At 38.2% G+C, this 71,998-nt stretch overlaps 1 protein-coding gene and 2 non-coding genes across 3 annotated transcripts; 1 reads left to right on the forward strand and 2 right to left on the reverse strand.

Annotated features, from left to right (window-relative positions):
• Positions 1-11,691: 11,691 nt before the first annotated feature.
• Positions 11,692-11,798, reverse strand: LOC133286736 (small nucleolar RNA R71). Its single transcript, XR_009748166.1, has one exon. It is a non-coding gene; the product is annotated as a small nucleolar RNA R71 (small nucleolar RNA).
• A 38,335-nt stretch (positions 11,799-50,133) lies between these two features.
• On the reverse strand, positions 50,134-52,233 carry LOC133286654 (uncharacterized; the record flags this gene model as incomplete). The annotated part of the gene is made up of 3 exons (XM_061484098.1): positions 50,134-50,829; positions 51,127-51,892; positions 51,980-52,233. Coding segments are annotated over 3 exons (1,716 nt in total), but the record flags the coding sequence as incomplete, so codon positions are not given.
• Positions 52,234-54,845: 2,612 nt separating this feature from the next.
• On the forward strand, positions 54,846-54,952 carry LOC133286742 (small nucleolar RNA R71). Its single transcript, XR_009748167.1, has one exon. It is a non-coding gene; the product is annotated as a small nucleolar RNA R71 (small nucleolar RNA).
• Positions 54,953-71,998: the final 17,046 nt, after the last annotated feature.

A 71,998-nucleotide genomic window follows, 5' to 3' on the forward strand; every position in this document is an offset into this window, starting at 1 on the left:
TTTTCTTTTTTCTTTTCTTGAAAATGCAGTATGTTTCTTTTTTTTTCTTGAAAATAGAAGATTGAGGGTGTGGCTTGTCAACAGTTGCTTGTCAATACCATATAAAATATATGTTTCTTTCTTTCTTTTTCTTTATTATTCTGGCAATATTGAGGGTGTGGCTTTTCCATTATGTTCTTGCTTTTCTTTTCTTTTGATTTCGTTTCTTTTTTTTTCTTGATAACTGTGGATGTTCGATTGTATGCTTTTGTTTCTGTCTGCCCAGACATCATATTACTGGACTATTAACTGGTTTTTTTGTTTTTTAATTTTGTAAATTTGATTTTGTCTAGTTGAGTTTGTTAATTTTTTCAGTTGGTGTTTTATTTAACAAAACTAACATTGGATATATTTAGATATGTGGGTTTTCTATTTTATTTATTTTTTAAATATCTATGGTTTCGATTGGAATGATAACATGTTGGTTTTTCATCATGTTGAAGATGATGAAAAAGCTGAGAAGATGGAAGAGGATGAAGCTGAGATGATGGAAGAAGATGAGGATGAATATGGGAGATGGGATGCAAGTAGATGAGGATGAAGATGGAAGATGGAAGAGGATGAAGATGAGGATGAAGCTGAGATGATGGAAGAAGATGAGGATGAATATGGGAGATGGGATGCAATGGGAGATGATGACCCAACCAGCCTGTATTGTTTGGCAACACTCCTACAAAGGTGTCAATACCTAGGTATGGTACTTCTGCCCTTTCTTTTCTTTTCTTTTCTTTTCTTTTTTTCTTGAAAATTTTTGATTATATGCTGATATTTCTTGCTTGAAAAGATTGAGTATGTGGGTTTCTTGCTGATATTCGACTGTGTTCTTTCCTTTCCTTTTTTTTTCTTGAAAATAGAGATTGAGGGTGTGGCTTGTCTTTAGTCAATACCATATGAAATATATGTTTCTTTCTTTCTTTTTCTTTATTATTCTGGCAATATTGAGGGTGTGGTTTTCCATTATGTTCTTGCTTTTCTTTTCTTTTGATTTCGTTTCTTTTTTTTCTTGATAACTGTGGATGTTCGATTTTATGCTTTTGTTTCTGTCTGCCCAGACATCATATTCTTGCTGATATTTCTTGCTGATATTCGACTGTGTTCTTTTTTCTTTTCTTTTTTCTTTTCTTGAAAATACAGTATGTTTCTTTTTTTTTCTTGAAAATAGAAGATTGAGGGTGTGGCTTGTCAACAGTTGCTTGTCAATACCATACGAAATATATATGTTTCTTTCTTTCTTTTTCTTTATTATTCTGGCAATATTGAGGGTGTGGCTTTTCCATTATGTTCTTGCTTTTCTTTTCTTTTGATTTCGTTTCTTTTTTTTTCTTGATAACTGTGGATGTTCAATTGTATGCTTTTGTTTCTGTCTGCCCAGACATCATATTACTGGACTATTAACTGGTTTTTTTGTTTTTTAATTTTGTAAATTTGATTTTGTCTAGTTGAGTTTGTAAATTTTTTCAGTTGGTGTTTTATTTAACAAAACTAACATTGGATATATTTAGATATGTGGGTTTTCTATTTTATTTATTTTTTAAATATCTATGGTTTCGATTGGAATGATAACATGTTGGTTTTTCATCATGTTGAAGATGATGAAAAAGCTGAGAAGATGGAAGAGGATGAAGATGAGGATGAAGCTGAGATGATGGAAGAAGATGAGGATGAATATGGGAGATGGGATGCAATGGGAGATGAGATGCAAGTAGAAGAGGATGAAGCTGAGAAGAGGGAAGAGGATGAAGATGAGGATGAAGCTGGGATGATGGAAGAAGATGAGGATGAATATGGGAGATGAGATGTAATGGGAGATGGGATGCAAGTAGAAGAGGATGAAGATGAGGATGAAGCTGAGAAGATGGAAGAGGATGAAGCTGAGATGATGGAAGAAGATGAGGATGAACATGGGAGATGGGATGCAATGGGAGATGGGATGTAAGTAGATGAGGATGAAGATGAGAAGTTGGAAGAGGATGAAGATGAGGATGAAGCTGAGATGATGGAAGAAGATGAGGATGAATATGGGAGATGGGATGCAAGTAGATGAGGATGAAGATGAGAAGATGGATGAGGATGAAGATGAGGATGAAGCTGAGATGATGGAAGAAGATAAGGATGAATATGGGAGATGGGATGCAATGGGAGATTGGATGCAAGTAGATGAGGATGAAGATGAGAAGATGGAAGAGGATGAAGATGAGGATGAAGCTGAGATGATGGAAGAAGATGAGGATGAATATGGGAGATGGGATGCAATGGGAGATGATGACCCAACCAGCCTGTATTGTTTGGCAACACTCCTACAAAGGTGTCATTACCTAGGTATGGTACTTCTGCCCTTTCTTTTCATTTCTTTTCTTTTCTTTTTTTCTTGAAAATGTTTGATTATATGCTGATATTTCTTGCTTGAAAAGATTGAGTATGTGGGTTTCTTGCTGATATTCGACTGTGTTCTTTCCTTTCCTTTTTTTTTCTTGAAAATAGAGATTGAGGGTGTGGCTTGTCTTTTGTCAATACCATATGAAATATATGTTTCTTTCTTTCTTTTTCTTTATTATTCTGGCAATATTGAGGGTGTGGCTTTTCCATTATGTTCTTGCTTTTCTTTTCTTTCGATTTCGTTTCTTTTTTTTCTTGATAATACAGTGGATGTTCGATTGTGTGCTTTTGTTTCTGTCTGCCCAGACATCTTATTACTGGACTATTAACTGGTTTTTTTTTTTTTTTATTTTGTCTAGTTGAGTTTGTTAGTTTTTTCAGTTGGTGTTTTATTTAACAAAACTAACATTGGATATATTTAGATATGTGGGTTTTCCATTTTATTTATTTTTTAAATATTAATGGTTCTTTCTTTCTTTCTTTCGTTTTTTTTTTCGCAATATTCAGATGTTGGTTTCGATTGGAATGATAACATGTTGGTTTTTCATCATGTTGAAGATGATGAAAAAGCTGAAAAGATGGAAGATGATGAGGATTAAGCTGAGGAGATGGAAGAAGATGACGATGATGAAAAAGCTGAGAAGATGAAAGAAGATGAGGATGAAAATGAGGATGAAGCTGAAAAGATGGAAGAAGATGAAGATGAGGATGAAGCTGAGAAGATGGAAGAAGATGAGGATAAAGATGATGAAAAAGCTGAGAAGATGGAAGAAGATGAGGATGAAGTTCATGTACAACTTGAGAAAGGACTTAACCAAGAGGACCGATCAACCCAGAAGCAGTCTCGGGTTGTTTGGACTGAAGAGCTACATCGGTCGGTGTTTTGTGGCCGCTGTTAATGACTTGGGTGTTGACAGTAAGTTATTCACTCTTTCTCTACAATGCAAAGTAGTTGTTATCTTAATTGTTATTAATTGCTACAATTGGTCAATCAATTGATGTTTCTGCTTTATTTTAGCAATACTTTTATTATATTTTTGTGTAGAAATAGCAATCAAATCCTAATAATATTACAATGTGAAAACTAGTTCCATCACCTCTCTTTGCAAACTTTATTTCCACAAGTGTCTTCACATCCACTGCCCAGAATCCAACCATAATTCTTCGAACATCTGTCTCAGCCCCACTTGGATATATAATTTCTGTCATAATATTGGAATCTGCACCAAAATAAAAAATGGCTTCTCCGTTGTTAATACCAGTGTGCATTTCCAAATAACAAACAAATCCACTGCCCATGTATTCCTCTATTTCAGTAATCCTTTCCTTGGAGTAAGCTAATATTCTTATTTGGCATCTCTCGAAAATTGAACAAATCAAAATTCAAATTTTCCTTAATTCGATCATGATTAATTTGGTCTAATGAGAGCTGGAAGCTGCCCAATTGCTCCCAACTGTGTCTTCCATTCGCTGCCAAAAATGGAACAATGATGCCTTTTTCCATTCCTGTGAAAACTCTGGGTTTTTTTTTTGTATTGCAAAAGTATATGTTTGCTGTATTTTTCCAATTGCTGTATTTTTTTGTTCAATATTATTTTGAATGCTTTCTCAAATACTCTTCCTAATCTGTAGTGCACTGGAGTAGATGTCATGGCATTATTGTTAATGAAGTCTGACACATTTGTATGTTCTTTTGATTGCAGAGGTTGTACCTAGAAAAATTCTTCAATTGATGAAGGCTGAGAAGCATCTTACTAGGGCGCATGTGGCCAGCCATCTGTAGGTATTTTTTTCTTTTCCTTTCTGCTTTAATTTCATAAAACCATAGTTTTCCATTTATAGAACTTTATTTGTTTTTTTAATTGCTACAGAAATAAAGACTTCGACTGAAAAGAATCAGGTCTAAGGCAACCCAGCAAGTCAGTCCTTTTAAATATCCTCTTCATCTGGTGAGATGATTAGTCCTAGGCAAACAAGTAATATTGTGCCATTTCAGGGGTTGGCTGACCAAAGCCAGGATGGCAGTTATGCTTCACATCTTACCAATTTAGGCTCAATAGGCTCAATCTTAAATGAAGACTTGGACTTGGACTTTGATTCTGACTTTGATCTTTATGATCCTACACAAATGATTGACTCGGATTATTACACAAATGATTGACTCCGATTATTTGTTGTCTATGTAGTTGATAACACCAATTATTTGTTGTCTACATAGTTGTAAATGGGATTCAAATTTAATTCTTTGGCTTCCCAGATTTGTTCTCTACTGAGATTGACCTCCATTCATTTGTATTTTCTTTGAGTTTGTATAACCAACAAGTCACGTAACCATGCATTCTTTCTATTTTTATAATTTTATTTTCACTAATGTTCTTGTTTGGTTAATAATTAGTCTGATCAACATCGACATTTTTTGTGAATGATTGAACAAGATTATTTGTAAAGACTGATGAGTCTAATGTGGATGGAAAATTTAGCTTTCTAAAATTTCTGTGAATGATACCGAAGTGTCAATTACTAGTATAAATGTCCATAGATTATTCAATATGTTAATGTTTTTGAGTTATATAAGAGGAGTAGATAACTCTTTGGATCATACAGCCTCAAATTATGATTGAGCAGGGTTACATAAAAGGGACAAGAGTAAAGGGGGTAAAATTGTTCTATTTACATGTTTCAGCAAGTGCTTACAGTGGTACTTACATGTAATTGACCTATGAAGGAGCATCAACATGAATCAAACACACGACGATTTAGTAAAAATTATCAACAAGAGTTGTTATATTTTTTGAAAAGGAGTAACTATTCTACCTAATTGATAAAAACATATATGACGTAAGAAGATGACAAATATATATGATACATGGACATGTATAGAGATGACACTAGTCCACTACCATATTCTGAAACAGAAATGTCTTAATATATATATATATATATATATATATATATATATATATATATATATATATATGAAAGGTGGAGAAAATTCTAGATATTTGTGCTCGCTTATAGATCTAGATTACTGAATAACTGTTGTTTTAAATCCATGATCTGTTTGGTGGAAAGAGAGAAAATATATTTATTTTATCATAAGCATTTCTTCAAAATTATAAGGTTGTCTATTTATTTTTTTAGTCCTCTTTTTTAAAATTTAAAGGGAAAATATTTAGTTACAAAAAAAAGGGAAAATATTTTTTATTTTAAAGGACATGATTTTATATTATTCTAAATAAAATTATATCGTTTTAATATATATTTAATGATTTTTAATATTTTCTTTCCTCTGTATAATTAGAAGCAGAGAGACCTAAAATAAAAGTCATCTAATTTAAACTGACAATTAATTGTTTACAAAAAAAAATGACAATTAATTTTTCCAATTTAAAATGTGTAAATTTTATAAAAGGGTATGAGACACCATGTAGGTGTGCATTTAAAACTCAGCAATACTTGTATTTTAGGAAAAAAAGGAAAAGAAGAAAGTTCACTTCAATTATGCATGTGTACGAGGTTAGCTGTGTATACTATGTAGGCTATTTGACCATTTTTGGGCTTTATCATGTGTATTTTCAGAGATGATCTTCAAGGTAAAGTGGTTGAGATTGAAAGTGTAAATTATCTCGAATCCAGTACTTGATTCTTGAAAGGTAAAAATGATTGAAATTATTAGGTGTGGTGGGACTTATGTTATCCGCTAGGGGTGATAATAAGGCCAAGGGCCTATCAGGGACCTTAGGCCCGGCCCGTTTCGGCTCGGCTCGTCTTTTTTTATTATTAAGCCCAGACTTTTACTCATGCAAAAGTGATGAACCCTTAGTTCATCATGGTTTTTAGCAGGAATTAGGATCAAATTGTGTGATTAAATGATGAAAAACAAGGTTAATGTCCTAAGATGTCCTCAATTACAAGTTCAAGAGCTTTATTGGAAATTTGTATGATTCTTGTAGGAAAAGCAAGCTTGAAAGACAACTGGAGAAGGAAGAAGATTCTGGAGCTCAAGAGGAGAAAAATTGCCTAAGTGTTGAGCGCTAAAACGTCCACACTGAGCGTTTTAGCGCCCTGTTACAGGAAGAGGCCAAAACTTGCTGGTGTTGAGCGCTAAAACGTCCACACTGAGCGTTTTAGCGCCCTGTTACAGGAAGAGGCCAAAACTTGCTGGTGATGAGCGCTAAAACGTCCACACAGAGCGTTTTAGCGCGCTGCTATACTAAGAAGATGGAAAATTGATGGTCTTGGGCGCTAAAACGGCCTGCAATATGCGTTTTAGCGCCCTAAAGTGGAAAAAAGATTCTGGTCTTCACCGCTAAAACGTCCAGATCAAACGTTTTAGTGGTGGAGTCAGTTAAAGTTAGTTGAGCATTCACCAAGTTTGGACGCTAAAACGGTCATTCCTTAACGTTTTAGCGTTGAAATCAGTTAAAAGCAGTTGAGCATACGTAAAGCATGGACGCTAAAACGGCAACTTATGGATGTTTTAGCGCCCACATCAGTTTTCTGTTTTTAATTGTAACACTATATAAGGCAAAGCCTTGACACTTAGAGGAAAATCCTGGGGGGATCTGAACTCTCTCTCTCTCTCTTAAACTTAGTCTGACTTCTCTCTAAATTCTTTTAGTTTTTGTATTAGGATTTCCTTGTAATAGTTTGGAGATTGAAGACTTTCAACATGGAAATGAAGTTTGTTTCTTCTTCTCTTATTTATTCCTTAGTCATGTCTGAGTAGAGTCTTTGTAGTCTGAATGCAATGGAACTCCATGATAATATTATGTTGATTTGATTAATATGATGAAGTATTTTTCATGTGCTGATTTGAGATTTTCTGAGTTAATTATTTCTATCAATGAAGTAGTATAGAACAGGGATGTTTATATGACTTCTGTATTTGATAATCTCAACATCAGAATTCTAGTACTCAAGGGATTGATGCTAGAGTTCTGATGTAATCTTAAAACCTTAGTATTTCATACATGTATTAAGAAAGAAATCACCAAGGGATTGGGGTTTCTGATTAATGTTTCTATCAGGGTAGTAAAGGATTACATCTTGATGATAAGTAAAAGGTTGATTAACATCACATGGAAAGGAATTCATCATATGATCAATTTTTATATGGGTTATCATGGAGGAAAGTTGTTTTCTGATTACTTGTTGTTTTTATTAATTCCTAATCCATATTTACTTGTGTCAATTTACTCAAAATCAATTTTCTGGTGACAAATTATTCATGATTTTTACAAACTCTTATTTGATTCAAATTAGTTTTCTATGGTATGTTGGTGTTTGAACACAATTCCTCGTGGGAACGATCTTTACTCATCATTTTATTACTTGTACGACTAGTGCACTTGCTAAACGTCCAACAAGTTTTTGGCGCCGTTGCCGGGGAGCAATGGACGGTGAACACTGACTTCCGAATGAGACATTTGCGCAGGCGTCTCCGGTTTATGCAGTCCAGCCAGCACTCATTTCAGACATATATGGTGACGATGTTGAAATCTATATGTGAGGCTCAGGGCTCAGATGTTATTGATTACCAGCCTGCTGTATACCCTCATTCTGATGAGGAGGAAGCCTTTGAGGCAATGGCCCGGACTCACTATGCTGATCATGTGGATGGAGCTGCGCCTACTGATGGTGCTACATCTTCTCATGCTGCACCCACTCCAGAGAGACAGCCTGGTGTTGATGCTACTGCCACAGAGACCACTGCTGCTGCTGCTGCTGATACTGGTGCTATGGATGAGGACAGGGGTGTTGATCCTGAATACAACCCCTTGCCTACTGCTGATCCAGGCTCATATTTGGTGTTTAGTGATGATGAAGAGTCTACTGATTAGACTTCTCATTTTGTTTTTATACATTTTCTGTTTTATGGTTTTATTTTGGATATTTTTAGTTGATTGTGGTATTATTTTCATTTTGTATAATTGTTAGTACATTGAGATTCTCTGTTTGAATGATGCACTTGTAAAATAGTACTGATGCTATTTGTTGATATGTGTATGTGTTTCAGAATTTGTCAACTGCTTTTTAGATTTAAATTAGTTGCTGGGGACAGCAACGTTTAAATCTGGGAATGGGGTGTGAATGAATGACATGATTATGGTGGAATCACACAGTTGATGATGACACACAGTTGATGAGCCACAAACAGGGAAACATCTCAATCCTTTCTTTTAAAATTCTTGTGAATATAGTTTTAGGTAGTTTAGGAAGTGTTTTATATGTACAGAGGTTGGATTTAGAGTTGAGATGATGTGAATTTTATGAGGATAGGATGATCAAAGTTTTACATGATGGATTAAACATTTTTTGATGCAATTTGAAATCCCTGCATATGTGCTAAATGATATGTTTGCATGACTCATGTTATGTGAGGAGTAGAGAGATCAGGTTGATGTATATAGAGGAATTCAAGCATGCACTCTGAACTGTGAGACATTGAGCCTATACAGAAAATTTTTTGTTCAGAGAGCACTTCACTGTATGAGTAACTCTAGAACTTGCCCTGTTTCTAACTTGAAATAGTTCATGGTTTGTAAAGTAGAGCTTATTGAGGCATTTTTCTTTTGAACCAAATTTTCTTATGGCATGGAAGCCTTAAGCCAAAGTTTTTGTGATAAAACTAAGAGCCCTGCACTTATTTCAGATCCTAAATTTTCAGATTATGTGTTCAGATAAGGGGTAAGGAGGAAGGCTCTGTAGGAAAGGTGTTTCTGCAATGAACAAAAATATTAAGTGTTAAGTGTTGGAAATTTGGAGAAAAAGAAGAATGCAATAAAAAAAAGGGAAATGAGGAAGTAAAGAGACAAAGTGCTTGGTTTGGAAAAGGAAAAGAAAAAGGAAATGAGGAAAAAGGGAAATCAAAACAACACAAAGTGTTAAAGGTTGTAGAAAAGGTGGTGAAAAGAGCAAATGAAAAGGAAGAAGAGAATGAGAAAGATTAAGGAGTACATAGATAAATTCAATAGTGATCCTCCTCTTATATGAATCTGATCCATTTATCTAACCTTCTGCAACATCAAATCCTACCTTTAGCCAACTACATGCCAAGCCATTTTTCCTTCTTCTATACAGAATCCTATTCTTAGTCAAGTCATACCACCAAAGCCTCTTTTGTTCTGCTTATGAATCACTGTAACTATGGAAAGTGAGAAGATGGGCAAGCTTATAGTAGTTTGAGTGCAGTGGAGATTGAGTGATGAGTACACCCTTAGACACTAGAGTGCAAGAGAGTTTATTCTCACAATTTTTGAGAAGTTCCAAGTGAGGGGGTGTTTTGTGTTGAAGGTCTCTGCATTTCATCTTACTGATCTGTTGAAAGTCATTGTAATGAGGTTAAGCAAGTTATAGTAAAAGATAGATTGCTGGGTTGTTAGATTGTATCTTGGAAAGTTGATCTGTCATATTTCAATCCAACCTCATAAATTTCATGTGTAAAGAATCTCAAGTCTTTCTCTGTCTTTAAAGTTATTGCTGAGGACAGCAATATTCAAATCTGGGAATTGTGATGAACCCTTAGTTCATCATGGTTTTTAGCAGGAATTAGGATCAAATTGTGTGATTAAATGATGAAAAACAAGGTTAATGTCCTAAGATGTCCTCAATTACAAGTTCAAGAGCTTTATTGGAAATTTGTATGATTAGTGTTGAAATCAGTTAAAAGCAGTTGAGCATACGTAAAGCATGGACGCCAAAACGGCCACTTATGGACGTTTTAGCGCCCACATCAGTTTTCTGTTTTTAATTGTAACACTATATAAGGAAAAGCCTTGACACTTAGAGAAAAATCTTGGGGGATCTGAACTCTCTCTCTCTCTTAAACTTAGTCTGACTTCTCTCTAAATTCTCTTAGTTTTTGTATTAGGATTTCCTTGTAATAGTTTGGAGATTGAAGACTTTCAACATGGAAATGAAGTTTGTTTCTTCTTCTCTTATTTATTCCTTAGTCATGTCTGAGTAGAGTCTTTGTAGTCTGAATGCAATGGAACTCCATGATAATATTATGTTGATTTGATTAATATGATGAAGTATTTTTCATGTGCTGATTTGAGATTTTCTGAGTTAATTATTTCTATCAAAGAAGTAGTATAGAACAGGGATGTTTATATGACTTCTGTATTTGATAATCTCAACATCAGAATTCTAGTACTCAAGGGATTGATGCTAGAGTTCTGATGTAATCTTAAAACCTTAGTATTTCATGCATGTATTAAGAAAGAAATCACCAAGGGATTGGGGTTTCTGATTAATGTTTCTATCAGGGTAGTAAGGGATTACATCTTGATGATAAGTAAAAGGTTGATTAACATCACATGGAAAGGAATTCATCATATGATCAATTTTTATATGGGTTATCATGGAGGAAAGTTGTTTTCTGACTACTTGTTGTTTTTATTAATTCCTAATCCATATTTACTTTGTGTCAATTTACTCAAAATCAATTTTCTGGTGACAAATTATTCATGATTTTTACAAACTCTTATTTGATTCAAATTAGTTTTCTATGGTATATTGGTGTTTGAACACAATTCCTCGTGGGAACGATCTTTACTCATCATTTTATTACTTGTACGACTAGTGCACTTGCTAAACGTCCAACAAGTTTTTGGCGCCGTTGCCGGGGAATTTGTTTTTCAACACTAACTGATACTATAGAATTCTGAGATTGAATCCTTTTATTTTCAGTATTTTAGTTTATGTTAAATTTCTGGTCAATTTTGATTCTGGTACATGCGAGGTACATTTGATCCAAATTTGTTGTTGTATGATCCAGAATTAGAAAGGACATTGAGGAAGCACAAAAGGGCAGCCAGGCAAAGGAGACAGTTGCAAGAAATTGGTGAATCAAGTACGGTTAATCAGGAAGATATAATGGCAGAGAATCACAGACCACCACCACCACAGAGGACACTGGGAGAGTACATGACTCCTGCAGTGGTTCCTCCAATTGGGAGTGTTGTGCGCCCAACAGTGGAGCCCAACAACTTTGAATTGAAGCCTGCTTTGATACATTTGGTGCAGAAGGATCAGTTTGCTGGAACCAGTGCGGAGGACCCTTACTTGCACATAGAGAACTTCCTATTGTTGAGTGATACTGTGAAGATAAATGGTGTCACAAGAGATGCAATTCTGTTGAGACTATTCACTCATTCACTGACGGATGATGCAAGGAGATGGCTGCAATCATTGCCACAAGGAAGTATAACAACTTGGGATGATTTGCAAACCAAGTTCTTGCAAAGGTTTTTCTCAGCATCCAAGAGGGCCAAGTTGAAGGATGAAATTACAAGCTTTAAGCAGAAAGAGTCAGAATCTATTTATGAGGCTTGGGAGAGATTCAAGACTTTGTTGAGGAAATGTCCACAGCATGGAATTGAGGCATGGCAACAAGCAGCAATCTTCCTGCAAGGAATGACCACTAACACTAGAACCTTGGTGCATGCCACTGCTGGTGGATCATTGACTACCAAGACCCCTCAAGAAGCCTTGGATATCTTTGAGTCATTAGCATCTCAAGAATTTGATAATGCTCCAGTGGCTGACAGAAGGACAGGAATTATCAGGTTGGATGGGTATGATGCTTTGTTGGCAAGGAATGATCAACTGATGCAGACACAGAGACAACAGCAGCAACAATTAGATACCCTTATTAAGCAACTCTCTTCACAAAAGGTAGCTTCTGTGGAAACAAAGAGTGTATGTGCTATCTGTGGTAAGGGCCATGTGACAGAGGAGTGTGATTATGGGGGATCATCAGAACAAGCAGAGGTGAATGGAGTGTGGTATGATCAGAATAATCAAAGGAACTACAACAATCAGGGAAAGAATGTTTATATGCCACCATGGAAAAACAAGAATCAACACCCAGGATTCAGCTATAGTTCCAACCACCAATTGAATCCACCATTACATCCTCCACCACCACATATGAAGGAGCAGTCAAGTGATCCTGCTGCATGGGAGAAAGCGTTTGCTCAGTTATCTAAGACAACTCAGGATTATATTCAGGGTTCTACTTCATTCAGGGAAGAGACAACTGCATTCATGCAGGAGACCAGAACTTCTTTCAGAAATCAGGAAGCATCAATCAGAAATTTGGAGACCCAGATTGGTCAATTATCAAGACAGATATCAGAGAGACCACAAGGGAAATTTCCAAGTGATACACTGGTGAATCCTAAGGAGCACTGTAAAGCAATTATGACAAGAAGTGGGTTGGTACTTCAACCAGGGAAAAAGAAGGTGGAAAATAAAAAGAATGAAGAAGAGGTTGTGGTTGAAGATGTAGTCTCTGATGATGAAGGAGAGAAAATGAGAAATGAGAAAAGTGAGAAGGAAGTAGTTGTTAGAGATGTTATAGTTGGAGTTGACAAAGAAGAGGAAGGGAAGGACAATAAGAATGAAGGAGAGGTAGAAGTTGGTAAAAATGCTTCCCCACAAAAGATGATGAAGTGGGAAAAGAAGAAGATGGCTGACAAGAAAGAACAGCCAGTTAGTTTATCTCCCTATGCTAAAGTTCCCTACCCTCAGAGGTTGAAGAAAGAGATTCAGAAGCAGCACTATGCAAGATTTCTGGATATCTTCAAAAATTTACAAATTAACATACCATTTTCTGAAGCACTGGAAAATATGCCTCACTATGCAAAATTCATGAAGGATCTTCTTACTAAGAAGAGGAAATTAACTGATGGTGAGACAGTGGCCCTAACAGCAGAGTGTAGTGCCCTAATCCAGAAGAAGCTTCCAACAAAAATGAAAGATCCAGGAAGCTTCAGTATCTCTATTGCTATAGGAGATGTGGAGGTGGGAAAGGCATTGTGTGATTTGGGAGCCAGTATAAACTTGATGCCGTTGACAGTATGTAGAGCTTTGGGAATTAACACTTTAAAGGAGACCAATCTTATTCTGCATCTTGCAGATAGATCTATCAAGAGGCCTGAAGGTGTGGTTGAAGATGTCTTGGTCAAGGTAGACAAGTTTATTTTTCCAGTGGATTTTGTGATTCTTGACATGGAGGAAGAGGATACAGAAAGTCCTTTATTGTTAGGAAGACCCTTTTTAGCAACTGCAAGATCTTTGATAGATGTTGAACAAGGAAAGTTGTTGCTAAGGGTGGATGAGGAAACAGTCACAATTGATGTATTTGAAACCATCAAGCATCCTGTTGATGTGGAGGATTGTTTTAGATTGGATGTGATACAGGAGGTTGTGGAAGAAGTGAATAAAAAAGAAGAATTCCCAGTTGAGGAACAAAGATCAGAAGAAGAGATAGGTACAGAGGATTACCAAGAAGAGCCAGAAGTGGAAGAGCTTGAGAAGAAGATTGATGACATTCCAAAAGGAGCACCTAAGGTAGAACTTAAGGAATTACCTTCACATTTGAAGTATGTGTTCCTTGGGGATGATCAAACATATCCAGCAATCATTAATGCAATGTTGTCTGATGAGGAAGAAGGGAAGTTGATTAAGGTACTCAAGAAGAATAAAATGGCTATTGGATGGCAGTTTTCAGATCTCAAGGGTATTAATCCTTCCTTTTGCACCCACAAAATATTGATGGAAGAAGAGGTCAAACCAGTAAGGCAACCACAGAGGAGACTCAACCCCACTATGAAGGAAGTAGTGAGGAAGGAGGTGGTGAAGTTGCTTGATGCTGGGATGATTTACCCAATTTCAGACAGTGCTTGGGTGAGTCCTGTGCAGACCGTGCCCAAGAAAGGGGGGATGACTGTGGTGAAAAATGAGAACAATGAGTTGATTCCCACAAGGACAATCACTGGCTGGAGAATGTGCATTGATTACCGGAGGCTGAATAAGGCAACCAGGAAGGATCATTTTCCACTTCCTTTCTTGGATCAGATGCTAGAGAGGTTGGCAGGACATGCTTTCTATTGCTTCTTGGACGGTTATTCAGGGTACAATCAGATAGCTGTGGCACCAGAGGATCAGGAGAAGACTGCTTTTACATGTCCATATGGAATATTCGCATACCGGAGGATGCCTTTCGGTTTATGCAATGCTCCTGCCACATTTCAAAGGTGCATGCTTTCCATTTTTTCTGATATGATAGAAGAATGCATTGAAATTTTTATGGATGATTTTTCTGTATTTGGTTCTGATTTTGATGTATGTCTAGGGAATTTAGATTCTGTTTTGAAAAGATGTCAAGACTGTAATTTGGTTTTGAACTGGGAGAAGTGCCACTTTATGGTGACAGAAGGTATAGTTCTTGGACACAAGGTGTCTAGGAATGGAATTGAGGTGGACAGGGCAAAAATTTCTGTGATAGAGAAACTTCCTCCACCTGTAAATGTTAAGGGTGTGAGGAGTTTTCTTGGTCATGCAGGATTTTATAGGCGGTTCATAAAAGATTTTTCAAAAATTGCTAAGCCCTTATGCAAGTTATTAGTTAAGGATCAAGAATTTCTGTTTGATGATGAATGTTTGCATGCATTTCATGTTTTAAAAGAAAAGTTGACCACTGCACCTATCATGATGGCACCTGATTTTTCATTACCATTTGAATTAATGTGTGATGCCAGTGACTATGCCGTAGGAGTGGTATTGGGCCAAAGAGTGAATAAATTGTTGCATGTCATTTACTATGCCAGTAAGATCTTAAATGATGCACAAAAGAATTATGCTACTACAGAAAAAGAATTACTGGCTATTGTGTATGCATTTGACAAATTCAGGCCATATCTGTTAGGATCAAAAGTTATTGTTTACACTGACCATGCAGCTTTAAAGTATTTGTTGAGCAAGCAGGATGCTAAACCCAGATTGCTCCGCTGGTTGTTACTGTTGCAAGAGTTTGAGGTAGAAATCAAGGACAAAAAGGGAGTTGAAAATTTGGTGGCTGATCACTTATCCAGGATTACAGAAAAAGAGCTTCAAGAAGGGCCGGAAGTAGTGATCAGAGAAGAGTTTCCTGATGAACATGTTTTGGCAATATGTGCTGTAACAGAGATGGTTGGGGATAAAGTCTTATCTATCAGTACACCACCATGGTTTGCTGATTTTGCCAACAATAAAGCTGCTGGATTGATGCCTAAGGATTTAACATGGCAACAGAGGAAGAAATTTCTGCATGATGTTAAGAGGTATATTTGGGATGAGCCATATCTTTTCTATAGATGTTCAGATAGTGTGATCCGACGGTGTATTCCAGAGGAAGAACAGAAGGATGTGTTGTGGCATTGTCATGGTTCTGCATATGGTGGACATTTTGCAGGTGAGAGAACTGCAGCAAAAGTTTTGATGAGTGGCTTCTACTGGCCCACTTTGTACAAGGATGCAAAGAAGTTTGTGGAGGCATGTGACAACTGTCAGAGAACTGGGAATATTTCTAGGCGACATGAAATGCCGTTGAACAATATCCAGGAAGTGGAGATCTTTGATGTTTGGGGTATGGATTTTATGGGACCTTTCCCTTCTTCCTACTCTAACAAGTATATATTGGTGGCAGTTGATTATGTTTCCAAATGGGTTGAGGCTATAGCTACACCAACCAATGATTCCAGGGTGGTGATTGCTTTTCTGAGAAAGAATATATTTTCAAGATTTGGAGTCCCTAGAGCTATCATTAGTGATGGGGGCACTCATTTTGATAATAGGATGGTGGAGTATGCCTTGGCTAAGTATGGAGTGAGGCACAAAATAAGCACTCCATATCACCCACAGACTTGTGGTCAGGTTGAGATTTCCAACAGGGAATTGAAGAGAATATTGGAGAAGACTGTTGGGAATGCTAGGACCCAGTGGTCCAAGAAACTTGATGACACCTTATGGGCATACAGGACCGCTTTCAAAACTCCTATTGGGATGTCTCCATTTCAGTTGCTGTTTGGAAAAGCATGCCATTTGCCAGTTGGATTGGAGCACAAGGCTTTGTGGGCTGTGAGATATCTGAATTTTGATTCCAAAGCAGCGGGACAGAAAAGATTATTACAACTGGATGAATTGGATGAGTTTCGTTTGTCTGCTTATGAAAGTGCCAGTTTGTATAAGGAAAAGACAAAGCTATGGCATGATAGGAAGATCACACCTAGAGACTTCAAGGTGGGGGATCAAGTACTTCTGTTCAATTCCAGGTTGAAGCTGTTCCCAGGGAAGTTAAAGTCTAGATGGTCTGGACCGTTTGTGGTAAAGGATATGAAACCATATGGGGCTGTAGAAATCAGTTCTTTGGATTCGGACAGAAGTTTTACAGTCAATGGTCAACGATTGAAGTTATATGTTGGAAGTGCTGTGGATAGGCAACTACTGACAGTTGCTCTATTAGAGGTAAAATAGATCATAACCGTCAGGCTCGTGACGTTAAACAAGCGCTGAGTGGGAGGCAACCCACTGTACTAGGTATGTAATTCCATGTTCATACCATATCCATAAGAGGAAGAAGAAAAGGGGAATTTTTTTTTGAAAAATCAAAGAGAAATTTTTTGCTATGTGCTGGGCGCTAAAACGTCAACCATGACCGTTTTAGCGTCCCCAGAGTTCCATCATTATGAAACTCTCTGGTTGTGCGCGCTAAGACGTTCATTATGAGCGTTTTAGCGTTCACTGACAACACCAATCCATGCACTCTGGCCAACAGCGCTAAAACGCTAAGTCTGACCGTTTTAGCGCTGTGCTGCACAAAGTGTGTATTTTTCTCTGGACAAGGACGCTAAAACGCATTCTTATACTTTGCCTCTGTTTTCCACAACGCAATCCTTATCTCACATTTGTATCATCCATCTTCGTAGTTTCTTCCACATCTTCTCATCAACATCAAGGTATGTAACTCATCTCAATTCCCTCCATCACTTATCATATCTGAAGCATGCAATTATTGGGCATTTTCTAGGGCATTCACATGTTGATTGCCTGTATCATTCGTAGGATTGCATGTTGATTTAGTTTTATTGGTATTATTCTCCTGAACTTTTGCTTTTGACTGGTATTTTGGGAATGAGACAACAAATCCAGTGAGTGTTGGATACAAAATTGAGGGTCTACATTATGGCATTGTGGGGTTGTAATTCATACATGTTTTGATCAAAATTCCCCACTACAAGAGTTCTAAATCTGGAATTGTGGAATTGGATTCATGATATGTAATTGTTTGACATTTGGACTGATTTTCTCTTGTTGTGTAGGCACAATGTCTTCTCCTTCTCAACCAGCTCCTGCTACAAAAGGGAAAAAGAGATTTAAGAAGCGAGCACGAGTGAATCAAGGAGGAGATACTGAAGCTGAGTTTACCCCACAGTTTGATGCTCACTTTTGGAAAAGTGAGGAACATGAGAAAAGGTATACTGACAAGACTTCCAAGAGGCCATTTGTTAGAGAAAGAAAATTTGTTCTAGAACAGGATGAATATCCCCAGTTTCAGTCTCAGCTGAAGACCAGGGATTGGGCAACTTTTGGAAGAATACTGGGTGATAGCAGTCCTAACATAGCAAGGGAATTCTTTGCTAATGCATTTAATGGAGATCAAGGAGGCCAGAGGACTTCACTAGCTGGGTGAGGGGAAAGAAAGTGAAGTATGATGCTCACACTATCCAAAAGCTGCTGAAGATAAGGTTCTGTGACTATATCCACAATGCCAGTTGTGAGTTCAGGAGAAACTGGCAGAATATTGAAATTCCACCAAGGAGGAGTGACCCAAACTTTGACACCTGGACCAAGATGGGGGCAGCTGAGCCTATTTTGCAGACTATAGCCAAACCTGGTGAAACTTGGGAGTTAACCAAGGATAAGGTTGCTCCTAAGTTGATTTGGTTGAGGCATTTAAATGGTGAGGCTAGAGTCTGGTTTCACTTTGTAATCTCAAATGTCATGCCCTCTTCCAACCAGGCAGAGGTTATCCTGAAGAGAGCTGTCCTGATTCACACTATCATGACAAGGGCGAAGGTGGAACTTCCTATTCTCCTTCAGGACAGCATTTATGATATGGCTCACTCTGACAGTGACTCTGCTGCTTTGGGTCACTGTTCCTTGATTCAGTTGCTTTGTCAGAAAGCTGGTGTAGATGTTACTGATAATGGGGCACCAACTAAATTGCACCCTACAATTGATGCCGCCATGATTACAAAGCAATTGAAGATAGGAGGAGGGGAGGTCACAGGATTGACTCCTGGTAGGAAATCTACAACTCAGAGTGATGATGAATTCGAAGAGAGGCTAAGGACAGGGGAGCAATGGACGGTGAACACTGACTTCCGAATGAGACATTTGCGCAGGCGTCTCCGGTTTATGCAGTCCAGCCAGCACTCATTTCAGACATATATGGTGACGATGTTGAAATCTATATGTGAGGCTCAGGGCTTAGATGTTATTGATTATCAGCCTGCTGTATACCCTCATTCTGATGAGGAGGAAGCCTTTGAGGCAATGGCCCGGACTCACTATGCTGATCATGTGGATGGAGCTGCGCCTACTGATGGTGCTACATCTTCTCATGCTGCACCCACTCCAGAGAGACAGCCTGGTGTTGATGCTACTACCACAGAGACCACTGCTGCTGCTGCTGCTGATACTGGTGCTATGGATGAGGACAGGGGTGTTGATCCTGAGTACAACCCCTTGCCTACTGCTGATCCAGGCTCATATTTGGTGTTTAGTGATGATGAAGAGTCTACTGATTAGACTTCTCATTTTGTTTTTATACATTTTCTGTTTTATGGTTTTATTTTGGATATTTTTAGTTGATTGTGGTATTATTTTCATTTTGTATATTTGTTAGTACATTGAGATTCTCTGTTTGAATGATGCACTTTTAAATAGTACTGATGCTATTTGTTGATATGTGAATGTGTTTCAGAATTTGTCAACTGCTTTTTAGATTTAAATTAGTTGCTGGGGACAGCAACGTTTAAATCTGGGAATGGGGTGTGAATGAATGACATGATTATGGTGGAATCACACAGTTGATGATGACACACAGTTGATGAGCCACAAACAGGGAAACATCTCAATCCTTTCTTTTAAAATTCTTGTGAATATAGTTTTAGGTAGTTTAGGAAGTGTTTTATATGTACAAAGGTTGGATTTAGAGTTGAGATGATGTGAATTTTATGAGGATAGGATGATCAAAGTTTTACATGATGGATTAAACATTTTTTGATGCAATTTGAAATCCCTGCATATGTGCTAAATGATATGTTTGCATGACTCATGTTATGTGAGGAGTAGAGAGATCAGGTTGATGTATATAGAGGAATTCAAGCATGCACTCTGAACTGTGAGACATTGAGCCTATACAGAAAATTTTTTGTTCAGAGAGCACTTCACTGTATGAGTAACTCTAGAACTTGCCCTGTTTCTAACTTGAAATAGTTCATGGTTTGTAAAGTAGAGCTCATTGAGGCATTTTTCTTTTGAACCAAATTTTCTTATTGCATGGAAGCCTTAAGCCAGAATTTTTGTGATAAAACTAAGAGCCCTGCACTTATTCCAGATCCTAAATTTTCAGATTATGTGTTCAGATAAGGGGTAAGGAGGAAGGCTCTGTAGGAAAGGTGTTTCTGCAATGAACAAAAATATTAAGTGTTAAGTGTTGGAAATTTGGAGAAAAAGAAGAATGCAATAAAAAAAAAGGGAAATGAGGAAGTAAAGGCACAAAGTGCTTGGTTTGGAAAAGGAAAAGAAAAAGGAAATGAGGAAAAAGGGAAATCAAAACAACACAAAGTGTTGAAAGTTGGAAGAAAAGGAGGAAGGAAGTTCAAGAAAAAGAAAAGTTGTAGAAAAGGTGGTGAAAAGAGCAAATGAAAAGGAAGAAGAGAATGAGAAGGATTAAGGAGTACATAGATAAATTCAATAGTGATCCTCCTCTTATCTGAATCTGATCCATTTATCTAACCTTCTGCAACATCAAATCCTACCTTTAGCCAACTACATGCCAAGCCATTTTTCCTTCTTCTATACAGAATCCTATTCTTAGTCAAGTCATACCACCAAAGCCTCTTTTGTTCTGCTTATGAATCACTGTAACTATGGAAAGTGAGAAGATGGGCAAGCTTATAGTAGTTTGAGTGCAGTGGAGATTGAGTGATGAGTACACCCTTAGACACTAGAGTGCAAGAGAGTTTATTCTCACAATTTTTGAGAAGTTCCAAGTGAGGGGGTGTTTTGTGTTGAAGGTCTCTGCATTTCATCTTACTGATCTGTTGAAAGTCATTGTAATGAGGTTAAGCAAGTCATAGTAAAAGATAGATTGCTGGGTTGTTAGATTGTATCTTGGAAAGTTGATCTGTCATATTTCAATCCAACCTCATAAATTTCATGTGTAAAGAATCTCAAGTCTTTCTCTGTCTTTAAAGTTATTGCTGAGGACAGCAATATTCAAATCTGGGAATTGTGATGAACCCTTAGTTCATCATGGTTTTTAGCAGGAATTAGGATCAAATTGTGTGATTAAATGATGAAAAACAAGGTTAATGTCCTAAGATGTCCTCAATTACAAGTTCAAGAGCTTTATTGGAAATTTGTATGATTCTTGTAGGAAAAGCAAGCTTGAAAGACAACTGGAGAAGGAAGAAGATTCTGGAGCTCAAGAGGAGAAAAATTGCCTAAGTGTTGAGCGCTAAAACGTCCACACTGAGCGTTTTAGCGCCCTGTTACAGGAAGAGGCCAAAACTTGCTGGTGTTGAGCGCTAAAACGTCCACACTGAGCGTTTTAGCGCCCTGTTACAGAAAGAGGCCAAAACTTGCTGGTGATGAGCGCTAAAACGTCCACACAGAGCGTTTTAGCGCGCTGCTACACTAAGAAGATGGAAAATTGCTGGTCTTGGGCGCTAAAACGGCCTGCAATATGCGTTTTAGCGCCCTAAAGTGGAAAAAGATTCTGGTCTTCACCGCTAAAACGTCCAAATCAAACGTTTTAGCGTTGGAGTCAGTTAAAGTTAGTTGAGCATTCACCAAGTTTGGACGCTAAAACGGTCATTCCTTAACGTTTTAGCGTTGAAATCAGTTAAAAGCAGTTGAGCATACGTAAAGCATGGACGCTAAAACGGCCACTTATGGACGTTTTAGCGCCCACATCAGTTTTCTGTTTTTAATTGTAACACTATATAAGGCAAAGCCTTGACACTTAGAGGAAAATCTTGGGGGATCTGAACTCTCTCTCTCTCTCTTAAACTTAGTCTGACTTCTCTCTAAATTCTCTTAGTTTTTGTATTAGGATTTCCTTGTAATAGTTTGGAGATTGAAGACTTTCAACATGGAAATGAAGTTTGTTTCTTCTTCTCTTATTTATTCCTTAGTCATGTCTGAGTAGAGTCTTTGTAGTCTGAATGCAATGGAACTCCATGATAATATTATGTTGATTTGATTAATATGATGAAGTATTTTTCATGTGCTGATTTGAGATTTTGATGATAAGTAAAAGGTTGATTAACATCACATGGAAAGGAATTCATCATATGATCAATTTTTATATGGGTTATCATGGAGGAAAGTTGTTTTCTGACTACTTGTTATTTTTATTAATTCCTAATCCATATTTACTTGTGTCAATTTACTCAAAACCAATTTTCTGGTGACAAATTATTCATGATTTTTACAAACTCTTATTTGATTCAAATTAGTTTCCTATGGTATATTGGTGTTTGAACACAATTCCTCGTGGGAACGATCTTTACTCATCATTTTATTACTTGTACGACTAGTGCACTTGCTAAACGTCCAACAGTTATTCTACTTTTAGAATTTACCTTAGTGGGATTAAGAATGCGACTATTTATTTTAACCCCCGTCTGAGACCGCAAGATTAATTTAAATAATGGATTGATCTTTATCAATGGTATCTCATACCCTTTCTTAACATTAGGTTGACAACTCCTTGTCACTTAGTGGTGCATCTCATGCAACCAACCTAGCACTATTGCCCTAAGCACATAAGCCCGGCTGGGCCTGCAGCTTATGTCTCAGTTAAGCACTAACCAGCACCCCAAGTGTCTTACACTTCTAATACTACTCTTACTCAACGAAACAGTGGGTCCCAACTGGGTTGTAGAGCACCACTATTTAGAGGAGGTTTGAGTAATATTGGTGGTGGGAGGTAATCATGCGCTTAATAATTTTATTCCTTTTAAGGGTTCATTTTATTAAGGGTTTATTAAGTCTCATCAAACGCATTAATATATTATCATGCTAGTCGTAACCTATGCCATACATCTAACGGTCTAAACTAGTCGCAATTGGACTTGCATAATAATCATACAAACGTGATTTAGTCCAACTCATGCATACTAGACGTCATATGTCATAAAGCATACATATCGCGATACTCTATCTCATGCATACTAGTCGTATAATAACATACATGCAAATAAAACAGTTTTATTTTGAGATAGTCATGGTGCTCGCTCTTTTGTCCATCTTGCTTTTCAAGCCTCGGCTTCTTGTCGTCTATACGCCACTAGCCTAATTTCTCTAATTACAATTAAAGAAACTCCAAAACATCTTGGAGGGACAAAATTTAAAATACAAAATTTAAATTACAAAATTTGAAATTCAAATTACATCTCTTTTGAAAGAGCCCAAAATTACACATTAATTTAAATTTGAAATTTCAAATTCCGGGCACCATGACCATCCCCTTCCTCTTTTGCACCTGAAATGTTAGACAACTCACAAGTACAAAATATTATCTCATAATATATATTTTTCACGTATGTCTTGATATTTAACAATTAATTATCAAAACATATTTAAAATTTAAAACTTTTCTTAATTTTTCAATTGGCCGAATTATATAACAATTAATATAATTCTAATTTTGTTGACTCTTTCTCAAAGAACACAAAATTAAATCATGCATATAGCCATCAACACTTAATGGCCGAACCATATACTCATGTATATGAGATTAATATTCGAAAATTTTTATTTCATGCTAATGAAACAATTCATGGAGAAAAAATAAGAAAACAATCAAGGTGTTCAAAACACCTTTCATGGTCGAACTCCACCCTTCAAAAAGGTGCTTCCTTTTAAAACTTTTATAAAGAAAAAGACAACCATGAATATGAATGGATGCATGAACATGGCATTCGAAATAACATGTTCATAAAAACGAAAACTTTAACCGTTTAAAGTATTGTAAATTAGAATCTATTCATAAAAAATTGAATCTTTAACCTTTAAAGAGATTTTAACCGTGAAAAATATGATCACAAACAAGGTACCATCACCCGTCGATGGTAAAGCAACCGGGCTCTGATACCACTTGAAAGTTCGAAATGGCCTTGAAGGCCGATACATGCAAGAGGGAAAAACAAAATTTTTCTTTGTGGAATATACATGCACATCAAGATCATGCTTTAGGAAAGCATGATGTTACCTTGTTCGTGAAATCAGCAGATGATCAAGGCCGGTCTGAAGGGTTCAGACCCTTTAACGTTGATCCACACCACCCACTCGTCTAGGTGCAAGAACTCCTTCTTGTGAAGCCACCGGATGATCACCACAAAGAGGCTTGCTAGGCGCTCTATGTGTGAAGATGGAGGCTAGGTGAAAGTGTTTGAAAAAGTGAAGCTCTCAATGTGAAAGCTTCACAAGTGGCGCAGGAGAGAGGAGAGAATAGGCTAGGTTTTCAGAAAAAACCTTGGAGGAACAACTGATCACATAGGAGCATAAGAGGAGAGTATTTAAAATAAAATACCAATCAGATTTTTCTCCTAAAAATCTGATCATTAGGCGCCAGATTGGAGAGAGAGAAGTGGAGCTGTTTTATTTCAAAAATTGTTAACAGTCTCCTAGAATATTCTCTTGAGAATTGGTTCAAAACCTATTCAAAATTCTGATCAGAAATCTTCATAAGATCAGCTATATAGTGCGCCCCATATAGCCCAAAAAGGTGACCAGATACATCTGAGTAGTTGCATTCAAATTTGAATCAATTCACTCAGATTTTCTCCCAACTGACTGAATCTTCTGGAGCTGATTTTGATGAGCAAATCTTGCTCACCAACAACCCAAATCAGCGCCATATATGGCCTTGGATCTTGTCCAAGAGATTCTCCCATGATACTAGTGATTTGTTCCAACAAGATCTCATCTTATCCTTTTGTTATGAAACAATCTTTCATAGGCAATTCAAATTCAAATTCAAATATTTGAATTCAAACATTCAAATATTCAAATTCAAATGTTCAAACATTCAAATTCAAAATTCAAAATTTCAAATTTCAAAATTCAAATTTCAAAATTCAAATTCAAAATCCAAATTTCAAATTCCAAATTTCAAAATTCGAATTTCGAAATTCAAATTCAAAATTCAAAATTTCAAAATTCAAATTTCGAATTCCCAAATTCAAAATTTAAATGTTTGATAATTAATTTAACTAATTAAATTAATTAGTAATGTCTTGGACTATCCAAGCCCATTACAATGAACCATGCGCCCTCCACCCCTTTAGGTGGAGTTCCAAACAACTTCTTGGGCTAATAACTATTATTAGGCCCAATACCTTTAATGCTAGAGCATCTAGACAATTAGGTGTTTGTGTGTGACTCATTAGGTCCAACTTAGCCACTGACATAAATGGGCTTGGGCCCAATAAGCCCACAACCCATCTAATGACAACACAGAGCACTAGCAATGCTTTGTTGCCCCAGAACTAGTTAGATTAATGATTTGATCATCCTATGAAACATATTTGGTTGCCGTATATATTTCCTTTCGTCTCAGTTACCTTCCCATAAAACCTAGGGTAAGGAAGCGTATCAACCCCTGCGATTTAGGGTAAGCTTTATTTGAAATAGGGAATCTTCAATTTACAGACTCTAAAGGCAGATCATCTCATGATCTCTTTTACTATGCATAGATTCCCGAGTCCCTGTAAATGTCATCCCGATTTCTCCGGTTTACTGATAACCTAATCTCTCACAGAGATTTGACGAATTCCTTCAGCTTATCACCCTAGCCCTGTGTTCTTTCAGGACAAGCCCAACAGTATACCTATGAGTCTCCATGTTTCAGGCAGACGAGGTGCACAATCAAAGCATGCCTTCTAGAACACAGTCTAGGTAATAACTTCTGGTCTTAGGAAAGACATACCCAAATATAAAGAGACTACTCTAATGATACTCTCTGTGAGAGTTCCTCATAGAGTCTCTTTGTGGGTCCGTTCAGTGCGAGCTATACCCTTATAGGTCCACCCACGACTTTAGCTAAGACATCTCCATATCTGTAGCACATGAGGTCTATACCTTGTATCCATATACAAATAGATAAGTCGTGCTAGTCTTACCCGAGATTACTGACCCCATTCTCAGTATCTCTAGACTAGGAACATAAAATTAGGAATAACATCCGGTATTCTTGAATCCTCATGATTGTGATCTCATCACAGATACTCAAGAGATACCTATTTTATTCCACGGGGTTTATCAAGTTATTCATAATATATTAATATTAATATCGAGACATAATTATGAAACAAGATAAAGAGTGCTTTTATTTATTTGCGACAATATTAAAAAGGTCTACATCTCTGTCCTTATTTAATCATAAGATTGTCTCTAGGACACCCAAATACTAACAACCATCCACATGCCCAAGCACCACATCTTCTAGTTCTTCTCTTGTAAAATACAAGAGTGGGGGTTTCAGCTTTCTGAAGTCTACTTTAAAATTAGGCCGATCTCTGACTGAGCATACTTCTTTTAAGTATTTCCTTTTGGCACTTACTATATATCCACACCTCCCAATGCACCACTGATAACATTATATTCAAACTCTGGTTCTGCAAACTCATCATTGTTGTAGTTTATCTTTTTTCTTTTGTTCTCTTCTCTGGGTGTCTTTTCTTCTTTGGGCTTCTTCTCTTTCGCGGGGTTCCAGTCATGATTCTTTCTTTTTCTATTGTTCTTCCATGCTTGTGTTCTAATTAGGAATTGGTATAATTTCCCATCCCTAATATATTTTTCAATCGCAACCCTTAAGTCCCAGTATTCGTCAGTAGTATGCCCAGGTTCATCGTGAAATGCATAATACCTCAACTGGTCTAACTCCCCCTTATTTATCAACTGGCAAGGCCGCCTTACCTTTTTCATCTCGGTAAGAGCTACCTCTCTCCAAATTTGGGGCCGTGGTAAATTAAGAGAAACATACTTCTCATATCTCCCCCCTTAATGATGGTATTTCTTCCGGCTTTTTACCCCGAAAATTAGCTTGTTTCCAGACTTCGTATTTTTCGATCCTCTCGTGACTTCTCCTTAGATCCAAGTTCTCCAATTCCATCTGTTCCAACTCAAGGTACTTTTTTGATCGAATTGTAAACTCTACTAATGTTTTGACCGGGTCCTTGTAAATAGATTTTGTCAATCTAGAGGACCCATGTAACCCGGCTACCACAAAGTGTACACGAACGTTCTCTTGCAACCCCAGCACTTGGAGTACCACTTCTTTAAAGCAGTCCAAATATTTCTGGAGTGATTAATCGAGCTGCTGTTGAATCTGGTTGAAGCTGGTTGCGCCTTTCCATCTCTTTGATCCTTTGTAGCAGGGCATTGATCACGTTGTGAGCAATGCGTCGATCCTCACTTGTCTCAGGTGGGACTTGCAACGCATCTAACTGCACTTTTCAAGCATTTGCACCTCAAATTGGTGGATCCTAGTTCACCACCGAAGTTGATGCAGAGTCAGAATGTACATCACTCACGCAAACAACATCATAATCAACCATATGTTGATTATTATGATTAGCCTCATTCCTCGATATTTCCTCTATCACCGGGTCTTGTGACAACCAGGATACGACGGGGGTGGTTGCTAATAACCACTTCTCGTGATTGCCATGGTAATTGTGGGAATAGAAATTTATGGTTCCCCATAGACGGTGAGTAGATTAATATATTACCGTGTTAGTATATAGGTGTCCTAGAGACAATCTGTTTTATCAGATGAACACCTTTTTCTATTTAGTATTTCATAATTAATAATTTTGAGCAAACTTTATCTTTATCATATTTATGTCTCGCCAATATTTTATTGTTAATATGCGTTTAAACATAAAAATCCTAGGAATAGAACAGGTGTTCACTCGGGGATCTATGATAGGGATCATGATCATGAGGACTCGAGGACACTGAATGTCTATTATTTAAGATTTGTTCCTGGTCTTGATTCACCAAGAAAGGGTATTGGAAATCTCAATAAGACTAGTACAACATCATCTACTTGTATGGAGATACAAGGTAAGGACCTCATAGAATGCAGGCATGGTGATGCCTTAGCTGATGTCATGGGTGGATCTGTTGGAGAACAGATAGCACTGAACTGACCCTCTGAGAGACTCCACAAGGATTCATTATGGAGAGTATCATTGGATTTGTAAAGTATCTGAATGTTTGATAGTGCTGATTGTCCTAGACTTAAGGATGTCATTGAATACTATGTCCTAGAGTTATACTTTGACTGTACAACTCTATCCACCTGAAAATGGGGAGAACAATGTACTCTTGGGTATAACTCGAATACACGAGTATAGATGGACATGCCGAAAGGACTCACAATCCTTTATAAGGGATTAGTCGTTCACAAAGACCGGTAGGGCTGAGATGACTTCTAGTTGACTCAGGAATCTATGTATAGTAAGAGATCATGAAGAGTCAATAGAAGAAGATTCTTAGTTCTTGAGAAATATTATATTTAGTCAATAAAGAGAGATGATACTCTATCCTTGCTCTCGACTAAATGTGAATGACGATGTGAGGGATAATGCTGGCACAGTATCGAAATCAGAAAGGTAGATCACTTGATCAACTCAATTAGTTCTGGGGCTATAGAGCATTGCTAGTGTATCATGTAGTCATTAAATAGATTGGGCCTTTTAAAGGAGTTTAACTGGTTCAAGTTTATTTATGTCAGTAACTAATTGGGCCTAATGGGTCACACACAAAGGTTATTCCTTATTGCAAGTTATAGCAAGTTTGGGCCAATAATGAGTTATTGGGCTATGCCAAGACTATGAGTCAAGTTGGGTTAGAGTAGGGACTCCAAGCCCACTTGATCCATGCGCCTTTTTGGGGCATTACTGGTGAAAGAGTTTTCTCCACTAATGGGCCCAAATATGATGGGAGGCCAAAGAGGCCTTGGGGCATGCATCCTAGTAAGTCAAAGAGTTGACTTGACCAAAATAAGGTTTGAGCAAATTTGAAATTTGAAATTTGAAATTTGAAATTTGAATTTCGAATTCGAATTACAAACTGAGATAAGATTGAATTTTGAGTTTAAATTTGAAATTTGAATTTGAAATTTTATGAGGTTAGGTTGTTGAGGATAATTTAAATAATCTTAGGATAATTTAAATTATCTGAAAGAATTATCCAATAGAGATTGGATGAAGATTCTCTTAACTGCTTTTTCATTTGAATTCAGAATTTAAATGAATACTGTTGCAACAAACTTTCCGAGGGAAGAAGAGGGAAGATGGGTGCCTATGTGGAGAGAGATCCTGACTGGATTCTGCATCAGATTTCATGGAACAAATGGATAATGATCCATGCTTGAATTTTGAATTCAAGTCATGAAGCTTCCAAAGGCTCCCCACAGTCTGGTTTGTTATGAAGTGAGAGGATCAAGCAAAGATAGACCCTCTCATCACTCCATATGTGCGCCTAACATAGGGGAGGAAAAGTTGTTGATCACAATCAGAGAAAAAACTGATGCTCCCTCTCTCCTCTTAGGGTTCTAAAAAAAGTTCCAACATTTCTTCTTCTCTCTCTTTGCACCATCACCTAGCCTCAAGACACCATTAAAGTCTTGAGAAAAATAATCCAAACACTTGGTAGCCTCTTCCTTGCATGCGCCTAGCCAGCCATTGAGGATAAGGAGGGATCAAGGAGAAAGAGTTATCGCTAGCAAGAAGGAGATAACCGTGTGAATTACCGTTGGAAGGCGTCATCCTTTTGCGCCTACAAGTGAAAAGGTAATTCTGAAACCTCATCTCGTTTCAACGTAAAACATTCATACATGGGGTGTATAGATGGTCTATGCTTCCGCACCCAAATTTTTTTGTTTTTCCACCCATGTATGCGCTCCATAGTGTGAATATGGTGCAGATTTTTGAACCAACATACCGGACTCTCCTTAAGGTATCTATGTAGTAGATCTCTAGAGAGGGAAGGTTACTGTACATAACTAATAACAGTGTGAGCCAATCGGGTGGTGTGTGTGCACAGTGACAATATAACAACAAGAGAGAGAGAGAGAAATTGGGTCATACCTGTAGACTTGCCTCCAATTTATAGAGTTTTACCTGTGAGTATATGAGTTTGTGGCCTTCTATTCATAAGTTCAATAATCCTCTTGCACAATTGTCATGTAATTAGTCTTTGTTGGGCCTTTAGATATATGGATCTTATATATGTCCATAACACACCCCAAACACACAAACAAACCTCTCTTTCTCCCTTTTCTCTCACAAGGAAAGAGCTGGAAGAGTTAAGTGAATTTAACCATTAAAGGCTTTTAAAAAAAGTTAAGAAGGGTAGCCGATAATGTTTTTTCAAGGATTTTAACCGTATTATTGGTTTAACTTTTTGTATTGTCATTATGACGAAAATAAATGCTACTAACCGAACACCACTAAATTACAATGAATTGATTGCTGAGTTTCCACTCAGATATCAAAAACTAATTCAAGCAGTAAATACCATTTCCTTTCTAAATAGAGGATTCCAACTTTCTACAAATGATGATCCTTTGCCTCTAGATAATTGCCACTAGAAAATGGCAGACACGTAATGTATGCATAAAGGAGAATTGTTAAAAAATAATAATACTTAATACTAAAAATAAAGTAAAAAAACATTTTGTGTGTGGTCATTATAAAAATGCTACAAACCAAACACCACTAAATTACAATGAATCGCTTACTAAATTCTCACTCAGATATTAAAATTCAACCAATAACTACCATTTTCTCTCAAAACTAAAGAATTCCAACCTTAGGAATGATGATCGTTTACCTCTTGATAATTACCCCTAGGAAGTGACATAAAGGAAAGTGTATGCGTAAACAAGAAATTATTCAAAAAAAGTAAATATTATTTAATGCTAAAAATAAAGTAATAAACACGTAACAACTTGTTCAATGCAGGATAGTATTCCGAATGAAGTGCGTTATTCATGCGTTAGGCTTTTGTTAACAAGTGTGATACGCATACTAATAAATAAACATTTATACCCTTTATAAAAAAAATTATTTTATAACTAATTTTTCATTTTTTTTTTTGGTGGACATAATTTTTCATAATTTATCGAGAAGGAAAGTATAACATATTTCATGAACTTTTAATATTAAATGGCTTCTTATTCATTTAATACTCTCTATTATATTTTTAATGAGTTATTTGTTAACAACACTTTTTCCATAAATATTAAAAAAATGACTTTTCAGTTCTTTATTTATTCATATCTCTTATAAACTATAGGATTTTTAAATAACGTTTAATTTGATTTCGGTGTAATTATAAAATTATCGATAAAGCGAAATTCTTCTAACATGTTGTAATTATATATTTTTAATGAATCGCATAACAATTGTTGTAATTACTTAAAAATGAAATTGTTATATATTTTTCAATTGAGGGCAGTTATAGTAAGTAGTAACCTACATTGTCAAGTTTAGTAAACAAGGAATCAAGTTAAGTTTACAATAGAATAAGTGTGTATTCAAAGAAAGTATGACAACAAATGACAAGTAAATCAAGGAATTAACAAAATATATTGAACAAGGATACAATCCATGCCAAGCAAGTCAATTAAGACCCAAATGAGATTGTTTTAAAAAATTGTGGATCAAAGTTTAATTATGAGAAAGTTTACGGACCATTTTGTAATTAGACAAAACTTTGCCTAAACTTTATTTTCATTATATAATTAAATTGTTTGGGAAAAAACTCTAGACTAAAAGTGGTCTTGGTTAGTTCTAATTATGCTTAGAATAATTTAAATAAATGGGTCAAAGATGGTTTAATTAGTATCCAATATAACACCTTACATAATTGAAATATATTATTGATAGTTAAATTGTGGGTTAGAGGGTTTAATTAGTGAAAATATTGAGTTTTGGGTCAAAATAACCACTAAGGGAAAAATGGTAATTTGGCAGGTAAACAACCCTAACCCGTGAAATGGTATAATTAGACATTATTTGATAAAACTGATGATTGAATTGGATTTAGACAGAAATTTGGAGTGGAAAGGTATTTTTTTGAAAAATTGATGAATAGTGAATTTTGTCAGGTAAAATATTGTTGTACAATTTTACTGGAAAACTTAGAAATGAGATTACTGTTATAGGATTGAATACATGTTCGTAGAGGCATTTAGAACTAAGAAAGTGATTATTGGAATTAATTGGAGAATGTCAGCGATTTTAGGAAACGTGCCGAAAGTACATAACTAGGGTAAAATTGTAATTTAACCAAATTACCAGAAAGATTGAGTTTCATCAGCTAAAGTAATTTTAATGGACTTTGGTGAATGTTGAAATTTTGATTAAATGGATGGTTAGTATTGAATGATTAGTTTAAGTGAGGGTTAGTTTAGTAATTGCACATGTGGGACCCATCTCGCTTAAGTGACTGAATGAGCACATGGGAAATCACAAAAACTCACTCATCTTGAGCTTTCTTCCTCCTTGAACTCGCGACGTCCATGGTTTTTAGGGCTAGGAAAGCTTGAAATTTTACCTTGAGTTAGAGACACTTTTAGGAGAAAGCTTGAACAACAAAGTTGTTCTCCATCCTCTTAAGAGTAGCTTTCATCTTGAGTGCTTCCCTTGAAAGTGAGTGAATGAAGAGATCTTCTCCCTAAATTGTGGACGGTTTTGAGCTCTTGGAGGGTGGTGAGTGGCGGTTTTGAGCCATCAAAGGCTTGAATATCACTCCTTAAGACCCTAGTAATTCATCGATGGTAAGCATTTCAACTTCTCTTTGGATTTTTTATTGCATCGAAATTTATGGACATAAATGTGATGTGTTGTTGGTGAGTGTGGTTGGAGAGCTTTAATGGCTATAGCCCTTTGGAATTTAATGGTTGTATGGAAAAATGATTAGTAGAAATCCAATAATAATTTAAGTGATTATTTGTTGACACTTAGGAAAATTTATGAATGGGAAAAGTTGGTGGAGTTGATGATGAAACTTAATGGTTGAAAGAGAATTTGAATGAATGGTTATTGGGACATTTAATAAGGTAATTGATTGATAATTTGGGACATTTGAATTGGGTGAAAATCCCTTGGCCCTAATCTCGGAGAACCTTCGGCCTTATGGGTTTAAATTAGGGAAAATTTTGAAAATTGTATTGTGGCTTGACGAGGGATGTGTTGATGGGTTAGAAGCTTGATGGATGATTGTAAGGTAATTCATGAAAAATCTTCATTTGATTCCTTTGATTATGCCCTCGACCTTAGGGCTTGAAATTGGGTAGAAATTGATGTTTAATATGTTGAGAAGGATTGAAGGTGTATCGTGGTGTTGTGGGAGGTTAATGAAGTGAAGAGGTTGGTTGAATTCGATTAAAAACATGAAGGGTACATTTTGGGGCTTAATGACCAAAATCTATGTTTCACCTAGGTTTATGCTTTGGTTGTTTATTTGTAACTTGTTTGACAACTTAATATTGATCATATTTGTTAGTATATGGATGTCCTAGAGACAATCTTTTGATTAGATTAGGACATATGTGGACCTTTTTATGTTGTAGCAAATAAATAATAAGCACTCTTTATCCTGTTTCATATTTTTTCTCAATATTATTGTTAATATATTATATGAGTAACTGGATAAACCCCTTGGAATAAAATAGGTATCTCTTTAGTATCTGTGATGAGATCACGATCATGAGGATTTAAGGATACCAGATGTTTATTCCTAATTTTATGTTCCTAGTCTAGAGACACTGAGAATGGGGATCAGTAATCTTGGGTAAGACTAGCACGACTTATCTACTTGTATTCAGATACAAGGTAAAGACCTCATGAGCTACAGATATGGAGATGTCTTAGCTAAAGTCGTGGGTGGACCTATAAGGGTATAGCTCGCATTGAACAGACCCACAAAGAGACTCTATAAGGAAATCTTACAAAAGTATCATTAGAGCAGTCTCTTAATATTTGAGTATGTCTTTCCTTAGACCATAAGTTGTAACCTAGACTGTGTTATAGAAGGCATGTCTTGATTGTATACCTCGTCTGCCTAAAACATGGAGATTCATAGGTATACTTTTGGGCATGTCCTGAAAGAGCACAGGCATAGGGTGATAAGCTGAAGGAATTCGTCAAATCTCTGTAAGGGATTAGGTCATCTGTAAACCGGAGAAATCGGGATGACATTTACAGGACTCGAGAATCTATGCATAGTAAAAGAGATCATGAGATGATCTGCCTTTAGAGTCAGTAAATTGAAGATTCCCTATTTCGAATTAAAGCTTACCCTAAACCGCAATGATTGATACATTTCCTCACCCTAGGTTTAAAGGGAAGGTAACCGAGACGAAAGGAAATACATACAGTAACCAAATATATGTAATAGGATGATCATGTCATTAACCTAACTAGCTCTGGGGCAACAAAGCATTGATATTGCTCTGTGTTGTCATTAAATGGGTTGTGGGCTTGTTGGGCCCAAGCCTATTTATGTCAGTGGCTATGTTGGGCCTAATGGGTCACACACTAACACCTTATTGTCTTGATGATATAGCATTACAGGTATTGAGCCTAATAAAGGTTGTTAGCCCAAGAAGAAGTTTGGAAGCCCACCTAAGAGGGAAAGGGCGCATGGTAATTGTAATGGGCTTGGATGGTCCAAGACATTATTAATTAATTTAATTAGTTAAATTAATTATCAAATCTTTAAATTGAGAATTTAAATTTTGAATTTGAATTTTGAATTTAAATGTTTGAACGTTTGAATTTAAATGTTTGAACGTTTGAATTTAAATGTTTGAATTTGAATTTGAATTGGCTATGAAAAGTTGTTTCATAACAAAAGGATAAGATAAGATCTTGTTGGAACAAATCCATAGTATCAAGAGGAGATATTTGAGCATCATCCAAGGTTGTTTGGGGTGCTGATTTGGGTCGTTATGAGTGTCATTTAGTCAACCAAATAAGCTACAAATCAGATTTGGTTGGTTGAGAGAAGAAGTGAGTAAGTTGGTTCAAATTTGAATGCAACTACTCAATGTATTTGGACTGCATTGTGGACCAAAGGTGTAACACCCCGTATATATCCGGTAATGTTATCATAATATCGTATTAAGCTGCGCTTAATTAGAAATGCAGAATATCTTTTTCTTTTCAATTATGAAGTCATTATCATTACCAACTTGCTTATTAATCAATTAATAAAACATCGCCTGTATGCAATTGCAATAAAACAGCTAACTGAAATACCTCATTAATTTAAATAACATAATGTATGTCTCTAGTCACGGAACTACATCACGTAGGCCGAACCAACTATCAGTTTATACAACTCAGACTAACAGTACTAACAACATAGTGGCATGGGCAATTCCCATGCTCACCCAAATAAGGCAACAAAGCCTAATAAAAAGTCTCAACTCAAATCATAAAGAGCAGAAAACATAAACAGCATCCAATCCAGTCATGTCAGCAATACAGCATAAATATCATAATCAGCTAAGCTCTGGCCTCATGCCGCAGAGGCATGAGTCACCATACTACCTGAACCTGAAATAAGCATTCCCCAAACGTGGGGTGAGATCTCTAAACAAGAAATCTCAATAAGACAAGGGGTCCTCAAGGATCTTCCACGCCAAGCTCACTTACATGTGCAATATAAGTTCAAAAGCAGTTTATCATCATCAGTTCTAAAATAGTGCAATGCAGCAGATAATCATGTCATGTGTGTCAATATTGTTCTACTGGCCAGAGAAATGCAGGATTTATATACGTCTAAGACCCACACATAGTGCAAGACGCCACTTGCATCCACCCCGGATCACCGTCTTGTATGACGCCACATACTCAGGCTTACCGTCAAGATGGAACAACACATGCATATTAAAAGCCATTACACATAAAGCTCAACAGCATTTCAAATATGCAAAGCATGTAACACAGCATGTATATAACCATACCCTCATGGGACATGGTGGAACCACAACATTGCTAAACCGAGGACACGAAAGCTTACCTTGCAAGCTAACACCCAAAGCCAAGAGTCCACAGTTCAAGTCCAACACATAGATCACAATCTGATATGGACCAATAATAAATCAATAAACATGCACTACAAGCATACATCATAAAGACACGCCTTTCTTACGTTTTACGTCTAAAGGCTTCCCACAAAGCCATAAGCCCTTAATCGATTGATTCTGACTTGCATTAATTAATTACAGAAGTTCAACTTCGTCAAACTAGGATCCACAAACCCATAGATCAGTTCTGGATGAACAATACGCTACTGTTCCTCGCAAACCCAGAATATCCGGATATTCCTCGGGGGCATATCCGGATATCCAATATCCGGATATTTCTCTTGCAATATCCGGATATCCAGATCCCCATATCCGGATATCCAATATTAATTAATTACCTTGCATTTCGCGAAGATATCCTTCCAAGGTTCCATTTTTAACACTTAAATACGTTAAAGCATGCATTTTTATACCTTCATAGGTTTACATACCAGTTGGTTACTTGCTTAACCCATTAACATGCAAAGACATCACCTTTAACCCATAAAAACCCATGATCAAGGTTGTACAACTCACCAAGGTTCAAAACAGAGGCAAAATGGCTGCTCTTGGAGCTCACAACCAGCTCCCAAGGTTCAGACTTGAACACCAAACGAAAATGCCTTCACAAAGGTTTGTTCTTTCACACCAAAGGTCACCACTTGAACCTCAAAATGCATGACCATGGCTAAACTACACCAACTCCCAAAGTTAGCACCCAAAGGCCCTCAAGACAGCCCACTAACTCAGAAATGGAGCTTTCAACATACTCACCCAAGTATTTCCCACTCACCCAAGGTGTTTTGGAGAAGAAACCAATGAGAAAGGAAGCTCCTTGGCTCACAACAATGGAGGAGAAGGTGCAAGATGGTGGCTGACTCAAGACTCAGCAAAACTCACGTAGGAGGCAGCAATTTATGACCTAGGATTATGTGCACTAAGCTTATATAGTCACTTAACCAATTAACACACAGTATTAACTTTAATTGCTACGCTTAGCATTTTAATCCCAAACTCAGGATTCTTAACCTACTCAATTTTATAAGAATTATCATATTTTTGTTATATTTTTTCGAGTACCTTTCCGGTACGCGCTTTTCATTGCCAGTACCAGTTTCTGGCACCAGTTCTTATTATTTTGTCTTGAAACTCGTTTTACAAGTCCTACATATTATTCTAGTAATTATCATGCACTTATCATAATTTTCCGGGATGCTTTTTCTGTAACACGCTATCTTGTAGGCCTCCAAGAGAATTGTTTGCTAAGCGGAATTCGAGTTCTTTAATAGTATTTTAGAGAATGAAAAAAAATCGCTTTTACATTGCCAATTAAAACTAAAGAGGGGATCTGGTTAATTACAAAAATCAGAGTACGCAAAATTTCTTAAACTTACTAAAAATATAAATTTCCTGATAGATCTTTCTGTCTTTAAAAATTCGTATAAAATCCAGTTCAATGAATCAAAAAAATATTCTTTGTAATCTAGAAACTAGACATCTGGGGCTTCACGTTCATATACAATAATAGTGATTTGGAGTTTGTTTTTCCCTCGAAACATAACTCGCAAAATAAGAGATAAAATAGTGAAAATATCACAAACGTCCTGGCTGGTAAAATTCATAATAAATCTAGATTTCATAATTTCTTTACAAGGTTTATATATAATGAAACTAGACACCTAGGGCTACGCGTGCATATAAATTATAAGAAAATCGGAGGTCCGTAGCCCCAGTACGACAACTTACAAAGTGCTCGCAAATACTTTTCAAAACTCAGCATTTAGATAACATGTCAAAATACTTTTCGCAAACGTTTCAACATCTGTTTCCAAAATACTTGCTGGTCATAAAATCGTAATGCAATAAAAAATCATAGTTCGCAGTAATAAAAGCTTCTCAATTTCATACAGTCATCCATAAAATATCACATCAATAACAGCATGCCCAAAACAGTATAAGCCAACAGCAAATATCCAAGTCCTCAAAAGCTTTTACGTCCTCCTGCCATTTTGTAAAAATAGCAGCCCCAAAGGGGTGAGAGAAATCCCAGTAGTGTGGCAACAAAACCAATAATGCAACAGTATTAAACTAGGCACAAACTTATAAACAATCGCTTCAACATGAAATCATTTTCATCATATAACCTTTTCATCATATATCATTTTCATCATATATCATATTGCATATATAACGCCTTCATCACGCTCATAGAACCATCGTGCGCGTGCATACACAGTGGGAATTCCATGCAACGGCACCCTCACTTATTGAATCCCACTGTGACCTATGCGGACGGATGCCAAGTGTCCCATACCGTGGTACCGAGGGATGCCTATTGATGCGTGCTCATCCACATGATCCTGTATATAACTATTCTACAATTTCAAAGCCTACATGGATCTAATGTATACATGCCATGAAATGCGGTCACACACCAAACAGAAAAATGCACCATGATGTAAAAATGCATGCACATATCATTATCATCATTTCATGTTTTTACCGTTTCCATATCATCATCATAAAATAACATTGAGCATATGTGAGCAACACATCACAATTTCATACTCTAGCTAATAGTCACATTAGGTAATACCGCCTAACACTTACCTCGCGTGCCACAATAAATTAATCAGACAGCAGCAATAATCAGTCCATGCTCACATAGGGTTGTGCGCACCTAATCAAGTGCACTGCAAGTCAGAATTTTATTCATGTATTCCTATTATTCTTATGTCAATTCCATGCCTTTCAAATTCTTGTATTTTAATCAGATTAACATGCTTCTTCTACTAATCAATTTCTGACTTCATGCTAATTGATTAATCGGTTAATAGTAATAAAATCCTAAGTCCCCAACATACACCAATTCGATTTCCATGATTTATTTTACTGAATAAATTTCCGACTTCTTATGAATTTAGTAGCTCATTACAATGATGAAATCCAACACATACAGGTTCGGCTTTCTTAGCAAAAGGAGTGTTCAAGCTATTATTTAAATAATTAGTTCTATTAAGCCTAGTGTGTGTGAAAAGGGCCATTACACATGCTGCTCATATACAAGTTGACGCACGCAAAGCCTAATAAGAGTTTCCAATCCAAGGGCAGTTCGGCAACATTAAGGGACTATTTTCTAAGTCCCTAAGCCAGATTTTTGGTGTGTGTGTTCTCTAGATTCTAAGGTGGTCGAAGGGCATAAACAAGGAAATAGAATGACAAAACAGAATCCTCCTAAGACCCTTATGCAGACCGAAACAGTGGCAGAAACAAACAGAGGCTTGTGATTCGATTCTTACCTCATCGCATGCAGTCAAAACCTCAACAAAATGATTGCAGCGAAATAGCCACCACGACTATGAGCAGTACCTTCGTCCCTCTCCATGCCAAGGGATTGAAACAGAAACAACATAAGGAGCAGTCCCCTCACTCTCACGCGCAGAAAATAGAAACAGAAACAGAAGGGAAAAGGGTGCTCACTTGTTCTTGCATGCAAAGGGAGGTAGACCATAATTTAAAAAAAGCATCTTCCTTGCAAGGAATCGGTTCTTCAGCCGCATGCAATGGGAGGGGTGACTCCATCTAGGCCGACCCAGGTTCCAGTGAGAAGGGAGAAATTTAATTAGAAATCGGTCTAATCAAGAGTGAACCAGAAGACAACAAAAGAAGCACCTCACCTCCTTGATGAGCGCATACAGCCGAACACAAAATAGAAAATGAAAGGATTTATGCTTGCGCTCCAATCTTCAAGGGTGTTGGTATACGACTACACCAGAAAGGGAAGAGGAATGTGCTTAGGTCTCAATCTCTTGAGGCGTTGTTGTAGGACCGAACAATGAGGTATGAAGGATGAGCTTATGCTCTCATGCTTCCCCTTAATGATGTGCGACTTGGAGGAAGAGGAACGGAGAGAAAAGAACATGCAAGGTTGTGGTTTGTGTTCAGCCGAATAGGTGTCTGAGAATAAATGATTTGTTATCTAGTGGATGGGGTCTTCTTCATGGAAATCTGCGGCCTTATAAGAAACAGATGGCTTGCTGGACTTCTGAATATAATGACCCCAAGAAAGAAAAGATCTGACTTATTTGCTCCCCCTATGCGCATGAGGTTGGAGGGATAAGGTGAGATGAGGTTTTTCGGCCAATAATATTTCATGCAAGCTGACTACCTTTCATTCATTGGTTACATACTTAACCAGGCCGATTTGAGGTTACATAGGATTACAATAAATCAGAATTTTCTATCAACCCACGCGTATACCAAGGGATTACAAGGGGAATGAGCTTGCCATGTGGAGCTTTTAAACCAATAGTGTATAGCCTTGTAAATTTTTAGGAAAAGATAAGGTGTGAGGATTAGGTAACAGTTTAAGGCTGCACATAAGTCCCACTTAGGGCACTTGGGCCGTTGGCCATCACAAGAATTGGGTCCAAGAATATTTGTCCATAAGCTATCCTATCTTAGGAACTAACCCTTGCCTTATTGTATTATAATTAATTGTAATTCTATTCCTATTTAACTAGTATCTTGAATCATTTAAAATGTTCACATACACTCGCTCATAATAAAATTAATCATATACTTTTAATGAGTACTCATATAATTCTAAGTAGTATTATGCTTTCTATATGTTATGATCAAATTATTCCTATACTCATAACTAGAATTTCACATGCATAAAATAGGTACTCACCTTCCATGTTAATACGAATAATTCCCTAATTTAATTTAACCCCATCTTAAAGCAAACATTTATATAATCCGAAGGCAAGTACTTTACCCCGTTCCTAATTGCAATTTAAATAAATTTCTAATTAGACGGGATGTTACATTTTCGGTACACATTTTTACCGACTAGCAGAACCAGTATCTGCACTTTTCTTCCGAAAAACGACTTTCAGCATTCTTAATCACTTACTATAATTATTAAAGCCTCATAATAATTATTAGGGTCAATTATGGAATTATTTCCTAATTTCACATAATTAATTAATTAACTTCCTTAATTAACGGTGCGGGTTCTTACATTCACCCCACCTTTTTAGGATTTTGTCCTCAAAATCAGAATATACATGTCTCGGAAGTCGGGATATTGCCGGAGAAGCTCGTCCTCTCGCTCCCAGGTACACTCCTCAGGAGTTCTTCCTGACCATTGCACTTTGACCATCAGAATGATCTTGCTCCTCAGCTGCTTCTAGCCACGATCGAGAATCTTGAATAGTCCGACGGGAGTCTTTAAGTTCTCCCGAACCTCCACAACATCCGGTTGCACCACGTGCGAAGGATCCACTACATACTTGCGAAGTTGAGACACGTGAAACACGTCGTAGATGTTGGTTAGGTTCGGAGGCAAGGCAAGCCGGTAGGCAACAGGTCCTACTCTGCCAAGAATCTGGTATGGCCCAATAAACCGCGGGCTCAGCTTCCTTACTCCGAGTGCCCGTCCAACACCTGTGACAGGTGAAAGTCTCACAAACACGTGCTCACCCTCACTGAACTCCAGTGGACGATGCTTCACATCGTAGTAACTCTTCTGGCGATTATGCGCCTGCTTCAGCTTTTCCCTGATCATCTGGATCTGCGGGGCGGTATCTTGGACAAAGTCCAAGCCAAACAACTCACGATCCCCAACCTCAAACTAGCAGGTAGGTGTACGACACCTTCTACCGTAGAGAGCCTCGTAGGGTGCCATGCCCAGGCTAGCATGGAAACTGTTGTTATACGAAAACTCCACTAATGGAAGGTACTTATCCATTGCCGAGCCCTGCTCCTACGTGCAAGCCCGCAATATGTCTTCCAAGGTTTGGATAGTCCGCTCAGTCTGTCCATCAGTCTGAGGGTGATAGGCTGTACTCAATCTCAACTGAGTACCAAAAGCTCCCTGCAGCGCCTCCCAGAACCGAGATGTGAACTTCGGGTCCCTATCACTGATGATACTCTCGGCCACCCCGTGAAGCCTCACGGTCTCGCGAACATACAGTTTGACAAACTGCTCAGTAGTGAAGCTCACCTTCACTGGAAGAAAATGGGCAGACTTCGTCAGTCTGTCCACAATGACCCATATCGAGTCAGCCAACCTGAGGCTTTGGCAAACCCACAACGAAGTCCATATCCCTTATGGGCCTCCGTCATAACCTCTTCGGTCAAAGGACCTCAAGGAATCACAACACGCTTCTGAAAGAACAGAAGTCCATCCTCATTCTAAGACACACCGTCTTGGTTCTTCACGTAGTCGAGACACTCTCTCTGCACTTGCGCCTCTTGGATCTTCTCCATAAGCTCATTCCTGACTCTCACAGTCTCCATCTCGAGCAGTGAACCCCCAAATAAGGTTGTCACCTTCAGATCTCGAAACTTCTCTATGAGGTCGAAGTCGTCCATCATCAAACTGGATAGACTCACGGATTTCCAGCTCAGAGCATCAGCTACCACATTGGCCTTGCCAAGATGGTACTTCAACTCAAAGTCGTAGTCCTTCAGAAACTCCATCCATCTCCTCTGCCTCATGTTCAACTCCTTCTGATCAGACAGATACTTCAAGCTCTTATGGTCACTAAACACCGCAAACTGCATACCGAACAGGTAATGCCTCCAAATCTTGAAAGCAAAAACAATCGCAACCAACTCCAATTCATGAGTCATGTAGTTCTCCTCATGAGGCTTCAGTTGCCTCGAAGCAAAAGCAACAGCTCTACCAGACTGCATCAACACACAGCCCAGCCCCTTTCCAGAGGCATCACAGTAAAGCTCAAACTGCTCCTCAGGATCAGGAAGGACCAACACAGGTGAAGTAGTCAATCTCTCCTTCAACTCCTGAAAGCACGCCTCACACTCGTGAGTCCATACAAATAGAGTCTCCTTTCGAGTAAGGCGAGTCAAAGGGAGAACCATCGTGGAGAAAACCTTGATGAACCTCCGATAGTAACCTCCCAAACCTAAGAAGCTCCTCACCTCTGTAACTGTCTTGGGCCTCTCCCAATCCAGCACGGCCTCAATCTTGTTGGGATCCACTGCAACTCCATCCGCTGAAATCACATGTCCCAGAAACTTGACTGATTTGAGCAAAAACTCACACTTAGAAGGCTTAGCATAAAGCTTTTTCTCCTTCAGCACTTGCAGAACGATCCTCAGATGCTCTGCATGCTCCTCCTCAGTCTTGGAGTAAATCAGAATGTCATCAATAAAGACGATCACAAACTGATCCAGATACGGCTGGAAAATCCTGTTCATGTAATCCATGAACATTGCTGGCGCATTTGTGAGTCCAAAAGGAATCATCAAATACTCAAAGTGACCGTATCTCGAACGAAATGCGGTCTTAGGGACATCCTCTGGCTTCACCCGAATCTGATGGTATCCGGACCGGAGATCAATCTTGGAATACACGCAAGCACCCTTGAGCTGATCCAACATATCATCAATCCGAGGAAGGGGATACTTGTTCTTGATCGTCACCTTGTTCAACTGCCGGTAGTCGGTGCACAATCGCAATGTCCCGTCCTTCTTCTTAACAAAGATGACCGATGCTCCCCAAGGAGACACACTCGGCCGAATGAAATCTTTCGCTGAAAGATCTTCAATATGCTTCTTCAGCTCAGCCAACTCTGGTGGCGACATCCGGTATGGAGCTAAAGCAATCGGCCCCACACCGGGAAACAAATCAATGGAGAACTCTATCTCCCGCTGTGGCGAAAACTCAGGAATCTCCTCAGGAAACACCTCGAGGAACTCCCCCACCACAGGAATGCCAGTGATATCCTCCTATGTCCCACTCACCAAACCTCCCAACATGACATAACCAAATGGCCCTGCTCTCAAGGCCTTCCTAGCCTGCAACAATGAAATATATGACGAGGAACTAGCTGTGGAATCACACGGAGACATCACCACGCGCTTTGCACAGCAATCAATCAGTGCACATTTTCTAGACAACCAATCCATGCCCAGAATAATCTCCAAGTTGGCCATCGGCAATCCTATCAGATCCACCGAGAACTCACGGCCATCCCACTGAAACGTTACATCACGATGTACAGTGGTAGAATCACATACATGGGCAACTCAAGCCCCAACGCAATCGGGGTAGCAACAAACGAATGCGTAGCCCCGGAGTAAAAAATGTATCAACAGCAATACCACCAATAGACACAGTACCTCTACCAAAGTTCGGAGCGTGGTCTGACTGCTGCCTATCCAACGTGTACACACGCCCAACAGAAGGTGGCACCGCAGGTGCCGAAGTAGAAGCCATCGAAACCATCTGCAAGGGAACTGCCTGAACAGCTGCAACTCTAGCCGTCGATGACGGACAGTCTCTAGAGAAGTGGCCCTCCTTGCCACACTGGAAACAGATAAACTGACCCGAAGCACAACGACCAGCATGCTCCTTTCCGCACCCCTGTTGGACGTTTAGCAAGTGCACTAGTCGTACAAGTAATAAAATGATGAGTAAAGATCGTTCCCAGAGGAATTGTGTTCAAACACCAAAATACCATAGAAAACTAATTTGAATCAAATAAAAGTTTGTAAAAATCATGAATAATTTGTCACCAGAAAATTGATTTTGAGCAAATTGACACAAAGTAAATATGGATTAGGAATTAATAAAAACAACAAGTAGTCAGAAAACAACTTTCCTCCATGATAACCCATATAAAAATTGATCATATGATGAATTCCTTTCCATGTGATGTTAATCAACCTTTTACTTATCATCAAGATATAATCCCTTACTACCCTGATAGAAACATTAATCAGAAATCCCAATCCCTTGGTGATTTCTTTCTTAATACATGCATGAAATACTAAGGTTTTAAGATTACATCAGAACTCTAGCATCAATCCCTTGAGTACTAGAATTCTGATGTTGAGATTATCAAATACAGAAGTCATATAAACATCCCTGTTCTATACTACTTCTTTGATAGAAATAATTAACTCAGAATATCTCAAATCAGCACATGAAAAATACTTCATCATATTAATCAAATCAACATAATATTATCATGGAGTTCTATTGCATTCAGACTACAAAGACTCTACTCAGACATGACTAAGGAATAATTAAGAGAAGAAGAAACAAACTTCATTTCCATGTTGAAAGTCTTCAATCTCCAAACTATTACAAGGAAATCCTAATACAAAAACTAAGAGAGAATTTAGAGAGAAGTCAGACTAAGTTTTAGAGAGAGAGAGAGTTCAGATCCCCCAAGATCTTTCTCTAAGTGTCAAGGCTTTGCCTTATATAGTGTTACAATTAAAAACAGAAAACTGATGTGGGCTCTAAAACGTCCATAAGTGGCCGTTTTAGCGTCCATGCTTTACGTGTGCTCAACTGCTTTTAACTGATTTCAACGCTAAACCGTTAAGGAATGACCGTTTTAGCGTCCAAACTTGGTGAATGCTCAACTAACTTTAACTGACTCCAACGCTAAAACGTTTGATTTTGACGTTTTAGCGGTGAAGACCAGAATCTTTTTCCACTTTAGGCCGCTAAAACGCATATTGCAGGCCGTTTTAGCGTCCAAGACCAGCAATTTTCCATCTTCTTAGTGTAGCAGCGCGCTAAAACGCTCTGTGTGGACGTTTTAGCGCTCATCACCAGCAAGTTTTGGCCTCTTTCTGTAACAGGGCGCTAAAACGCTCAGTGTGGACGTTTTAGCGCTCAACACCAGCAAGTTTTGGCCTCTTCCTGTAACAAGGCGCTAAAACGCTCAGTGTGGACGTTTTAGCGCTCAACACTTAGGCAATTTTTGTCCTCTTGAGCTCCAGAATCTTCTTCCTTCTCCAGTTGTCTTTCAAGCTTGCTTTTCCTACAAGAATCATACAAATTTCCAATAAAGCTCTTGAACTTGTAATTGAGGACATCTTAGGACATTAACCTTGTTTTTCATCATTTAATCACACAATTTGATCCTAATTCCTGCTAAAAACCATGATGAACTAAGGGTTCATCACAATTCCCAGATTTGAATATTGTTGTCCTCAACAATAACTTTAAAGACAGAGAAAGACTTGAGATTCTTTACACATGAAATTTATGAGGTTGGATTGAAATATGATAGATCAACTTTCCAAGATACAATCTAACAACCCAGCAATCTATCTTTTACTATGACTTGCTTAACCTCATTACAATGACTTTCAACAGATCAGTAAGATGAAATGCAGAGACCTTCAACACAAAACACCCCCTCACTTGGAACTTCTCAAAAATTGTGAGAATAAACTCTCTTGCACTCTAGTGTCTAAGGGTGTACTCATCACTCAATCTCCACTGCACTCAAACTACTATAAGCTTGCCCATCTTCTCACTTTCCATAGTTACAGTGATTCATAAGCAGAACAAAAGAGGCTTTGGTGGTATGACTTGACTAAGAATAGGATTCTGTATAGAAGAAGGAAAAATGGCTTGGCATGTAGTTGGCTAAAGGTAGGATTTGATGTTGCAGAAGGTTAGATAAATGGATCAGATTCAGATAAGAGGAGGATCACTATTGAATTTATCTATGTACTCCTTAATCCTTCTCATTCTACAACTTTTCTTTTTCTTGAACTTCCTTCCTCCTTTTCTTCCAACTTTCAACACTTTGTGTTGTTTTGATTTCCCTTTTTCCTCATTTCCTTTTTCTTTTCCTTTTCCAAACCAAGCACTTTGTGCCTTTACTTCCTCATTTCCCTCTTCTTCTTTTTTTATTGCATTCTTCTTTTTCTCCAAATTTCCAACACTTAACACTTAATATTTTTGTTCATTGCAGAAACACCTTTCCTACAGAGCCTTCCTCCTTACCCCTTATCTGAACACATAATCTGAAAATTTAGGATCTGGAATAAGTGCAGGCTCTTAGTTTTATCACAAAAATTCTGGCTTAAGGCTTCCATGCAATAAGAAAATTTGGTTCAAAAGAAAAATGCCTCAATGAGCTCTACTTTACAAACCATGAACTATTTCAAGTTAGAAACAGGGCAAGTTCTAGAGTTACTCATACAGTGAAGTGCTCTCTGAACAGAAAATTTTTTGTATAGGCTCAATGTCTCACAGTTCAGAGTGCATGCTTGAATTCCTCTATATACATCAACCTGATCTCTCTACTCCTCACATAACATGAGTCATGCAAACATATCATTTAGCACATATGCAGGGATTTCAAATTGCATCAACAAATGTTTAATCCATCATGTAAAACTTTGATCATCCTATCCTCATAAAATTCACATCATCTCAACTCTAAATCCAACCTTTGTACATATAAAACACTTCCTAAACTACCTAAAACTATATTCACAAGAATTTTAAAAGAAAGGATTGAGATGTTTCCCTGTTTGTGGCTCATCAACTGTGTGTCATCATCAACTGTGTGATTCCACCATAATCATGTCATTCATTCACACCCCATTCCCAGATTTAAACGTTGTTGTCCCCAGCAACTAATTTAAATCTAAAAAGCAGTTGACAAATTCTGAAACACATTCACATATCAACAAATAGCATCAGTACTATTTAAAAGTGCATCATTCAAACAGAGAATCTCAATGTACTAACAAATATACAAAATGAAAATAATACCACAATCAACTAAAAATATCCAAAATAAAACCATAAAACAGAAAATGTATAAAAACAAAATGAGAAGTCTAATCAGTAGACTCTTCATCATCACTAAACACCAAATATGAGCCTGGATCAGCAATAGGCAAGGGGTTGTACTCAGGATCAACACCCCTGTCCTCATCCATAGCACCAGTATCAGCAGCAGCAGCAGCAGTGGTCTCTGTGGCAGTAGCATCAACACCAGGCTGTCTCTCTGGAGTGGGTGCAGCATGGGAAGATGTAGCACCATCAGTAGGCGCAGCTCCATCCACATGATCAGCATAGTGTGTCCGGGCCATTGCCTCAAAGGCTTCCTCCTCATCAGAATGAGGGTATACAGCAGGCTGATAATCAATAACATCTAAGCCCTGAGCCTCACATATAGATTTCAACATCGTCACCATGTATGTCTGAAATGAGTGCTGGCTGGACTGCATAAATCGGAGACGCCTGCGCAAATGTCTCATTTGGAAGTCAGTGTTCACCGTCCATTGCTCCCCTGTCCTTAGCCTCTCTTCAAATTCATCATCACTCTGAGTTGTAGATTTCCTACCAGGAGTCAATCCTGTGACCTCCCCTCCTCCTATCTTCAATTGCTTTGTAATCATGGCGGCATCAATTGTAGGGTGCAATTTAGTTGGTGCCCCATTATCAGTAACATCTACACCAGCTTTCTGACAAAGCAACTGAATCAAGGAACAGTGACCCAAAGCAGCAGAGTCACTGTCAGAGTGAGCCATATCATAAATGCTGTCCTGAAGGAGAATAAGAAGTTCCACCTTCGCCCTTGTCATGATAGTGTGAATCAGGACAGCTCTCTTCAGGATAACCTCTGCCTGGTTGGAAGAGGGCATGACATTTGAGATTACAAAGTGAAACCAGACTCTAGCCTCACCATTTAAATGCCTCAACCAAATCAACTTAGGAGCAACCTTATCCTTGGTTAACTCCCAAGTTTCACCAGGTTTGGCTATCGTCTGCAAAATAGGCTCAGCTGCCCCCATCTTGGTCCAGGTGTCAAAGTTTGGGTCACTCCTCCTTGGTGGAATTTCAATATTCTGCCAGTTTCTCCTGAACTCACAACTGGCATTGTGGATATTGTCACAGAACCTTATCTTCAGCAGCTTTTGGATAGTGTGAGCATCATACTTCACTTTCTTTCCCCTCACCCAGCTAGTGAAAGTCCTCTGGCCTCCTTGATCTCCATTAAATGCATTAGCAAAGAATTCCCTTGCTATGTTAGGACTGCTATCACCCAGTATTCTTCCAAAAGTTGCCCAATCCCTGGTCTTCAGCTGAGACTGAAACTGGGGATATTCATCCTGTTCTAGAACAAATTTTCTTTCTCTAACAAATGGCCTCTTGGAAGTCTTGTCAGTATACCTTTTCTCATGTTCCTCACTTTTCCAAAAGTGAGCATCAAACTGTGGGGTAAACTCAGCTTCAGTATCTCCTCCTTGATTCACTCGTGCTCGCTTCTTAAATCTCTTTTTCCCTTTTGTAGCAGGAGCTGGTTGAGAAGGAGAAGACATTGTGCCTACACAACAAGAGAAAATCAGTCCAAATGTCAAACAATTACATATCATGAATCCAATTCCACAATTCCAGATTTAGAACTCTTGTAGTGGGGAATTTTGACATGTATGAATTACAACCCCACAATGCCATAATGTAGACCCTCAATTTTGTATGAAACAGGGCCTGGGCGCTAAAATGGTCGCACTGAGCGTTTTAGCGTCCTGGCCTTAAACGTGTGTAAAAACTGGACGGGCGCTAAAACGGTCACACTGAGTGTTTTAGCGCTAGACCTTAATGTGTGTAAAAACTGGACGGGCGCTAAAACGGTCACACTGAGCGTTTTAGCGCTAGGCCAATTTTTGGGTCAGGCATTTCCACGAACACCTTGTGTGTGTGTACGCTGGGTTGTTGTTTGAAGACAACTGAGAACCAACACTCACTTGATTTGTTGTCTCTTCCCAAAATACCAGTCAAAAGCAAAAGTTCAGGAGAATAATACCAATAAAACTAAATCAACATGCAATCCTTCGAAGATACAGGCAATCAACATGTGAATGCCCTAGAAAATGCCCAATAATTGCATGCTTCAGATATGATGAGTGATGGAGGGAATTGAGATGAGTTACATACCTTGATGTTGATGAGAAGATGTGGAAGAAACTACGAAGATGGATGATACAAATTTGAGATAAGGATTGCGTTGTGGAGAACAGAGGCAAAGTATAAGAATGTAAGAGGAAAAGAGAAGAGGAACTCTGTTATATCGAATTAGTGACAGGGCGCTAAAACGTTGGCTTACCAGCGTTTTAGCGTCCTTGTCCAGAGAAAAATACACACTTTGTGCAGCACAGCGCTAAAACGGTCAGACTTAGCGTTTTAGCGCTGTTGGCCAGAGTGCATGGATTGGTATTGTCAGTGAACGCTAAAACGCTCATAATGAACGTCTTAGCGCGCACAACCAGAGAGTTTCATAATGATGGAACTCTGGGGACGCTAAAACGGTCATGGTTGACGTTTTAGCGCCCAGCACATAGCAAAAAATTTCTCTTTGATTTTTCAAAAAAAAATTTCCTTTTTCTTCTTCCTCTTATGGATATGGTATGAACATGGAATTACATACCTAGTACAGTGGGTTGCCTCCCACTCAGCGCTTGTTTAACGTCACGAGCCTGACGGTTATGATCTATTTTACCTCTAATAGAGCAACTGTCAGTAGTTGCCTATCCACAGCACTTCCAACATATAACTTCAATCGTTGACCATTGACTGTAAAACTTCTGTCCGAATCCAAAGAACTGATTTCTACAGCCCCATATGGTTTCATATCCTTTACCACAAACGGTCCAGACCATCTAGACTTTAACTTCCCTGGGAACAGCTTCAACCTGGAATTGAACAGAAGTACTTGATCCCCTACCTTGAAGTCTCTAGGTGTGATCTTCCTATCATGCCATAGCTTTGTCTTTTCCTTATACAAACTGGCACTTTCATAAGCAGACAAACGAAACTCATCCAATTCATCCAGTTGTAATAATCTTTTCTGTCCCGCTGCTTTGGAATCAAAATTCAGATATCTCACAGCCCACAAAGCCTTGTGCTCCAATCCAACTGGCAAATGGCATGCTTTTCCAAACAGCAACTGAAATGGAGACATCCCAATAGGAGTTTTGAAAGCGGTCCTGTATGCCCATAAGGTGTCATCAAGTTTCTTGGACCACTGGGTCCTAGCATTCCCAACAGTCTTCTCCAATATTCTCTTCAATTCCCTGTTGGAAATCTCAACCTGACCACAAGTCTGTGGGTGATATGGAGTGCTTATTTTGTGCCTCACTCCATACTTAGCCAAGGCATACTCCACCATCCTATTATCAAAATGAGTGCCCCCATCACTAATGATAGCTCTAGGGACTCCAAATCTTGAAAATATATTCTTTCTCAGAAAAGCAATCACCACCCTGGAATCATTGGTTGGTGTAGCTATAGCCTCAACCCATTTGGAAACATAATCAACTGCCACCAATATATACTTGTTAGAGTAGGAAGAAGGGAAAGGTCCCATAAAATCCATACCCCAAACATCAAAGATCTCCACTTCCTGGATATTGTTCAACGGCATTTCATGTCGCCTAGAAATATTCCCAGTTCTCTGACAGTTGTCACATGCCTCCACAAACTTCTTTGCATCCTTGTACAAAGTGGGCCAGTAGAAACCACTCATCAAAACTTTTGCTGCAGTTCTCTCACCTGCAAAATGTCCACCATATGCAGAACCATAACAATGCCACAACACATCCTTCTGTTCTTCCTCTGGAATACACCGTCGGATCACACTATCTGAACATCTATAGAAGAGATATGGCTCATCCCAAATATACCTCTTAACATCATGCAGAAATTTCTTCCTCTGTTGCCATGTTAAATCCTTAGGCATCAATCCAGCAGCTTTATTGTTGGCAAAATCAGCAAACCATGGTGGTGTGCTTATAGATAAGACTTTATCCCCAACCATCTCTGTTACAGCACATATTGCCAAAACATGTTCATCAGGAAACTCTTCTCTGATCACTACTTCCGGCCCTTCTTGAAGCTCTTTTTCTGTAATCCTGGATAAGTGATCAGCCACCAAATTTTCAACTCCCTTTTTGTCCTTGATTTCTACCTCAAACTCTTGCAACAGTAACAACCAGCGGAGCAATCTGGGTTTAGCATCCTGCTTGCTCAACAAATACTTTAAAGCTGCATGGTCAGTGTAAACAATAACTTTTGATCCTAACAGATATGGCCTGAATTTGTCAAATGCATACACAATAGCCAGTAATTCTTTTTCTGTAGTAGCATAATTCTTTTGTGCATCATTTAAGATCTTACTGGCATAGTAAATGACATGCAACAATTTATTCACTCTTTGGCCCAATACCACTCCTACGGCATAGTCACTGGCATCACACATTAATTCAAATGGTAATGAAAAATCAGGTGCCATCATGATAGGTGCAGTGGTCAACTTTTCTTTTAAAACATGAAATGCATGCAAACATTCATCATCAAACAGAAATTCTTGATCCTTAACTAATAACTTGCATAAGGGCTTAGCAATTTTTGAAAAATCTTTTATAAACCGCCTATAAAATCCTGCATGACCAAGAAAACTCCTCACACCCTTAACATTTACAGGTGGAGGAAGTTTCTCTATCACAGAAATTTTTGCCCTGTCCACCTCAATTCCATTCCTAGACACCTTGTGTCCAAGAACTATACCTTCTGTCACCATAAAGTGGCACTTCTCCCAGTTCAAAACCAAATTACAGTCTTGACATCTTTTCAAAACAGAATCTAAATTCCCTAGACATACATCAAAATCAGAACCAAATACAGAGAAATCATCCATAAAAATTTCAATGCATTCTTCTATCATATCAGAAAAAATGGAAAGCATGCACCTTTGAAATGTGGCAGGAGCATTGCATAAACCGAAAGGCATCCTCCGGTATGCGAATATTCCATATGGACATGTAAAAGCAGTCTTCTCCTGATCCTCTGGTGCCACAGCTATCTGATTGTACCCTGAATAACCGTCCAAGAAGCAATAGAAAGCATGTCCTGCCAACCTCTCTAGCATCTGATCCAAGAAAGGAAGTGGAAAATGATCCTTCCTGGTTGCCTTATTCAGCCTCCGGTAATCAATGCACATTCTCCAACCAGTGATTGTCCTGGTGGGAATCAACTCATTGTTCTCATTTTTCACCACAGTCATCCCCCCTTTCTTGGGCACGGTCTGCACAGGACTCACCCAAGCACTGTCTGAAATTGGGTAAATCATCCCAGCATCTAGCAACTTCACCACCTCCTTCCTCACTACTTCCTTCATAGTGGGGTTGAGTCTCCTCTGTGGTTGCCTTACTGGTTTGACCTCTTCTTCCATCAATATTTTGTGGGTGCAAAAGGAAGGATTAATACCCTTGAGATCTGAAAACTGCCATCCAATAGCCATTTTATTCTTCTTGAGTACCTTAATCAACTTCCCTTCTTCCTCATCAGACAACATTGCATTAATGATTGCTGGATATGTTTGATCATCCCCAAGGAACACATACTTCAAATGTGAAGGTAATTCCTTAAGTTCTACCTTAGGTGCTCCTTTTGGAATGTCATCAATCTTCTTCTCAAGCTCTTCCACTTCTGGCTCTTCTTGGTAATCCTCTGTACCTATCTCTTCTTCTGATCTTTGTTCCTCAACTGGGAATTCTTCTTTTTTATTCACTTCTTCCACAACCTCCTGTATCACATCCAATCTAAAACAATCTTCCACATCAACAGGATGCTTGATGGTTTCAAATACATCAATTGTGACTGTTTCCTCATCCACCCTTAGCAACAACTTTCCTTGTTCAACATCTATCAAAGATCTTGCAGTTGCTAAAAAGGGTCTTCCTAACAATAAAGGACTTTCTGTATCCTCTTCCTCCATGTCAAGAATCACAAAATCCACTGGAAAAATAAACTTGTCTACCTTGACCAAGACATCTTCAACCACACCTTCAGGCCTCTTGATAGATCTATCTGCAAGATGCAGAATAAGATTGGTCTCCTTTAAAGTGTTAATTCCCAAAGCTCTACATACTGTCAATGGCATCAAGTTTATACTGGCTCCCAAATCACACAATGCCTTTCCCACCTCCACATCTCCTATAGCAATAGAGATACTGAAGCTTCCTGGATCTTTCATTTTTGTTGGAAGCTTCTTCTGGATTAGGGCACTACACTGCTGTTAGGGCCACTGTCTCACCATCAGTTAATTTCCTCTTCTTAGTAAGAAGATCCTTCATGAATTTTGCATAGTGAGGCATATTTTCCAGTGCTTCAGAAAATGGTATGTTAATTTGTAAATTTTTGAAGATATCCAGAAATCTTGCATAGTGCTGCTTCTGAATCTCTTTCTTCAACCTCTGAGGGTAGGGAACTTTAGCATAGGGAGATAAACTAACTGGCTGTTCTTTCTTGTCAGCCATCTTCTTCTTTTCCCACTTCATCATCTTTTGTGGGGAAGCATTTTTACCAACTTCTACCTCTCCTTCATTCTTATTGTCCTTCCCTTCCTCTTCTTTGTCAACTCCAACTATAACATCTCTAACAACTACTTCCTTCTCACTTTTCTCATTTCTCATTTTCTCTCCTTCATCATCAGAGACTACATCTTCAACCACAACCTCTTCTTCATTCTTTTTATTTTCCACCTTTTTTTTCCCTGGTTGAAGTACCAACCCACTTCTTGTCATAATTGCTTTACAGTGCTCCTTAGGATTCACCAGTGTATCACTTGGAAATTTCCCTTGTGGTCTCTCTAATATCTGTCTTGATAATTGACCAATCTGGGTCTCCAAATTTCTGATTGATGCTTCCTGATTTCTGAAAGAAGTTCTGGTCTCCTGCATGAATGCAGTTGTCTCTTCCCTGAATGAAGTAGAACCCTGAATATAATCCTGAGTTGTCTTAGATAACTGAGCAAACGCTTTCTCCCATGCAGCAGGATCACTTGACTGCTCCTTTATATGTGGTGGTGGAGGATGTAATGGTGGATTCAATTGGTGGTTGGAACTATAGCTGAATCCTGGGTGTTGATTCTTGTTTTTCCATGGTGGCATATAAACATTCTTTCCCTGATTGTTGTAGTTCCTTTGATTATTCTGATCATACCACACTCCATTCACCTCTGCTTGTTCTGATGATCCCCCATAATCACACTCCTCTGTCACATGGCCCTTACCACAGATAGCACATACACTCTTTGTTTCCACAGAAGCTACCTTTTGTGAAGAGAGTTGCTTAATAAGGGTATCTAATTGTTGCTGTTGTTGTCTCTGTGTCTGCATCAGTTGATCATTCCTTGCCAACAAAGCATCATACCCATCCAACCTCATAATTCCTGTCCTTCTGTCAGCCACTGGAGCATTATCAAATTCTTGAGATGCTAATGACTCAAAGATATCTAAGGCTTCTTGAGGGGTCTTGGTAGTCAATGATCCACCAGCAGTGGCATGCACCAAGGTTCTAGTGTTAGTGGTCATTCCTTGCAGGAAGATTGCTGCTTGTTGTCATGCCTCAATTCCATGCTGTGGACATTTCCTCAACAAAGTCTTGAATCTCTCCCAAGCCTCATAAATAGATTCTGACTCTTTCTGCTTAAAGCTTGTAATTTCATCCTTCAACTTGGCCCTCTTGGATGCTGAGAAAAACCTTTGCAAGAACTTGGTTTGCAAATCATCCCAAGTTGTTATACTTCCTTGTGGCAATGATTGCAGCCATCTCCTTGCATCATCCATCAGTGAATGAGTGAATAGTCTCAACAGAATTGCATCTCTTGTGACACCGTTTATCTTCACAGTATCACTTAACAATAGGAAGTTCTCTATGTGCAAGTAAGGGTCCTCCGCACTGGTTCCAGCAAACTGATCCTTCTGCACCAAATGTATCAAAGCAGGCTTCAATTCAAAGTTGTTGGGCTCCACTATTGGGCGCACAACACTCCCAATTGGAGGAACCACTACAGGAGTCATGTACTCTCCCAGTGTCCTCTGTGGTGGTGGTGGTCTGTGATTCTCTTCCATTATATCTTCCTTATTAACCGTACTTGATTCACCAATTTCTTGCAACTGTCTCCTTTGCCTGGCTGCCCTTTTGTGCTTCCTCAATGTCTTTTCTAATTCTGGATCAAATAACAACAAATTTGGATCAAGTGTACCTCGCATGTACCAGAATCAAAATTGACCAGAAATTTAACATAAACTAAAATACTGAAAATAAAAGGATTCAATCTCAGAATTCTATAGTATCAGTTAGTGTTGAAAAACAAATTCCCCGGCAACGGCGCCAAAAACTTGTTGGACGTTTAGCAAGTGCACTAGTCGTACAAGTAATAAAATGATGAGTAAAGATCGTTCCCACGAGGAATTGTGTTCAAACACCAAAATACCATAGAAAACTAATTTGAATCAAATAAAAGTTTGTAAAAATCATGAATAATTTATCACCAGAAAATTGATTTTGAGCAAATTGACACAAAGTAAATATGGATTAGGAATTAATAAAAACAACAAGTAGTCAGAAAACAACTTTCATCCATGATAACCCATATAAAAATTGATCATATGATGAATTCCTTTCCATGTGATGTTAATCAACCTTTTACTTATCATCAAGATGTAATCCCTTACTACCCTGATAGAAACATTAATCAGAAACCCCAATCCCTTGGTGATTTCTTTCTTAATACATGCATGAAATACTAAGGTTTTAAGATTACATCAGAACTCTAGCATCAATCCCTTGAGTACTAGAATTCTGATGTTGAGATTATCAAATGCAGAAGTCATATAAACATCCCTGTTCTATACTACTTCTTTGATAGAAATAATTAACTCAGAATATCTCAAATCAGCACATGAAAAATACTTCATCATATTAATCAAATCAACATAATATTATCATGGAGTTCCATTGCATTCAGACTACAAAGACTCTACTCAGACATGACTAAGGAATAATTAAGAGAAGAAGAAACAAACCTCATTTCCATGTTGAAAGTCTTCAATCTCCAAACTATTACAAGGAAATCCTAATACAAAAACTAAGAGAATTTAGAGAGAAGTCAGACTAAGTTTTAGAGAGAGAGAGAGTTCAGATCCCCCAAGATCTTTCTCTAAGTGTCAAGGCTTTGCCTTATATAGTGTTACAATTAAAAACAGAAAACTGATGTGGGCGATAAAACGTCAATAAGTGGCCGTTTTAGCGTCCATGCTTTACGTGTGCTCAACTGCTTTTAACTGATTTCAACGCTAAAACGTTAAGGAATGACCGTTTTAGAGTCCAAACTTGGTGAATGTTCAACTAACTTTAACTGACTCCAACGCTAAAACGTTTGATTTGGACGTTTTAGCGGTGAAGACCAGAATCTTTTTCCACTTTAGGGCGCTAAAACGCATATTGCAGGCCGTTTTTGCGTCCAAGACCAGCAATTTTCCATCTTCTTAGTGTAGCAGCGCGCTAAAACACTCTGTGTGGACGTTTTAGCGCTTATCACCAGCAAGTTTTGGCCTCTTTCTGTAACAGGGCGCTAAAACGCTCAGTGTGGACGTTTTAGCGCTCAACACTTAGGCAATTTTTCTCCTCTTGAGCTCCAGAATCTTCTTCCTTCTCCAGTTGTCTTTCAAGCTTGCTTTTCCTACAAGAATCATACAAATTTCCTATAAAGCTCTTGAACTTGTAATTGAGGACATCTTAGGACATTAACCTTGTTTTTCATCATTTAATCACACAATTTGATCCTAATTCCTGCTAAAAACCATGATGAACTAAGGGTTCATCAACCCCGCACATCTCGGAGTGGAAGGAGGCCTAGTAAAACTCCCCTGCTGTGAAGCAGTCCTCTTGAACTGACCAGGCATTTGCATAGCCGCCAACTGTTTACCTTTGCCCTTCCCAGCAAACTTCCTGTCCTTCCAAGAAGTAGGAGCAGGAGTGGAACTAACAGTCCCCTTGGTCTCGTCGACCTTGGCCCTCTTGGCCTTGCTCGCTATGCAGACATCCTCAATGTCTTTACACTACTGAACTAGTGTACCAAAATCCCTCGAAGCAGCTCCAGCAATATGCTCAGAAATCACCTCACTAAGTCTTCTGCGGAACTTAGCAGCCAGAAACATCGGAGTAGGAGAAACCATCCGGAAGTGTGCAAACTTCACAAGCTCATTAAACTTGGCCAGGTACTTATCAATAGACATCGAGCCCTGAACCAACCTATCAAATTCCCCTTGCTTCCTCTCCTGCGCATCGTAGGGAAAGTACTTGCCCAAAAAGCATTCCTCGAAGAATGGCCACGTCATGACATGACCCTGCATCTCATAAGCACGAGAGGTGTTCGTCCACCACTCCTGCGCATCGCCCTCCATCATGTAAGTCGAGAACATCAGCTTCTGCAGGTCTGTACACTGCATGACCCAGAATATCTTGTCCAGCGCCTGAAGCCATCTCGCTGCAGCAATAGGATCCAAAGACCTATCAAACACAGGTGGCTTATGCTTCCTGAAAGCATTCAGCCAACGATCAATCACGTCACGATCCTCAGCATGCCCTACCAAGGTCTCCATCGTCTCAGCGACATAAGTAGCACTGCCAATGTGACTCAGGCTCTCATCCTGAACACTAGGTGGAGGCGGTGGCGGTGGTGGCGGTGGAAACTGACCTATAGCAGGACCAGCCCTCATCTCCTCCAACATGATTCTCATCATCGTCATGTTCGCCATCCTGTTCGCCTCGAGGACATCCTTAGTGGTCCTCCGGTTCGCTTCATGAACCTCTTCTGCGCCTATCCGGTTCACCTCGCGAACAGCGTCCATCATTGCCGCGTTGGCCAATCTAGTGGCCTCCTGATCGGCTAACCTAGCCGCCTGCATCTCAGCCAATGCAGTCAGGATAGGATCGGGTTGATCCTCAGAAGTCTCTCGTGTTCTCCCGGACCTTACCATGACTCTGCACAAGTTACACAAATTATGAGTTGATCAGGCCCACACACTGTGATTACATATGTATTATCATAATAAAATTTGACGGAGTAAACACACAAGACAGACACAGCAAAACATCCTAGCTATTGCAATATATACAGGCTTTTCCCTCGAACCATTGCTCTGATACCATAAGTGTAACACCCCGTATATATCCGGTAATGTTATCATACTATCGTATTAAGCTGCGCTTAATTAGAAATGCGGAATATCTTTTTCTTTTCAATTATGAAGTCATTATCATTACCAACTTGCTTATTAATCAATTAATAAAACATCGCCTGTATGCAATTGCAATAAAATATCTAACTGAAATACCTCATTAATTTAAATAACATAATGTATGTCTCTAGTCACGGAACTACATCACGTAGGCCGGACCAACTATCAGTTTATACAACTCAGACTAACAGTACTAACAACATAGTGGCATGGAAAACTCCCATGCTCACCCAAATAAGGCAACAAAGCCCAATAGAAAGTCTCAACTCAAATCATAAAGAGCAGAAAACATAAACAGCATCCAATCCAGTCATGTTAGCAATACAACATAAATATCATAATCAGCTAAGCTCTGGACTCCTGCCGCCAGAGGCATCAGTCACCATACTACCTGAACCTGAAATAAGCATCCCCCAAACGTGGGGTGAGATATCTAAACAAGAAATCTCAGTAAGACAAGGGGTCTTCATGGATCTTCCACCCCAAGCTCACTTACATGTGCAATATAAGTTCAAAAGCAGTTTACCATCATCAGTTCTAAAATAGTGCAATGCAGCAGATAATCATGTCATGTGTGTCAATACTATTCTATTGGCCAGAGAAATGCAGGATTTATATACGTCTAAGACCCACACATAGTGCAAGACGCCACTTGCATCCACCCCAAATCACTGTCTTGTATGACGCCACATACTCAGGCTTACCATCAAGATGGAACAACACATGCATATTAAAAGCCATTACACATAAAGCTCAACAGCATTTCAAATATTCAAAGCATGCATATAACCATACCCCCATGGGACATGGTGGAACCACAACATGGCTAAACCGAGGACATGAAAGCTTACCTTGCAAGCTAACACCCAAAGCCAAGAGTCCACAGCTCAAGTCCAACACACAGCAGATCACAATCTGATATGGACCAATAATAAATCAATAAACATGCACTACAAGCATATATCATAAAGACACGCCTTTCTTACGTTTTACGTCTTAAGGCTTCCCACAAAGCCATAAGCCCTTAATCCATTGATTCTGACTTGCATTAATTAATTACAGAAGTTCAACTTCCTCAAACTAGGGTCCACAAACCCATAGATCAATTCTGGATGAAAAGTACGCTACTGTTCCTCGCAAACCCAGAATATCCGGATATTCCTCGGGGGCATATCCGGATATCCAATATCCGGATATTTCTCTTGCAATATCCAGATATCCAGATCCCCATATCCGGATATCCAATATCCGGATATTTTACGAGCAGATATCCGGATATTTCGCGACAGAATGCAGTTTCTGCATTTCGCGAAGATACCATTCCAAGGTTCCATTTTTAACACTTAAATACGTTAAAGCATGCATTTTTATACCCTCATAGGTTTACATACCAGTTGGTTACTTGCTTAACCCATTAACATGCAAAGACATCACCTTTAACCCGTAAAAACCCATGATCAAGGTTGTACAACTCACCAAGGTTCAAAACAGAGGCAAAAAGGCTGCTATTGGAGCTCACAACCAGCTCCCAAGGTTCAGACTTGAACACCAAACGAAAATGCCTTCACAAAGGTTGGTTATTTCACACCAAAGGTCACCACTTGGACCTTAAAATGCCATGACCATGGCTAAACTACACCAACTCCCAAAGTCAGCACCCAAAGGCCCTCAAGATAGCCCACTAACTCAGAAATGGAGCTCTCAACACACTCACCCAAGTATTTCCCACTCACCCAAGGTGTTTTGGAGAAGAAACCAAGGAGAAAGGAAGCTCCTTGGCTCACAACAATGGAGGAGAAGGTGGCAAGATGGTGGCTGACTCAAGACTCAGCAAAACTCACGTCGGAGGCAGCAATTTATGACCTAGGATCATGTGCACTAAGCTTATATAGTCACTTAACCAATTAACACACAATATTAACTTTAATTTTTACACTTAGCATTTTAATCCCAAACTCAGGATTCTTAACCTACTCAATTTTATAAGAATTATCATATTTTTCTTATATTTTTCCGAGCATCTTTCCGGTAAGCGCTTTTCATAGCCAGTACCAGTTTTTGGCACCAGTTCTTATTATTTTGACTTGAAACTCGTTTTAAAAGTCCTACATATTATTCTAGTATTATCATGCACTTATCATAATTTTCTGGGATACTTTTTGGTACGCATTTATACCGACTAGCAGAATCGGTATCTGCACTTTTCTTCCGAAAAGCGACTTTCAGCATTCTTAATCACTTACTATAATTATTAAAGCCTCATAATAATTATTAGGGTCAATTATGGAATTATTTCCTAATTTCACATAATTAATTAATTAACTTCCTTAATTAACGGTGCGGGTTCTTACAAAAGGGGCGCACTATATGGCTGGCCATATGGTGGTCATTAGGTCAGAATTTTGACAAGGTTTAGACCTAGTCTCATGAGGATTAAAAGATAGGTTGTTGGGAAATTTGAATTGCAATAACTCCACCTTTTTCTCCCTTGGTGTGTGCCACTTTGATCAGATTTTTAAGTGAAAAATCTGACTTGAATGCTTAGACTCTCTCATCTCCTTTGGTCATCCTTTCGTTAGGTTTTTCTTTAGAGAGTTTTGAAGGATATCCTAGCCACTTCTCATCAATTCCATGCGCCACTTTTGTGAAGTTTTAAGCTGAAAATTTCACTCATCTAAACACATTCACCTTGCCTCCTCCTTCATCTATTGAACGCCTAGCCAGCCTTCTTTGTGGTGTTTAATTGGTGGCTTTTCAAGAAGGGTTCTTGCATCTTGACGTAGGGTGGTGTGGATCAACATTAGAGGGTTTGAACCCTTTCAAACCTTACATTGATCACCTTGGAGTTTTAATCACAAACAAGGTATATCATTACGTCTTAAAGTACATATCTTGATTGGCATGTGTGTTTTCGCTTTTGAAAAAATTGTTTCATCCTCACATGCCTACGGCCTTCAAGGCCATTTTCTTTCAAGTGGTATCAGAGCCCGGTTGCTTTACCATCGACGGGTGATGGTACTTTGTTTGTAAAAACTTGTTCTTTACGGTCAAAAGTTCTTTAAAGAATTAAAGCTTGAATCTTAGCATATGGATTTTGAATTACAATGCTTTAAATTGTTAAAGTTTTTATTTTATGAACATGTTAATGTGATTTTTATGTTCATATATCCATATGTGTTCATGGTTTTGTTTCTTTTTCTTTGTGAAAGTTTTGAAAAGAAACACCATTTTGAAAGGGATGATTCGGCCATGAGGGGTACTTCGAGTACCTTGATTGTTTTCTTATTTTTCTCTATGAATTGTTCTATGAGAATAACATGAAATTTTTGTGATAAAATTTATAATATATATGCATATATGATTCGGCCATACAAGGTGTGATGTCTGCATGCGTGGTTTAATTTTGTGTTCTTTGAGAAAGAGTCATCAAAATTTGAATTATATTAATTGTTATATAATTCGGCCATTAAGAGAAAAATTAAGAAAATTTGAATCATGATTCTTGTAATGATATTTTAATTGTTAAAATGTTAAGACGTATGGATGAACATGTTTTGTAATATTTGATATTTTGTGCTTGCAAGTTGTCTGACTTTTCAGGTGCAAATTGGAAGGGGGTGGTCATGGTGCCCGGATTTGAATTTCAATTTGTTTTTAATTTTAAATTAAAGGTGTAAATTTGAATTTTAAATTATGTATATTCATTTGTCCCTCCAAAGATGTTTTTGGAGTTTCTTTAATTATTTTGTAATTAGAGAATTAGGCTAGTGGCGATTAGACGACAAGGAGCCGTGGCTTAAGAAGTAAGATGGACGAATGCTCGAGCACCATGACCGTCTCAAATAAAAAAAATTTATATGCTTGTATGTTTTTAAACGACTAGTATGCATGAGATAGTGTATCGTGGATGTATGCTTTTATGTTTTTAAACGACTTGTATGCATGAATTGGACAAATCGCGTTTGAATGTATTATCGTGCATGTCCAATTACGACTAGTGTAATCCGCTAGATGTTTGACATAGGTTACGACTAGCATAATAATAATACATATGCGTTTGATGAGACTTAGTAAACCCTAAATAAAAGGAACCCTTAAAGGAATTAATTATTAAGTGCATGATTACCTCCCACCACCAATATTACTCAAACCTCCTCTAAATAGTGGTGCTCCACAACTCAGTTGGGACCCACTATTTCGTTGAGTAAGAGTAGTATTAGAAGTGTTAGACACTTAGGGTGCTAGTTAGTGCTTAACTGAGAACATGAGTTGCAGGCTCAGCCGGGCTCATGTGCTTAGGGTAATAGTGCTAGGTTGGTTGCATGAGATGCACCACTAAGTGACAAGGAGTTGTCAACCTAATGTTAAAAGAGGGTATGAGATACTGTTGATAAAGATCAACCCATTATTTAATTTAATCTTGCGCTCTCAGACGAGGGTTAAAATAATTAATCGCACTCTTAAAATCCCACTAAGGTAAAATCTAAAAGTAGAACAACCCTAAGTCAAAGTTTAAGGGTCGTTGACTAAGATAAAATAGTGGGAGGGGCATATTATTTAATAATTTGCTCTTATTACACGACAATATATATTAATTAATCTATCTTTACATTTTTCAGTTTTTAGTATGACTAATCCACTGTCACTGCGCTCAATACTCGATAAGAACAAATTAACCGGTCCTAATTTTATGTACTGGTATCGGAACGTCAGAAATGTTCTGCGGGCCGAAAAAGTTGCTAATGTCCTTGACACTGCTTTACCTATTGCGCCTAAAGAAGGGGAAGATGGGTTCGTGAAATTTGAATTCGAGGCCCACAAGCAACACATGGATGATAATGTGTTGGCTTGTTGCATCATGCTGGCATCCATGTCACACGAGTTGCAGAAACAACACGAGCATATAGATGCCCCCTCCATTGTCCTTCATCTCAAGGAGTTGTATGATAAGAAGGATAAGCATGAGAGGTATGAGAGCTTTAGGAAATTGTTCCTATGCAAGATATAACACCTCAAATTTTTAAGTTTAAATATTAAGATGTTAATCAAAGAAAAAAAAAAAAAAGTGAGGTGCTTGTCGTGCTTAATCCTTGACGTGCTTAATCCGTGTCGTACTTAGACAAATCCTTGTCATGCTTAGCTTTCCAAATCAACTTTCTAATTCCTTTTGAATTACCAAGTCGGTGATGTGTGACAAATTCTGATGGCCTTGCTTCATTAAATGGTAAAGTGAGTTTAATATCAATAGAAAACTAAGTCTCAAGCGGTGGAAACAAAGGGAACTAGGTGCTGGGCGGTGGAACAAAAATGAAATAAAAAGAAAAGAAAACTCCTTGTGTTGTAACAAAGTCGACAACTTCCAAGCGGTGGATTAAAAGTAAAGAAAAAGGTAAGGTCCTTAGTGGTTTGAAACAAAGTCGGCAACCTCATCCATTGTGTCCTTGTACTCATTTTTTTGTCCTTCTTTTTACAAGAGCCGAACCTGTACGAAAGCTTTAGGCAAGTATGCAACTTATATTTTAGGCACCTTCTTTGACTTCTCAAAGAATTTAAAGGAAAGGACTCTAAGAAATTAGCCTATCTTTTATTCCTTGTGAGAAGCTTCAATAGTGAGATACTCACCTCCTTCTCCTTCGACCTTGGACTGTCTTACAAGGATGTGAAGTTGTTTTCCAAAGATTAAAGTTGCAAGTGATTTCTAGTGTTGTGGAGGTTACACAAGGTAACGTATAGATGTTTAAATGGTTGGAAATTTATAGTGGATTAGATTTTACATGTCAAGGGCTGATTGTAAAAAATTAATATGGTGATTCTTTAAGGAGTGTTATGTGTGGTGAACAAAAGAAATAGTAAGAAAAATCTATGGAATCCTAGTATAGCCCAATTCGGCCAAGAGGAGAAAATTGTATAAACAATATGCTAATAAAATTCTAGGTGGAAGTGGATGTTGGTTTCTATAAGTTAAGATGATGTTTTGACGTTTTTTCGTATTCTGACAGAATTGCCGTGTATTGACAATTCGTACATGGTTGTTGTAGGTTGCCGTACATTGATTTGAACCCCGAACCGTGAGCTCGGTGGATTTCCCTTGGTCTTGGATTAAGTGGGATTGAGGCATTTCTGTTGTATAATGAGCTCGAGAAATATATTACGTTGGAGCTACGTGGAGAGGATTATTCAAGTAACCTCTTGGTACTGGGGCTTGTTCCCCTTGTGTGTTCCACCATGCCGTTGAGGGTGATGGTAGGGAAATGTATATGAGTAATGTAGAATAACATGATCATGCATTTAGTATGTATGCTGGTATGTAGGTACCGAGTCTCTGGTCAGTAGACAGTTTTTCCTTCAGGTGTTTCGGACTTCCATTGGATAGGCCTCCGAGAGGGAGTTCCAGTTGACCTAGGGTCGTGGTGTGTGATCCGGATAGGAGCACACTAGGAAGTCTCGGGTGTATGCGGATGGGAGGGGTACCTTGGTTGATGTTCTAGGAACACGCCTTGGATAAGACCCATAGGCTTATATGTCGAGGACGTTGCGTGGTATTGGTAGCTACCATTCCAGCTTCGTCGTATTTTGTATCCTATGATCCCCGTTTTCTCTAAATCCCTTGTTGTATCTTGTTTTAAAGAAGTTATTTTATATTATTTATATGCATCGAAGTGAGCCATTGGGCGGAGTATTCTCCAGAACCTCTGGGTTACTGAGATATATTCGTATATCTCACCCCGTCTTGGGGGCTTTATTTCAGGAGGTAGCAGTGGTGCAAGAGCAGCGGGCAAGAAGCTCGCATGATGATTAGTTGGAGTATTTGCAGTATCTTGCATTTTGGTGGCCACTGGGCCTAGGCTAGACTTAGGGCATGAACATTCCATATGTATGTAGGATGAGATTCATTGTTATATTTGTTCATGTCATTTTGCCTAAGTCTAGTACATATATCTTTTGAGGTTTTTACATTATGTTGTATTTGAAGACTTTGAGTTGTAAAGTGTAATATGCGTGTGGAGACAGTAAACTGTACCTGAATACTTGATGTAACATGTAAGCATACTTGTGGCTGGTCATTATTTAGGCTATATGGGGCGCACCATATAACTGATTATATGATGATTTATGATCATATATTTGATTAGGTTTTGAACCTAATATATCATAAAGATATGATAGGATGTTGTTGGCAAGATTTGATGAGATTTGATTTGCAACAAATCCTATTTTCTCTCTCTTTGATGGAGCGCCCTTTTGGAAGGGATTTTTATTGATTAAAAATCTGATTTGTTTTTAACAAATAGGCTCCTCTTGTGCGCCTCTTTATATATGTTCCTTCTAGGGTTTTTAGAAAACCAACCAAGTCATTCTCTCCTAATTTCCTGCGCCACTTTTGTGAGGTTTTCTCTCAGAAAACTTCAATCTTCCAAACACTTTTACATAGCCTCCTCTCATCACACATTGAGCGAATAGCAAGCATCTTTGTGGTGATCAATTGGCGGCTTTACTGGAAGAAGTTCCTGTATCTAGACGCAGGTGGTGTGGATCAACGTTAGAGGGTCTGAACCCTTCAGAACTACCTTTGATCGTCTTGAGTTTTTCACGAACAAGGTATGACATACGTCTTAAAGTATGTATCTTGATATGCATGTGTATTCCGCTTGCGGAAAAATTTTGTTTTTCCCCTCTCACATGCTACGGCCTTCAAGGCCCTCTTTTTACTTTCAAGTGGTATCAGAGCCCGGTTACTTTACCATAGACGGGCGATGGTACCTTGTTTGTGATCATATTTTTCACCGTTGAAATTTCTTTAAAGAGTTAAAGATTTGAATTTTACGTATGGATTTTAATTTACAATACTTTAAACGGTTAAAGTTTTCGTTTTTATGAACATGTTATTTCGAATGCTATGTTCATGAATCCATATGTATACATGGTTGTTTTTACTTTGTGAAAGTTTTAAAAAGGAAACACCTTTTTGAAAGGTGTAGTTCGACCATGAAAGGTGTTTTGAACACCTTGATTGTTTTCTTATTTTTCTTCATGAATTGTTTCAGAAACATGGCATGAAATTTTTTTGAAAATTTGAATCATATACTCTTGTATATGGTTCGGCCATATTGAGATTTATGGCTACATGCATGGTTTAATTTTATGTTCTTTGAGAAAGAATCAATAAAATTTGAATTAAATAAATTGTTGTTTAATTCGGCCAATTGAAGAATTAAGGAAAATTTAGAATTTTGATTATGTTTTAATATTTAATTGTTAAATATCAAGACATACGTGAAAGGTATATTATATGACAATATTTTTGTACTTGTGAGTTATCTAACATTTCAGGTGCAAAAGAGGAAGGGGATGGTCATGGTGCCCGGAATTTGAAATTTGAAATTTTAAATTAATTTGTAATTTTGGGCTCTTTTACAAGAGATGTAATTTAAATTTCAAATTTTGTAATTTAAATTTTGTCCCTCCAAGATGTTTTGGAGTTTCTTTAATTGTAATTAGAGAAATTAGGCTAGTGGCGTATAGACGACAAGAAGCCGAGGCTTGAGAAGCAAGATGGACAAAAGAGCGAGCACCATGACTATCTCAAAATAAAACTGTTTTATTTGCATGTATGTTATTATACGACTAGTATGCATGAGATAGAGTATCGCGATATGTATGCTTTATGGCTTATGACGTCTAGTATGCATGAGTTGGACTAAATCGCGTTTGTATGATTATTATGCAAGTCCAATTGCGACTAGTTTAAACCGTTAGATGTATGACATAGATTACGACTAGCATGATAATATATTAATGCGTTTGATGAGACTTAATAAACCCTTAATAAAATGAACCCTTAAAAGGAATAAAATTATTAAGCGCATGATTACCTCCCACCACCAATATTACTCAAACCTCTTCTAAATAGTGGTGCTCGACAACCCAGTTGGGACCCACTGTTTCGTTGAGTAAGAGTAGTATTAGAAGTGTAAGACGCTTGGGGTGCTGGTTAGTGCTTAACTGAGACATAAGCTGCAGGCCCAGCAGGGCTTATATGTGCTTAGGGTAATAGTGTTAGGTTGGTTGCATGAGATGCACTACTAAGTGACAAGGAGTTGTCAACCTAATGTTAAGAAAGGGTATGAGATACCATTGATAAAGATCAATCCATTATTTAAATTAATCTTGCGGTCTCAGACGGGGGTTAAAATAAATAATCGCTGTTATCAAAAAAAAAAATTAATAAATAAATAATCGCATTCTTAATCCCACTAAGGTAAATTCTAAAAAGTAGAATAACCCTAAGTCAAAAGGAAGGGTCATTGACTTAGATAAAATAGTGGGAGGGGCAAATTAATAAAAGTCTTTAATAATTTGTTTTTACTACATGTCCAAATATTAATTAATTTTTATCTTTACATTTTCAGTTAATTAGTATGACTAATACACTGTCACTGCGCTCCATACTTGATACGAACAAACTGACCGGTCCAAATTTTATGGACTGGTATCGGAACCTAAGAATTGTTCTAAGGGCTGAAAAGATTGCTTACGTCATAGATGTTGCATTATCCGTAGCTCCTAAGGAAGGGGAAGATGGGTTCGCGGAATATGATTTCGAGGCCTACAAACAGCACATAGATGACAATGTGTTGGTTGTCTGCATCTTGTTGGCATCCATGTCGCCTGAACTGCAAAAGCAGCATGAGCATATGGATGCTCCCTCTATTGTCTTACATCTAAAAGAGTTGTATGACATTAAAGGCAGGCATGAGAGGTATGAGGCCTCAAGAGAATTGTTCTCTTGCAGGATGTCTGAGAGCATGTCTGTTGGCAGTCATGTTCTTAAGATGATCGGTCTGATTGAGAAGCTAGGAAATCTAGGCTTCGTCATGGATGCCGAACTAAGTAATGACTTAGTCCTCACCTCACTTCCACCTTCTTTTAGTCAATTCATCATGAATTATCACATGCATGGGATGCAAGTGAGCTTGCCTGAGTTGTTAAGTATGTTAATAACTGCTGAAGTGTCTATCAAGAAGGATAAGACACAATCTCTTCTTATTGGTGGGCCTAGCAAGGCCAAGGGAAAGGGTAAGGAGCCTGCTAAAGGTGACTCCCTTAAACCCAAGGAAAACCCAAGAAGAAGAAAGGCAAAGGAAAGGGTAAGAAGGCTTCGAATGACAAGAGCAAAGCTGAGTGCTTCCATTGTGGCAAGAATAGCCATTGGAAGAGGAATTGTCCAGACTACCTGAAGAGTGTGTAGGAGCATGGTGATGCTTCTACCTCAGGTATTCACATGATTGAGATAAATTATTCTTGTGCTAATCCAACTTCATGGGTATTGGATACCGGTTGTGGTTCTTATAATCTGCAATGTGTTGCAGGTGCTTAGGAGCCCTTGAAGATTGGAGAAGAACGAGGTGGACCTCTGCGTTGGTGATGGAGAAAGAGTTGCTGCTCATGCTGATGGAGATACCGACCTCATTAGCCTACGGGCCTTTTTTATTGCATTTGAATAATTGTCTTTATGTTCCCGGCATTTCTAGAAACATTATTTCTATTTCTTGTTTAGAACAAGATGGTTTTGCTTTCACTATTGGGGACGGTACATTTTCTATCATTTTGAATGATATTGTTTTTGGTACTGCTTCTTTAATAAATAAATTGTATGTTTTGGAAATGGGAACTGAAGTGCTCAATGTAGATGTGAAACGACCTAGGATAGATAATCAATCCTATCTTTGACACTATAGACTAGGGCACATAAATGAAACAAGATTGTCTAGGATGCATAGAGATGGATACCTAGATTCCAAGGATTTGGAATCCTGTGGACAATGTGAAATCTTGTCTAGCTGGGAAAATGATTCGTCAAAAGCCCAATGGGCTTGAGATTCATAGGGCTAGTGAGTTATTAGAACTCATTCACTCTAATGTATGTGGCCCAATGTCTATTGAGGCTAGAGGAGGATACTCCTATTTCATTACCTTTACTGATGAAGTAGAGAAACAGCGTGGCAAGATGATTAAGTCATTGCGATCAGATCATGGGGGTGAATATCTGAGCCATGAGTTTCAGGATTATCTAAGAGAAAATGGAATTCTCTCGCAGTTTACTACACTTTACACACCACACCAAAATGGTGTCTCCGAAAGGAGAAACAGGACCTTGTTAGACATGGTTAGGTCTATGAGTGAGACTCTCTACAGTGCACGTACTACAAACTAACACAGTGGAGATTACATTTGGCCCATCAGAGAGGAATTCCAACTGCGACCTATGCGAACTGAGCCACGGTTCCGTCTCCCTGGTACCTGAGGGATGCCTACATGGTGCATGCTCAACCAAATGCTTCTTTTCCAAGATTTCCAATTTTCCAGATAGCAGGTAAAAGAATGCATGTTATGCCATGATTTACTTCGCACGCACATAAAAAAAAAGTGGAATTATGATGCACATGAGCATGACAAAATCAGAATCAGAGCACCATGGTTCTCATGGATTTTTGACACCAATATTTCGAATAACAAGTGCCTCCAAAGCAGAATTTCATTGAATACCAATCCAAGGCAGATTGCAAATAATGTTTTAACATAATACATATCAATAGGCACATGTGAGCAACAATTCAGAATTTCATGCACTAGCTAATAGTCACAAAAGGCTTAGCCCACCTAACACTTACCTTGCGTGTGCAATTATTAACCAAACAGCACCAAAGTCAGCCCACACTCTATGAATTATGCGCACCTAAGCAAGTGTACAACAAGTCAGAATTTGTTCATGCTATCCTACAATTCACAATCAATCCCCATGCCTCCTAATTCTTGTATTTTACTCGGTTTACCATGCTTCTCACACTAAACCGATCTCTAACTTGTTAATTGAATAATTCGATAACAGTGATGAAATTCAAATCTCCAACACATACAGATTCGGTTTCTTAACATTAAAAGATGCTCACGATATTTTCATTTACATAACCAACTCTACTAAACCATGGGTGCACTAAGGGAACCTATAAGCAGGTTGTACCATTAAATTTACTAATGCAAAGCTAGGCACATTAACTTATTTTAACAAAACAGTCTGACACTTTACAAGAGCTATTTTCCAAGTTCACCATTCGGTTTTCAACCCTTCACAAGGTGCACCAAAATCTTATTTTCACAGCCTTCTCCACAAGGCTTAGGAGGGCGATTTAGGGCCTTTTAGCATGTTGTTCTCTTAGTTTAATACACATGCAAGGTCGGATATTTTTGTCTATTTCAAGAAACGGTCCACGGCTGATGAGGAGCTCTATTCCAAGCTCCCAAAAAGATCAATTTCGGTTTACATATACTGATTTCATGGCTGTTCACATGAACAGTAACAAGAGAAGGGATGACAGAAAAATTTTACATTTTTTTTTTTGCATACATGCAGTAGCCGATCAGTGAAAAAAGAGTATGAATGACGAAACAACTCTTCCCCTAATTTTACACATGCAGACCGAGGCAATGAAGAGAAGAAAGAGCTTGGGGTTTGGACTTTACCTCCTTGAAATTACACAAAGCTAGCGATTCAGTTACGGAACAGCAACCTCCCTCTCGCTTCCTTGTGTGTTGGTCTATGGTCGAACAAGAGAAGAGAAGAAGAAAATGATTATGAGTTTTGTGGTCTTCCCATGAGGCTCATGGATTCGTGAAGGAGATGAAAGAAAGAGGATGCATGCTAGGTCCTGGATGTTCTTCAAGGAGGGCTCACGGTCAGGGAAGGGAGATGAGAGAAGTTCAATGTGAATCTGAATGAAGATGATAACTCAGCTTGGTTACTCCCTTACATGCGCATAGGAGGAGAGGAAAATGATGTTGCTTAATACTAATCTGAACCAAAAGCCAACTAATAGGATTATTTACCCTATTATGCGCACAAGTGTTAAGAGGTGATGAGGAAGGTGTGTGATTTTCAACCAATGGGGAGGCATGCATTTAGATTGGACCAGTAAGGGATCATGCAATCAGTTTTCTTAAGATAAGCTAAAGGATGGGTTAAAATTTTGGGCTGCCTCTAGCCTTGCCCTAAGGCCTTTTGGGCCGAAACCTAAAGGGTTGTTGGGTCCAATTTCCCTTTCTTCATGACCCTTAGTTCATGTATTTTATTATTCCCTATTCGTTCTAAGCATTACTTAAAATTTTATATATTAAGATTAAGTTAATCCTATCCGTTTACTAGAGTTTCAATTTTCCTAAAATACCTACTCACTCATGATTGTAATTAACATAATTTTCCTAATATAAATTAAGTCCACCCTAAATGTATGTATGTATGTATGTATGTATATATGTATATATATGGGATAGGTTATTCTACCTCCTCGCATTTTGTCTACCTTTACCTACCCCTTCCATTACCGTTCGATTACAATATAATCCAACGGTCCATAATTGAGAAATAAAATAAATCATTTTTCCCCTTTCTCTTCACTTCCTCCCACACCCTTTCTCTCT

This window comes from Gastrolobium bilobum, unplaced genomic scaffold (genome assembly GCF_033153095.1).
Source record: "Gastrolobium bilobum isolate Gb01-03AN ecotype WA unplaced genomic scaffold, APGP_CSIRO_Gbil_v1 utg84305, whole genome shotgun sequence".
NCBI classification, from domain to species: domain Eukaryota; kingdom Viridiplantae; phylum Streptophyta; class Magnoliopsida; order Fabales; family Fabaceae; genus Gastrolobium; species Gastrolobium bilobum.